The 72089-nt window shown below is 41.0% G+C and overlaps 1 protein-coding gene across 1 annotated transcript; it reads left to right on the forward strand.

Moving 5' to 3' along the window:
- The first annotated feature begins 20515 nt into the window (after positions 1-20515).
- Positions 20516-55060, forward strand: LOC135530849 (solute carrier family 26 member 6-like). The gene is made up of 19 exons (XM_064959022.1): positions 20516-21028; positions 29826-29965; positions 30751-30861; positions 30981-31321; positions 31546-31698; positions 32137-32219; positions 36672-36819; positions 37220-37333; positions 37443-37520; positions 37601-37696; positions 38073-38179; positions 38731-38800; positions 39526-39618; positions 45667-45774; positions 46991-47122; positions 50336-50542; positions 50943-50997; positions 52697-52845; positions 52974-55060. Exons 1-19 carry the CDS (start codon positions 20889-20891, stop codon positions 52998-53000), a joined length of 2352 nt encoding a protein of 783 aa, XP_064815094.1. The 5' UTR covers positions 20516-20888; the 3' UTR covers positions 53001-55060.
- The last annotated feature ends 17029 nt before the right edge of the window (positions 55061-72089 follow it).

A 72089-nucleotide genomic window follows, 5' to 3' on the forward strand; every position in this document is an offset into this window, starting at 1 on the left:
AGAGCATCCTGGCGGGCTGTATCACCGCCTGGTACGGCAACTGCTCCGCCCACAACCGTGAGGCTCTCCAGAGGGTAGTGAGGTCTGCACAACACATCACCGGGCACAAACTACCTGCCCTCCAGGACACCTACACCACCCGATGTTACACAAAGGCCATAAAGATCATCAAGGACAACAACCACCCGAGCCCCTGACTGTTCACCCCGCTATCATCCAGAAGGCGAGGTCAGTACAGGTGCATCAAAGCTGGGACCGAGAGACTGAAAAACAGCTTCTATCTCAAGGCCATCAGCCTGTTAAACAGCCACCACTAACATTGAGTGGCTGCTGCCAACACATTGACTCAACTCCAGCCACTTTAATAATGGGAATTGATGGGAAATGATGTAAAATATATCACTAGCCACTTTAAACAATGCTACCTAATATAATGTTTACATACCCTACATTATTCATCTGATATGTATACATATATACTGTACTCTATATTATCTACTGCATCTTTATGTAATACATGTATCACTAGCCACTTTAACTATGCCACTTTGTTTACATACTCATCTCATATGTATATACTGTACTCGATACCATCTACTGTATCTTGCCTATGCTGCTCTGTACCATCACTCATTCATATATCTTTATGTACATATTCTTTATCCCCTTACATTCGTGTGTATAAGACAGTAGTCTTGGAATTGTTAGTTTGATTACTTGTTGCTTATTACTGCATTGTCGGAACTAGAAGCACAAGCATTTCGCTACACTCGCATTAACATCTGCTAACCATGTGTATGTGACAAATAAAATTGGATTTGATTTGATTATGTACCTGTTTCCTCCAGCATCTTCACAAGATCCTCTGTTGTTCTGGGATTGATTTGCACTTTTCGCACCAAAGAAAGTTAATCTCTAGGAGACAGAAGGCGTCTCCTTCCTAAGTGGTATGACGGCTGCGTGGTCCTATGGTGTTTATACAGATGAACATGGTACCTTCAGGCATTTGGAAATTGCTCCCAAGGATGAACCAGACTTGTGGAGATCTACAATTTTGTTTCTGAGGTCTTGGCTGATTTATTTTGATTTACTCATGATGTCAAGCAAAGAGGCACCTAGATTGAAGGTAGGCCTTGAAATACATCCACAGGTACACCACCAATTGACTCAAACAATGTTTATTAGCCTATCAGAAGCTTCTTAAGCCATGACAATTTTCTGGAATTTTCCAAGCCGTTTAAAGCTACAGTCAATGTAGTGTATGTAAACGTCTGACCCACTGGAATTGTGATACAGTGAATTATCTCTCTGTAAACAATTGTTGGAAAAATTACTTGTGTCATGCACAAAGTAGATGTCCTAACCGACTTAACAAACTATCGTTTTGGCAACAAGACATTTGTGGAGTGGGTTAAAAACGAGATTTAATGACTCCAACCTAAGTGTATGTAAACTTCCGACTTCAACGGTACATACTGACCCACAAAGGGTGTTTTGGAGGATCTCGAATGCAAGATTGGAGGCAGAGGAACAGTTCAATTGGATTTCGGGCAGCAAATTCCTTTGGATCTGGTAATGCCACATTTTCATCTAGATCCGAATATGGTTCATGTGGACAGAATGATGTAAGTAAAATCTGTAGTGGTAAAGGCCACTGGAAGAATGAATGTCCTGTTCTTGGTAAAAAGGTTCTCCGCGACTCCGGTTCACTGTGACTTGTGCTATGAGCCGTGCTGACACTAACTTCAAAACAGAATTTACACAACACATAACCGAGCAGTTAGATTATCCATACAATTATTTACCTTTGCCTTTGTCCTGTTGTGATCTTGTGATGGAGCAGTCTGCTGATCCTACCTTAATGTTTATTTGATCAAGTACTTCCGGTTGAAGAAAGGAGTTCTGCCTAGGGTTACAATGTTCAAGATCAGTTTTAGAGGAAATGGACGCCTCACAGCAAAAGCTGTGCGCTGTGCGTATTGTTCAGATCGTGGTTCCTTCCAAGATTTAAATCTAATCTCATGGCGTTTCTGATCACTTAGGGGTTAGTAAAACCTATCATCTAAATTTGCGTCATTTTTATTGGCCTCGTTTAAAGACATTTCCGATTACATCAAAACATGCCATGTTTGTCAGCTGACTGGGAAGCCTAATCTGATGTTAAGGCCTGTTCCGCTACAACCGTTCCGCTACGAAATCCTGCAGCCTATCCACTTCGCAAATTTACCACTAAATCTGTTGTGAAGGCTTTGTGGGGGAGAAAGAAGCCCTTGCTTTAATCTGGGCATTGAAGCATTTTGAGGTATGTGTGTGGTCCCTATTGTGGTTTACACTGACCACAACCCACTTACTTTCCTGCACACCATGCTTTACCTAAAAAGCAGGATTATGCGCTGGTGTTTGTTCCTGCAGGCGTTCCATTTGGATGTACGACATGTTAAAAGTGTGGATATAAGTGCGCTTTAACTTGCACCGATTTAGTCGATCTTCGGACGCCTTCGTTGTTTGTTTTAATCTTCGGTTGGTTGTCCGTACAGGGTTTATTTTGTCCTTCCTGTTGCTCTGGCATCTGCTCTCCTGTCACTTGGTCTCCATTTCTTTCTCTTAAATTATTTATTTCAGGTACCGTGGTTGCTGAGGTTGGACGGGGTCAGGGGATTTGGTTGGTTTGGTGTCATGGGCATCCGGTGGGCCTCTAACCTTTGTGGTTTGTATAGTATTTTGTGTCTGGACCTTTTATTGGTTATGGTATTTGATCAGTTGTATTTGTGGGTTTTGTTTTCAGGTCTTTGTTAGTTCCTGCTTTTCATAGAAGTGAGTGTTATACCCCATCGGTTTCCCTGCCTCCTTCTCTGTATTTATATTTGCAGATTGGGGACAGGTGGATCTGATTGGGTCGTTAAGGTGAGAAGTTGCACCTGGGTTTGGGGTCAACTCGGTGATAAAAGGTCCTGGTGCCAAGTCCTGCCTCTCTCTCTCACTCCACAAGCACCATTTTGTTTTGTGATCTGGTTGATTTGTTTTTGATTAGGTGCACCTTTAACACTTACACACATTTTACATTGATCCATGCATCTCCATTACATCCCTCACATGCCTACTTTCACACTTCACAAGCTAGTTTTCTTGTTCAAATCTAGACTAAGCACTATGCCTCCCTCAACAGTCATATGTCGAACAACATCCCTTATTGTACAAGTAATATCCATAATATCCCTCCCAGGAACGCTGTAGGTCTGACTCAGATATGATACTCCCCATCACTTTATTAACACGGTTAGCAAAAACCCTTGCCAAAATCTTATCAGTATTCTGTAAACTTAAAGGCCTAACATTTTCCAGCCTCTCCCTGCTCCATTTGTTTTTACAATATTTAACAATCCTGTGGACAATGATTGTGGAACTACCTGTACCCGTTCCAACAATGCAGGTGCTAAAATATCCACAAATTGATGATACAACTCACTTTTCAGCCCATATGATCCTGGACATTTATTCCTATTACTGGCCAAGATATCCTCCCATATCTCCTTAACCGTCATATCCTTGTAAAATATTTTTTATTCAGCATCAGATAATTTAGCATCAATAAAACCTAAAACCTCCTCCCTACAGCCTTGATCGCCACCCCCCCCCCATTTCCCCCATACATGCACTCTTTTCAAAGTTATGTACCACCAACTTCAGGAGTTTGTTCCTGTACAGGAACCAAATCAGCGGAAATTCCAGAGCGCCAACTAATTGTACTCGTTAAAACTCAAACTTTCATTAAAATTCACATGCAGGGTACTCAATTCAAGCCACACTCGTTGTGAATATAGCCAACATGTCAGATTTGTAAAATGATTTTCGGCGAAAGCATGAGAAGCTATTATCCGATAGCATGCAGCCCCCAGAAACACACAAAGGGGACGTAAACAAAGAAATTAGCGTAGCTGGCGCTACCCAAAACGCAGAAATAAGATATAAAACATTCATTACCTTTGACGAGATTTTTGTTGGCGCTCCTATATGTGCCATAAATATCACAATTGGGTCTTTTTTTTTATTAAATCGGTCGATATATACCCAAAATGTCCATTCATGAATACCGTGAAATCCATGTAAAAAGGCACCTTTCCCAACGCAACGTAATTTTTTAAAATTCATAAAGTTGCCTATAAACTTTGACAAAACACTTCAACCTACTTCTGTAATCCAATTTAGGTATTAGTAAACGTTAATAAACGATCAAATTGATCACGGAGCGATCTGTATTCAATAACTAGACGTTTACAAAACGAAGTGCAGTTCCTCACGGACATTTTTTTCAGTTGCGCACCTGAAGACCGGATGTGCTAGTGACAAATCTAACCAAGGAAAAAGGGCCCTGGTAATCACAACACTGGCGACATCGTGTGGAATCTGTAGGAATTACAAGCGCAGTTCCATCATTTATGACAAGCCTTAGACAATACAAACACTGGCGGATGGATTTTTCTTTGTAGATTTTGTGATGAAGTTTTCTTGCAATTTTGACAACGGAACTCGTTCTGTTATAGTCACAGACACCATTGAACCAGTTCTAGAAACTTCAGAGTGTTTTCTATGCACACATACTAATCATATGCATATACTATATTCCTGGCATGAGTAGCAGGACGTTGAAATGTTGCGCGATTTTTAACAGAATTTTGAAAAAAGTAGCACGATCTCTAACAGGTTTTAATTAAACAGCCACCATTAACATTGAGTGGCTGCTGCCAACATACTGACTCAACTCCAGCCACTTTAATAATGTAAATTGATGGAAATTGATGTAAAAATGTATTACTAGCCATTTTAAACTATGCCATTTAATATGTCTACATTACTCATCTCATATGTATATGTACAGTGGGGAGAACAAGTATTTGATACACTGCCTATTTTGCAGGTTTTCCTACTTACAAAGCATGTAGAGGTCTGTAATTTTTGTGAGAGATTGAATCTAAAACAAAAATCCAGAAAATCACATTGTATGATTTTTATGTCCAGGCCCGTCTGAAGTTTGCCAATGACCATCTGGATGATCCAGAGAGGGAATGGGAGAAGGTCATGTGGTCTGATGAGACAAAAATAAGAGCTTTTTGGTCTAAACTTAACTCGCCGTGTTTGGAGGAAGAAGGACGAGTACAACCCCAAGAACACCATCCCAACCGTGAAGCATGGAGGTGGAAACATCATTCTTTGGGGATGCTTTTCTGCAAAGGGGACAGGACGACTGCACCGTATTGAGGGGAGGATGGATGGGGCCATGTATTGCGAGATCTTGGCCAACAACCTCCTTCCCTCAGTAAAATAATTGAAGATGGCTCGTGGCTGGGTCTTCCAGCATGACAATGACCGGAAACACACAGCCATGGCAACTAAGGAGTGAGTAAGAAGCATCTCAAGGTCCAGGAGTGGCCTAGCCAGTCTCCAGACCTGAATCCAATAGAAAATCTTTGGAGGAAGCTGAAAGTCCGTACTGCTCAGCGACCGCCCCGAAACCTGAAGGGTCTTGAGAAGGTCTGTATGGAGGAGTGGGCCAAAATCCCGGCTGCAGTGTTTTGCAAACCTGGTCAAGAACTACAGGAAACGTATGATCTCTGTAATTGCAAACTAAGGTTTCTGTACCAAATACTTATGTCATGCAATAAAATGCAAATTAATTACTTAAAAATCATACAATGTGATTTTTTGGATTTTTGTTTTCGATTCCGTCTCTCACAGTTGAAATGTACCTATGATAACAATTACAGACCTCTGCATGCTTTGTAAGTAGGAAACACTGCTGATTTTGCAGGTTATCAAATACTTTTTCTCCCCACTGTATATACTGTTCTCTATATCATCTACTGCATCTTGCCTGTGCCGTTCTGTACCATCACTCATTCATATATCTTTATGTACATATTCTTTATCCCTTTACACTTGTGTGTATAAGGTAGTAGTTGTGGTATTGTTCTGTTAGATTACGCGTTAGTTATTACTGCATTGTCGGAACGAGAAGCACAAGATTTTCGCTACACTTGCATTAACATCTGCTAACCATGTGTATGTGACAAATAACATTTGATTTGAAATGATGTGAAGTAATTTCTGAAGACTATTGTCCGGGGTGACAGTGCAGGATCCGATGTGGTGAGATACACATTCAACCATAGTGTTGTTTGATATGAACGTAAAAGCAACATTGTGCATTCAGTTGGTTTTATTGTTTTATTCTGTTAAAAGGAAAGACCTAAAAAGAGGAAATGCCAAACTAAACCAATTAAAACCATGTTCTGTTCCTCTCATTGATGTTATGTGTAGGTGCTGGATCCACTCCCGTTTTACATATGAGAACTCCTGATTAGGGTTAAGGTTAGAACCCTAATTAGTGGTAGGTTTAGGGGTAGGGGTTAGGGTGGGGACACAAACTTAATACCGAATAGGGCACAGGGGCTTTATGTCCTCCAGTATATTTTAATGAAATCAAAAAGGGGGTGTGGGGATTTTTAGGGGGAAAGGGGGGGGACAGGAGACATTACAATTGAGTCCCCAACAGGGGTAAAGTTAAAAAGAAAATGGGGGGGAAATAGAAAAGGGAGGGAGAGGATTTATGTTTAGGTATATCCCAAAATGGTTAAGGTTAGACCTAGGGGTCTTGAATGTATTAGGATTCCTATTCCTCCTATACGCTGAAATTACCCTGAACCTTCTCAGGGCCTCACAATCGTTCTGGGCTCGTTGGAAATTAGATTTAATTTCAAAATTGAGTCCCCTCAAAGCCTGAGAATACGTCACCATGAATGGTACCACCGGGCGGTTGTCCCTCTCTATCTGATATGCTCTGTGAATCTGGAAGGCCTGATTTACCTCAGACCTAACCTCCCTCAGGAAACGCCTGGAATAACCCATGGGCCTCAAGGCTGAAAAGAGTATTCTTGTGGTCTCCTCTATGTCCTCAGGGGAACTGCAAATTATATGGAAGCTTATCAATTGGGATTTAAACAACCCCCTGTATGTATGTTTTGGGTGGATGCTGGATTTGTGCAAAAGAGCATGTATATCTGTTTCTTTAAGAAAAACTCTTGTTGCCAATGATTTCATTCCCCCCCCACCCTCGGGTATAAAAATACTTGTATCTAAAAACTCTAGTTTCTCCTCCTGTATATTATATGTGATGGTAATTGCTGAATGGTGTGTATTTAACACACAAAAATTCTTCAAACTCTGAACGGGAGTTCCCCCAAAGATGTCATTGAGGTATCTGCAATAAAGCAGTGGTGTGGTCTTTCATCAATGCTGTTTCCTCCCAAAACACATATACAGGTTGGCAAACGCTGGGGCAAATTTTTCCCCATAGCTGTTCCATGGGTCGGGAGATGAAACTTGCCATTAAATTCAAAGTCATTCCTAGTCAGGCTCAGTTCCAACAAATCCAAAATAATCCTCTCTGGGCGTTTTACGTCGGGGAATCTATTAAAAGCATGTTTCACTGCCTGTAGGCCCGGAGCCATCTCAATGTTAGTATGCAGTGGGTTTATCTATACAGAATAAAAATGCCTCCATCAGCATTTGCAAGCCTTTTAGTTTAATTTCAAAGTTGTTTGCGTGTTTCTGTGAAAGAGGATTAATAAAAGAGTCAACGTATTCCGCAACTCGGTAGGACTCTGAGCCACAGTCACTAACGATCAGACGACTGCATGGAACCTGGAAGGGAACTGCCCAACCCTCTGGAGCTTGTGGATCTTGGGATCAAGTAAAATGGTCTAGGCCTGGGTAAATCTGGTCCCAACAAAGAAAACATATGTTTTACCGTAATTAACTTTTTTTCATACAACTAATACTATATCGCGGATCCTACTCTGTGTCTCCAATTGAATAGAGTGGGGTAGCAGGGCATAATATTTCTCATCACTTAGCTGTCCATTTGCCTTTTCCAGATATTGGACTTTATCCATAATAACAATTTGTGACCCCTTATCAGCTGGTTTTATACCAATATTCATAATAGCATTCAATTGTTGTTGATTCAATTTAGCAGCTGGTTTAGGCTTAAACTTCACAAAGGACACCAAGTCCCTCCGTATGAGAGTCTGTATGCGATGTGAGACGGATTCTAATTCAGGATCCCAAGTTTAGCTGTTCGTAAAGGTCATATCAGGCAACTCTGTCTCGTACTCAAAATGGTCCAATAACAAGTATACAAGTCCCTAAGAAGCTCCAAGCGGTCTATCCGATTTGGTAGGAATAAAAGTAAGTCCTCGCTCCAAAACTTCCCTCCAGCTCTGTGAGTCTATACAGGGAGCGGCTGGTTCGATTGGGGAGCTGTATCCTGACACTGATCTCCCCTCACAAGTTTAAAGGTATCCAGCCACTGTCTCTGGATCACGGGGACATATATGGAACCGGAGTCTATTGAGTTCCGGTAAAGAATTGCATTTCAATCTGTTTATAAGGTACTGTTGATCATTTTCCAGCCTAATCAAAATGTTTATGAGTGGGACAAAAAGTATTGCATTGGGGGACTTATTCTTACACACCCTCAGCAACTGTTGAGGCTGTTTCCAGGTGGTACTCAACTGTGATTTTCAAAATAAAAGTCGCAATAGAAAACACCTTTACTTAGGCCGGGATTCAATCCGATAAATTGTTCAACGGTTAACGTATTACCTTTTCACGTTTATTATTGTTATCTGGTGAGTAGAAACTTTTTTGATTAATAACTTCAACCGATCATGTAATAGCATACTAAAATCGATGTTTTTATGTATTATGTCCTTTACTTTGATGTACATGGAATAGTCCAAAAAGTATAGAAGCCATCAATCTGGCACGCCAGGCAGGCCAAAGCAAATGCTAAAAGTATTTCAAATACTATTGAACCAAGATCTGGAATGCACCAGGGCAATTGGTGTCATATTAAAATATTGAGTAACCTTGCTGGAAACCTGAAACCTTTAATTAGCTACTCAAGCTAACATCTTGGCTTAAGCTCAGCAGAGTCTATCAAAGTATTTTAGTGCGCAGAATTAACCTCGTCAGTAACACCCAGCAACTATCTAATTCAAACCAACCAGATATTTCTACTACAAAATAACTTGTAATACTGTGATGAAAACAGGCCTTTTGTTTAGAAGATTACATGTGATTGATGTTGTATTAATGTGGTATGAGGGTTATCATGAATGATGCAGTATTAAAACATTCATGAAGGGGTTATTCATTATTTAATAAAGGTCTAATGAATGCATTATGGTGTACCCCCTTTTGTGTTGCCAAAATAAACATAGTGTACTGCTATATACCCACCCATACAGGGTGTGCATGTGTATAATGGAAACATGTATTTTTGTTGTCACCGTGCCCAACCCCATGACACACCAAACACAATAATACAGTTTTCACATACAATCACTTCCTGGAACTGTGTTTGAGCGTACCAGTAGCAAAACAACAATGATCAAATAACATTTGAAAGCATTTTTTTTCTCACTTTAGTGTGTGTACTGAGTGTATTTAAACTTGGGATATCCCTTTTCAGCAGGAAGGGTAAATAAACATTGTTGTAGTATGTCTTTAAATACATTTGCATAATGACTGGAAATGTTCTAAAATTTGTACCTGGATTGCATATCTTAGACCCACTTTTGCAAAACTTTAAATACAATTGTAATCGATGAATACAAAATGAATTGTAGAGTGTTTTGTTCACAGAACATAAACACTTTGTTTTCATCAGAAGAGGTTGTGTTCACTGTTTATGGAAATCAGTAAATACTACTACACAAGATTGTGAATGGCTTCATCAGTAGTCAATCAGGTATAATATCGGGAAAGATCTAGGCAACGGGGATTTTCTAATTCTATGATTTTTTTTACAACACTGTGAACATGCAGAGATACATATAATGAAGTTGGATTAATTCTACGTATCTTTGGGTTACTCCTACATGTATATATCTATGTCTGATCTTAATTTGAGCCAGTTTCACACAGCAGGAAAATATTCCTGCAGCAACAAGAAATGTGAATTAAAATTAATGAAAAGTGTGTGGTCATAAAAACATACTGTAGGTGCTGGGCTAATAAAGAATTGTAGTGTAGAACAAGAAGGTCTGCACACTGTTAAAGCTCCCAATTGACCATGCTTTGATCTGAAACGAAGATACGGAAGCCAGTCGCACCAATGTGTCAGAGGAAACACGGTGCACCTGGCTACCACGCACTGCGCCCAGCCCGCCACAGGAGTCGCTGGTGTGCAATGAGACAAGGATATCCTTGCTGGCCAAGCCCTCCCTAACCCGGACGATGCTAGGCCAATTGTGTGTCGCACCACGGACCTCCCGGTCGTGGCCAGTTGCGACAGAGCCTGGGCATGAACCCAGGGTCTCTGGTGGCACAGCTGGCGCTGCAGTACAGCACCCTTAACCACTACGCCACCCTGAAGGCCCTGAAGTCTGACATTTTGAAGTGGGAATGAAATTTTAGATGTATTTTTAAACCATGAATACACAACGAATTTGCATTTCAAATTTAGGCGAGAAGATAATGATCAAGATAGGGCATATGTAATTCATCATCTTCAACATTGTGGCCTTCCATTACAGAGCTTTGCTTTGGTGTGGTTGAGGCCGATACATTCTTATCTGTTATGTTCCTCCACTGTATTCACCATTCCTTATTTGTATTGGGGATTGTGTTTATGTTTGCTGAAGGAAAGTCTACAAAACTATGAGCAGACCAGCCTTTATATTGTGATGAATGAATCCTGCACACAATGTGATTATTTTCCATTTTCGATCAGGAATTATATAAGATTTTTGGTGTATGAAAGCAATCCCTGATCTAATGCATATGGTTAAACTTAGTAGGGTAACAGTGTTTTGTGGCCTGCAGGAGACCTAGGTTAGAAACTAGTCTGTTCCGGTGGTGCCGTGACCTGAATAGGTATGTGTGAGGAAGTGAAATGGGTGGTGTAGTGTAACGAAGGTGGTTCTGTAAAACATGCTTGTGTGTTGAGAAATCTTTTTTGATACCTAAAGAGGTTAAAGTGGCAGGCCAGTAACTGGAAGGTTGCCTGTTTGAATCCAAGGACTGACAGGAATAATCTGCCAGGTGTGAGATATGAAGTTGCTGGTGTTATCGACTTCGTTCAGATCACATCGCATTTTATTTCTCACATGCGCCAAATACAGGTGTTGAATTTACAGCTAATTGCTTGCTTACGAGCACTTCCTAACAATGCAAAGTAAAACATAAATACAAATAAAATAGTAACACAAGAAGAACAAAATGCACAGAATGTGTCACGACTCCTACCGAAGGTGACTCCCCTTCCTGTTCGGGTGGTGCTCGGCAGTCGTCGTCACCGGCCTACTAGCTGCCACTGATCCTTCTCCCCTCCCCCCTTGTCTGTTTATTAGTTACACCTGTGTTTAGTTAGGTTAATTGGTTGGGCTTTATTATCCAGCCGGCCCGCCTGCTGGGTGTGCGGGATTGTTTTATGTGTACTCTAGTGCACGCCTGTAAGCCACGGTTGTTCGTGTACATGAGTTATTCGGGACTGTTTAGTTCCCCTGTGTTTTGGGGAATTTGTTTGAGTGGCGTCGTTTTCACCTGTGTGGTGAATAAAGAAGTATCGCTACTCTGAACTCTCTGTTTCCTGCGTTTGACTTCTTCCCCCACTACACCCCGGCATTACAGAATGAAGCTAGAGTATATACAGAGAGTACTAGAACCAGTACCTGTGGCACTTTGTACCTGCTGGTTTGAATCCTGGGTCTGATTGGAAAAATCTGGTGGATGTGAACCGGCAAATGGAGGGTTGCTGGTATCTAATTCTAGATTACATCTCCTGCTGTTGTGCACTTGAGTAAGGCACAACTGCAAAACAATTCCAAGGTGTAATCTTCTTTTTCTCGGAGGAGCAAATGCAATCTTCAGGTCCCACACGAAATTACAAAATCAAATCAAATGTATTTGTCACATACACATGGTTAGCAGATGTTAATGCGAGTGTAGCGAAATGCTTGTGCTTCTAGTTCCGACAATGCAGTAATAACCAACAAGTAATCTAACTAACAATTCCAAAACTACTACCTTATACACACACGTGTAAAGGGATAAAGAATATGTACATAAAGATATGAATGAGTGATGGTACAGAGCGGCATAGGCAAGATGCAGTAGATGGTATCGAGTACAGTATATACATATGAGATGAGTAATGTAGGGTATGTAAACAAAGTGGCATAGTTTAAAGTGGCTAGTGATACATGTATTACATAAAGATGCAGTAGATGATATAGAGTACAGTATATACCTATACGTATGAGATGAATAATGTAGAGTATGTAAACATTATATTAAGTAGCATTGTTTAAAGTGGCTAGTGATATATTTTACATCAATTACCATCAATTCCCATTATTAAAGTGGCTGGAGTTTAGTCAGTGTTTTGGCAGCAGCCACTCAATGTTAGTGGTGGCTGTTTAACAGTCTGATGGCCTTGAGATAGAAGCTGTTTTTCAGTCTCTCGGTCCCAGCTTTGATGCTCCTGTACTGACCTCGCCTTCTGGATGATAGCGGGGGTGGACAGGCAGTGGCTCGGGTGGTTGTTGTCCTTGATGATCTTTATGGCCTTCCTGTGACATCGGGTGGTGTAGGTGTCCTGGAGGGCAGGTAGTTTGTGCCCGGTGATGCGTTGTGCAGACCTCACTACCCTCTGGAGAGCCTTACGGTTGTTGGCGGAGCAGTTGCCGTTCCAGGCGGTGATACAGCCCGACAGGATGCTCTCGATTGTGCATCTGTAGAAGTTTGTGAGTGCTTTTGGTGACAATCCGAATTTCTTCAGCCTCCTGAGGTTGAAGAGGCGCTGCTACGCCTTCTTCACGATGCTGTCTGTGTGGGTGGACTAATTCAGTTTGTCTGTGATGTGTATGCCGAGGAACTTAAAACTTACTACCCTCTCCACTACTGTCCCATCGATGTGGATAGGGGAGTGTTCCCTCTGCTGTTTCCTGAAGTCCACAATCATCTCCTCAGAATTGTTGACGTTGAGTGTGAGGTTATTTTCCTGACACCACACTCTGAGGGCCCTCACCTCCTCCCTGTAGGCCGTCTCGTCGTTGTTGGTAATCAAGCATACCACTGTTGTGTCGTCCGCAAACATGATGATTGAGTTGGAGGCGTGCGTGGCCACGCAGTCGTGGGTGAACAGGGAGTACAGGAGAGGGCTCAGAACGCACCCTTGTGGGGTCCCAGTGTTTAGGATCAGCGTGGTGGAGATGTTGTTGCCTAACCTCACCACCTGGGGGCGGCCCGTCAGGAAGTCCAGTACCCAGTTGCACAGGGCGGGGTCGAGACCCAGGGTCTCGAGCTTGATGACGAGCTTGGAGGGTACTATGGTGTTAAATGCCGAGCTGTAGTCGATGACCAGCATTCTCACATAGGTATTCCTCTTGTCCAGATGGGTTAGGGGAGTGTGCAGTGTTGTTGAGATTGCATCGTCTGTGGACCTATTTGGGCGTTAAGCAAATTGGAGTGGGTCTAGGGTGTCAGGTAGTGTGGAGGTGATATGGTCCTTGACTAGTCTCTCAAAGCACTTCATGATGACGGAAGTGAGTGCTACGGGGCGGTAGTCGTTTAGCTCAGTTACCTTAGCTTTCTTGGGAACAGGAACAATGCTGGCCCTCTTGAAGCATGTGGGAACAGCAGACTGGGATAAGGATTGATTGAATATGTCCGTAAACACACCAGCCAGCTGGTCTGCGCATGCTTTGAGGGCGCGGCTGGGGATGCCGTCTGGGCCTGCAGCCTGGGCCTGCAGCCTTGCGAGGGTTAACACGTTTAAATGTTTTACACAACATACAAGCGCGGTTCACCAAATTACCAAACCACCCTCTGTTACACTTTTAGACCCACCTGGGCAGAGGCTGGATTGTAACCCGGGTCTCTCTAACCCGGTCTACAACAAGGTCTCAAACAAGGTTACTCATCATGATGCACATACTGTTGTGTCAAGGGTACTGTGACAGCAAAAACACAAGTTCTAGGATTCAATTTCAATCTGCATTGTTGCGCGGTTGACATTTAATGGATAGATTTATTTTCAATTGCTATGGTGCAATTTTCAAAAGGTATGTGGTACATTTTCACAATGCTTAGTACAAAACTCAAAATTCTAAGCACATGTTCTAAGCACAGCACACCAAATCATACAATCGTTTTTTTCACCAAACTTCACCAAAAATCTGTTTCATCTAGAAATACATGTTCATATAAAGTACATGCTTTTCACAATGCAATGCTCACATTACTTTTGATATGATTGACTATTAATCCAAGTTCTCTTAATTGATAATCACTTAACCGTTTGGTATATCTACAGATTTGAAACTGGTTTGTCTACTTCAGATTTGGAGAATGACATAATGAACATGTTTGTTTGTAAATATAAAGGTGTTCACACTGCTTTACTGAAATTCTATTGGCCAAAACAGTATTTTATGCCGTAATATATTCCATTTGCATAGCAGAGGCATTAATCCAAAGTGCACACATTTTAGTGAGTTACCCCAGTGGGAATTGGACCCATAACACTGGTGTTGGTAATGCCATGGTCTTACTAACTGAGCCACACAGGACCACTCAAATACATAACTAAAAAACAAACACTAATATACAATACATGATTACAAGAGAATGCCATCATCCTGCGATGTCAATGAGAACCTATGGCAATGAATACACATTAGATATGGCAAAATGTATAGAATTGCCAGAAAATAAGCTTTAAACCTGCAACATTCTGTCCACCAACAGCAGGTGTGTGGACAGTTTGTGTCATGAACAGTGCTTGTGCCCATTGTGTCATGAACAGTGCTTGTGCCCATAGAAATAGACGTGGCGTGTGAAGATGTTCCCCAATGCTGGAAGGGGTGCCCCGAGTGAAACAGTCTGCTGTAGCATGTTACACCCAAAGGAACATTTTGAAACATGTGTTACTATTAGATTAACTGGTTGTTAACTAAAGGTAGATGATATAATTATGTTGTGTTTTCATGATTATTTCACAGTAAACTTATATTTTAGATGAATGGTTGTGTGGTGACAGATGTCTCCAGACAAAATGAATGCACAGTAAAAGGTTCTGAATATAAGACTTGCTGTGTTACAAGTGTTAACTGCATTCATATGCTTGTGAAAATAGTACCAAAGTTATTGAAAAAAAACTGTACTTTGAATGTGATCTTCCCGATAGGTGTAACGTTGCCTTTAAATGGTGCATAGCTGAAAAGTGTTGATCGGATTGAATCCCGGCCTAAGTAAAGATGTGTTCTATTGTAACTTTCATTTGGGAAATTACATTCCACTTATGTCATGAATGGTTTTGTAATGCCAATCTATAATCAAATGTTACCCGGGTGTGTGTCTGTGTGTGTATGGGCACCTGACATTGTCTGAAAGTGGAGGTGCATATTTTTTTATATAGAGTTAACCAGTTTAGAATATATATATATATATTTTTTTAATGATAAACCATTTCCTTGTCACGCCCTGGTCTAAGTATTTTGTGTTTTTCTTCATTTATATGGTCAGGCCAGGGTGTGGCATGGGTTTTTGTATGTGGTGTGTTTAGTATTGGGATTGTAGCTTAGTGGGGTGTTCTAGATAAGTCTATGGCTGTCTGAAGTGGTTCTCAATCAGAGGCAGGTGTTTTTTGTTGTCTCTGATTGGGAACCATATTTAGGCAGCCATATTCTTTGAGTGTTTGGTGGGTGATTGTCCTTATGTCCTTCGTGTCCGTTTGTCTGTCATGTATTAGTTTGCACCAGTATTTAGGCTGTTTCGGTTTTCGTTACGTTCATTGTTTTTGTAGTGTTTGTATTTTGATTCGTGTTTCTGCAGTTCATTAAACATGGATAGCAATCTACACGCCGCATTTTTGTCCGACTCTCCTTCACACATAGAAAACCGTAACATTCCTGCAATTCTACACTGTTTCTTCACAGGAGGAATCCATATGTATGAAAAGAACACATATAATATTCTTCGGTTCTGCAACAATAAATTATATTGAACTGCAGTACTCATAAATAAAATAAAAAGTCCAGAAGAAATGTGTGCATTGCTTGCATTGCTTGTAGAAGCCTATGGCTGTGCAATGACATAGCCAGCCTTGTTCTGTTAATTTAGTCATTTAGACGGATGCTCCTTATTTCTCAAACACTTATCACAGTCAAGACACACCTATTTTATAGTCAAGAAAATTAACAGAATAAAATAGAATAGAATATTTTTCCAAATGAAAAAAGCAGGCAGTACAAAGTAATGCACATCTCAAAAAGTGATCATTTGAAACGGGCCTCAGTTTGGTGACGTTCAAAGACAATTTTTCCACGGTTATAAAATGGGTCTTCTTTCCCATATACAGATGTTTGAGTTACTTTATTCTGCCTGTTCTTTGAAATTTTCTAAATTGGCAATTCCGTATTGAACACTGCATGGAAATGAATTACGGCCACAGCATCTGTTTGGCAAGGAATGTAGCTTGTGTATCCCATCAGTTAGATTAGACGTTTTTATAGGCATATATTTCTGTATGTCTAGTGGGTGTGTAACGGTAAATGAGTGAATAGGTGTGGAGTCAGGCGCAGAGAGCAAAGGATACGGGAAAAACATGCTTTAATGTCCAGAAAATCACAAGAACAAAAACCAGGCGAACAACACATGTGGAAAAATAAAGGACAGCGAAAAAACCCGAAAATGCAAAACACTAACCACTCTAACACATACAGATGAACAAGCCCACACAAACAGAAGTGGGCTGAACTAACTTAAATAACCCCACCCTAACAACAAAACAAGAAACAGGTGAAACCATTTAGACAAAACCAAACGAACACAGAACAATGGATTGGTGGCAGCTAGTAGACCGGCGATGACGAGCGCCGAGCGCCACCCGAACCAGAAGGGGAGTCACCTTCGGTAATATTCGTGACAGGGTGCTTGTGCGCACATTCAGGACGTGTGTAGAGGGAGGGGTCAGAACGCAATTGAGTGAGTGAGACACAGAGGGGAAAGGGAGTGTACAGAGAGGAACTTGGCTTGGTTTCTTTTTTGTTGTGCCCTGCAAAGGCACATGTAGGCCTATGGAACACTAGAGTCCATGCAAATTAACTTCAAAATGTGTGATCTCTGTTTTAAGATTGTTGTCGTCTGTCGACTCATGCCCATCCCTATCTTTTTTCAAGCGCTGTCATAGTATCACCATGAACATGTTTAAAATCTGAAAATAGATGGCAAAATGCAGAATGGTATTAAATGCCGGTAAACAGCTCGAGGATACATTTTTTTCACAGATTTAACCTGTTGAAACTCTGGGGGCGCTATATCATTTTTGGATTTCTGAAAATCGCAAATAAAATGAAAATAATGCGCCTGCTCTTAAGCCTAGCCTTTTCTTAACAACACTGTCATCTCAGATTTTCAAAATATGCTTTTGAACCATAGCAAATCACTAATTTGTGTAAGAGTATGCTAAGCTAGCTTAGCATTTTGAGTAGCATTTAGCACGCAGCATTTTCACAAAAACCAGATAACCAAATAAATAAAATCATTTACCTTTGAAGAGCTTCGGATGTTTTCAATGAGGAGACTCTCAGTTACATACCAAATGTTCAGTTTTTCCTGAAAGAATCTTTGTGTAGGAGAAATCGCTCCGTTTTGTACATCACATTTGCCTACCGAAACTAACCGAAAATTCAGTCCGAATTAACTCCATAATATCGACCGAAACATGGCAAACGTTGTTTGGAATCAATCCTCAAGGTGTTTTTTCACATATCTCTTCATTGATATGCAGTTCGTGGAAGCCTGCTTTCCCCTCAGAATCGCATGGAAAAATACCACCAGCTGAAAAAGACGCACCAATTTCGACGGAGGACACCGGGCGGACACCTGGAAAATGTAGTCTCTTATGGTCAATCTTCCAATGATATGCCTACAAATACGTCACAATGCTGCAGACACCTTGGGGAAACGACAGAAAGGGCAGGCTCATTCCTCTCGCATTCACAGCCATATAATGAGACAATGGAATACTGAGCCTCAAAAATCCTGCTGGTTTCCTGGCTGCTTATTCATCTTGGTTTTGCCTGTAGCTCCCGTTCTAGGGCACCCACAGAGAATATCTTTGCAGTTCTGGAAAATTCAGAGTGTTTTCTTTCCAAAGCTATCAATTATATGCATAGTCGAGCATCTTTTTGTGACAAAATATCTTGTTTAAAACGGGAACGTTTTTCATCCAAAAATGAAATTGCGCCCCTAGAGTTTCAAGAGGTTAATGAAGTACATAAACAAATAGTAGATATTGGTTACTAACAATGATAGGGAAGATTCCCTAGGGGGCTAAACCGATATGACGGCTTGGTGGACAAATGGAAGTGGGTGTGGACTGAGAAAGAACAGGAAAGACTAAATGGATTCATTCCACAGTCTATAATTAGATACATTGAGATGCTAATCTTTCACACATGAACGGCCGCTCATTAGAGAATAATTGCAAGTACATATTGAAAGTGTCATTGTTGTTTTCTCTGTTGGAATCCAGTCCGTCTGCTGGAGAGTTCATCCGAGTCTCTCTCTCTTTCTGTTTCCCTGAAAATCAGTTTTTTATGTTTTGAATGGATTTTACAGAGTACCATTCAGAAATGTTCTCATAGAATAGATGTTTCGGCAGTTGTCGTTATTTGCATCCCAGGTTTACCAAATATCTATCTGCAGACTCGTAATTAGTATCTAAGATTTGTTCTTATTCTGTAGGGATCGATAGTCTCAGAGTTGAACCATTTTCAGCCGTGTGCTCCACATAGTATGGTTTTCTAGTCTTGGTACTCAAACCTGTGCCACCTCAGCATACACCGAGGTATGCATGGTCTTAACTATTCGCAATCACAGCTCACTCTGTGGGTTTGCTTAGCCTGAAGGGGTTATTCGTAACCCCTTTTATTCGTAAAAGTAGAAGAGGCAGGTCCCATGACGCCAGATCATGTCTGTGCTCACGGGGGCATTGTTAAACTTTAAAGGGAATACAGTTCTCAAAAAATTAAAGGGTAACATCACATCATTTCTGTAACGGGATTCTTCCTGGGAAGGAGAGGCGGACCAAAATGCAACGTGGTTGAAGTTCACGTTTTTTAATAAGAAAACGAAACATAGTACAAAACAATAAACGTGGAAAAACCGAAACAGCCCTATCTGGTTCAACAAACACAAAGACAGGAAACAACCACCCACAAAACCCAACACAAAACAGGCTACCTAAATATGGTTCCCAATCAGAGACAATGACTAACACCTGCCTCTGATTGAGAACCATATCAGGCCAAACATAGAAATAGGCAAACTAGACATACAGCATAGAATGCCCACTCAGATCACACCCTGACCAAACAAAACATAGAAACATACAAAGCAAACTATGGTCAGGGTGTGACAATTTCACAAATAGTTTAATCTTCACTCATTCATTTTATACAAGAATTAGACGCAAACCCCATTTTTGAGAAATGTACACATTCAGAGATATAGTCATGTGTGTTTCCTGTCCTTCGTGAGGTCACCAAATGAAACGCACTCAACAAAGCTGTCCTTTAAGTGTCCACAGACCCTTCCCACATTCTCACAAGTGGACTTGTAGTTTCAATTTCCCATTTTGGGGATTTAGGAGTTCGGCCACGTGAAATCCTTTGTTCACTTTATGGTCTCTCTCTGCATGAAAAGGGGGAGAGAGTCTCCGCCAGGAAGTTACGATCTGAGCTAACAGAACCTGGGTGTAGGAGAGAGTGAGAGAGGGGGAAGCCACGATCTACACCCAGAAAGGGCCATGTCATGACAGCTTGTTGGTGGTGTTATGTTTATCAAACTGAGGGAAATAGTACATAAAAACATTGATTTTGGTATTTTATTACATTATTCATCAAAACAGTTGTTACGTAATAACAGTTGTTATGTTTTTTTTTCATTAGCCGGCAAGTTATTACATTAACCAGTTTGATTATTAACAAAATTGAAGAACATTTAGAAAAGTTATTACATTAACTGTTATTAATTAGATCACCCTGACATAAAACTTGTAGTGTATTTGAGGTTGAAAAATTCTTCTGAAGTTTGTAATTTCCTTTGAATTTTCAGACTTAATTTTCCCTTCCCGAAAAATGTATCAACACATTTATTACAATCCACATAATAATTCACATTTCCTGTTGCTGCAGGATTATTTTCCTGTCTCAAAGTAAGATCCCATACTGTAACTAACTGCAATGTTGTTTATCCATCCTCTGTTCTCAGTAGTCACAGTGGTAAATCCCAGCAACAAATAAACGGGTATTTGGGTTTATTTGGCTTTTCTATAACCAGCTAATTTTCTTGGGAACAGTAATATTTAGACAACATGATGCCATGTGTGTTGTTTGTACATAAACAGCCACTCCTTTCCCTTTTTACAATATTTCACACCTGAAGATATTTTAACCACAAATCTCGATGTCCTTATCCGAGACCGAATCAGTCAGCCAAGTCTCTGTGAAAACCAGAATATCAGGGATTGTGTCCTGCACCCAGATATGAGGAAGGTCCAACTGAGACACCAACAAAGACACAGGCAGGAGTACACTCAGACTAGCTTGAAACATAGAGTAGCTTTTTGTACCTCTTATCGGGGTGTTTGACAGTTTGTTGATAATTGTGAGACCTTTGTGAGAGGTTTTTGTGTGAGGTATTTCCTCCGCACACTGTTTCAGACTAGAAGGACAGACAAAGAGACATAGACAGAAAGAAAAGAGAGAGACACACAAAGCAATAAACACACAGACATTCAGTGTTGGAAGACAGCCATGGGAGTTGAGGAGCAGAGGGCTGGGGAGTTTTACGTGGAGAGGGATGTTATGAATGAGCTTTGCTTGGACAAGTTGGCCAGAAGACGGACTCACTCCACCAGACCTCTCCTGAAGGAGCGGGTGAAAGATTCCCTCAGGTAAGATAGTAACATTCCATTGGGCACAAACTGATTGAACCAACTTTGTTTCAATGTAATTTGTCAACGTATTGTGATGTGGAATTTAGTAAAATACATTGGATTTGTGTCTCTACTTAAAACTCAATACATTCACTACTGCAATCGGGGTCATTTCAAAGGGTAGATTTAACAGAGTAAAGGAAAAGTAAATATACTTTATCAATCATATATCATCAATCATGCTTATTAGGCCTATGTCTTCAATAGCTATCATTTGAATTCAACCCAGAATTCAACAAAAAAAATGCTTCAAGCTTTTGTTGATTTCACATTTATTCTACAAGTTATTAATTCATATGTTGAATTCAAATCAAAGTTTATTTGTCATGTGCTCCGAATACAACAGGTGTAGGTAGACCTTTCAGTGAAATGCTTACTTACAGGCGCTAACCAATAGTGCAAAAAATGTGTTAGGTGAACAATAGGTAGGTAAAGAAATAAAACAACAGTAAAAAGACAGGCTATATACAGCAGCGAGGCTATAAATGTAGCGAGGCTATGTACAGACACCGGTTAGTCAGGCTGATTGAGGTAGTATGTACATGTAGATATGGTTAAAGTGACTATGCATACATTATGAACAGAGAGCAGCAGAAGCATAAAAGAGGAGTTGGCGGGTGGTGGGACCAAATGCAGATAACCCGGTTAGCCAATGTGCTGGGGCACTGGTTGGTCGGCCCAATTGAGGTAGTATGTACCCCGTAAAACTGCTGCCATTTCTTCTGGTGCCATCTAACAAGTAATCTAACATTTTCCCAACAACTACCTAATACACACAAATCTAAAGGGAAGGAATAAGAATATTTACATATTTATATGGATGAGCAATGGCTGAACGGCATAGGCAAGGTGCTATAGATGGTACAAGGTACAGTATATACATATAAGAGGAGTAATGTAAGATATGTTAACGTTATTAAAGTGGCATTGTTTAAAGTGACTAGTGATCCATTTATTAAAGTGGCCAGTGATTTGAGTCTCTATGTTGGCTGCAGCCTTTCTGAGTTAGTGATTGCTGTTTAACAGTCTGATGCCCTTGAGATAGAAGATGTTTTTCAGTCTCTTGGTCTCAGCTTTAATGCCCCTGTACTGACCTCTCCTTCTGGATGGTAGCAGGGTGAACAGGCAGTGGCTCGGTGGTTGTTGTCTTTGATGATCTTTTTGGCCTTCATGTGACATTGGGTGCTTTAGGTGTCTTGGAGTGCAGGTAGTCTGCCCACAGTGATGTGTTGTGCAGACCGCACCTCCCTCTGGAGAGCCTTGTGGTTGATGGGGGTGCAGTTGCCGTATAAGGTAGTGATACAGCCTGACAGAATGCTCTCGATTGTGCATCTGTAAAGGTTTGTCAGGGTTTTAGATAACAAGCCACATTTCTTCAGCCTCCTGAGGTTGAAGAGGCACTGTTGTTGTCATGTGCCTTTTACTGAGGAGTGGCTTCCGTCTGGCCACTCCATAAAGGCCCGATTGTGCTGCAGAGATAGTTGTCCTTCTGGTAGGTTCTCCCATCTCCACAGAGGAACTCTGGAGCTCTGTCTGAGTGACCATTGGGTACTTGGTCAATTCCCTGACCAAGGCCAGGCCAGCTCTATGAAGAGTCTTGGTGGTTCCAAACATCTTCCATTTAAGAATGATGGAGGCCACTGTTCTTGGGCACCTTCAATGCTGCAGAATTGTTTTTGATACCCTTCCCCAGATCTGTGCCTCGACACAATCCTATCTCAGAGTTCTAAGGACAATTGCTTCGACCTCATGGCTTGGTATTTGCTCTGACATGCATTGTCAACTGTGGGACCTTATATAGACAGATGTGTGCCTTTCCAAGTCATGTCCATTCAATTGAATTCAACACTCCAATAAAGTTGTACAAACATCTCAAGGATGATCAATGGAAACAGCATTTGAGAGAAATAAGCTTTTATTGCGTATCTAACATTTCTGGGATCTTTTATATCAAATCATGAAACATGGGAACAACACATTACATGTTTAGTTAATTTTTTTAATGATATACCAGTCAAAAGTTTGGACAAATCTACTCATTCAAGGGTTTTTCTTTATTTTTACTATTTTCTACATTGTAGAATAATAGTTAACCTATGAAATAACACATTTGGAATCATGTAGTAACTTAAAAAGGGTGAAACAAATTAGAAAATATTTAATATTTGAGATTCTTCAATGAAACCACCCTTCGATTGATGACAGCTTTGCACACTCTTGGCATTCTCTCAACCACATACATGAAATGCTTACTTACAGTACAAGCCCTTAACGAGCAATACAGTTTTAAGAAAAATACAAGGATCGGACCCTTTTTTTAAATGTTTGCCTAAAGTGTCAGATCCAAATCTAACCTGTAGCCTGTAGCTCAGAAGTGAAGCAAGGATATGCAAATTATTGATTCAATTTGAAAGGAAACACTTTGAAGTTTGTGGAAATGTGAAATTAATGTATCTCAAACACGTTAGAGCTAGTAAAATATAATAAAAATAAAAAACATGCGTTTTTTTCATCTTTGAAATGCAAGAAAAAGGACACAATGTATTATTCCAGATTAGGCGCAATTTCACTGTAAAGCTACTTTAAATTGGACAGCACAGTTAGATTAACAAGAATTTAAGCTTTCTGCCCATATCAGATATGTCTATCTCCTGTGAAATGTTGTTGTTACTTACACTATCTATCTTAATAGGTTTGTGGAGATCATATTTGCTTTAATAATCTGCACAGAACTTTGTTGTGCTTTAAAATGGTTAAAAGTGCAGTGACACATTGGGAATTTATCAATCTTTTGGCTGTCTTTTTGAGTGGGGTAATTGAGCAAAAATATAAATGCAAGATGAGCTAAAATAAAAAATTGTAGAAATGTTCCATAAGCACAAAAAGCATATTTCTCCAAAAATGTTTCACAAAATTGTTTATATTGCAGTTAGTGAGCATTTGTCCTTGGCCAAGATAATCCATCCACCTGACATGTGTGGCATATCAAGAAGCTGATTAAACAGCACGATCATCACACAGTTGCATCTTATACTGGGGGCGATAAAAGGCCACTTTAAAATGTCCAGTTTTGTCCCACAACACAAAGTTGTGATGGAGCATGCAATTGGCATGTTGACTGCTGGAATTTGCCAGAGATTTTTACGTTAATTTCTCTACTATAAGCCACCTCCAATGTCGTTTTGGAGAATTTGGCTGTATATTCATCATTCGACCACGTGTAACTATGCCAGCCCTGCACCTCCTAATCCGGCTTCTTTACCTGAAGAATCGTCTGTAACCAACCACCCAGACAGCTGATGAAACTGTGGGTTTGAATAACCAAAGAATTTCTGTACAAACTGTCATAAACTGTCTCAGGGAAGCTCATCTGCGTGCTCATTGTCCTCACCAAGGTCTTGACCTGACCTCAGTTTGGTGTCGTAACTGATGGCCACTGGCACACTGGAGAGGTGCGCTCTTCATGGATGGATCCCGGTTTGAACTGTACCGGGCAGATGGCAGACAGGATGAATGGCGTTGTGTGGGCGAGCGGTTTGCTGATTGCGAACAGAGTGCCCCATGGTGGCGGTGGGGTTATGGTATGGGCAGGTATACACTATGGACAACGATCACACATTTTATTCATGTCAATTTTAACACACAGAGATACTATGATGAGATCCTGAGGTCCATTGTCATGCCCTTCATCCGCTGCCATTACCTCATGTTTCAGCATGATAATGGACGGCCCCATGTCGCAAGGATCTGAACACAATTCATGGAAGCTGAACGTCCCAGTTATTCTATGGCCTGCATACTCACCAGGCATGTCATCCATTGAGCATGTTTAGGATGTTCTGGATTGATGTGTACGACCGTGTTCCACTTCCCGCCAATATCCAGCAACTTCGCACAGCAATTGAAGAGGAGTGGGACAACATTCCACAGGCAACAATCAACAGCCTGACAACTCTATGCAAAGGAGTTGTCATCGCTGCATGAGCTGGGTCACGTGGGCATCATTAGAAAGCTTATTCTATTGAGGACATGGCTAGCTAAGTTATAAAATACAATCTTACAGTGGTAGGCTTTCAAAAGGCAATTCAGAGAAACAGATTGTAATTTTTGTGCACATAGAATGGAGTCATGAGAGCATTCAAGTACGTGTTCCGCAGCAAATTGTATTCACAATACGACAAACACATGCTCATTCGGTTCAGGACAACCCAGTGTATAACATCCTTGCAACTGTGGATTAAGCATAACAATCATAAACGTTGATGCTGTAAATTACATGAGATTTCAAATATGGAAATGTGACGAAATTTAGACTCATGGGTGTGTGGTTTGATTGTATGACATCAACGCGGTCTAGAATCCCCAATGTCTCATCTTTTTGAACACATCGACTCTTCTCAATTTACAGCATTTCCCTCAGACAACAACAAATGTGTAAAAGTAGCCCAATTAGTGGGAGGGATCGGAGCATCTTCTTGTCGCACGGTGCTCAAGTTTATAGCAGCTGTCAGTCAAAAGTCATACAGAGCTGTGAAGTGGAAAACTTGAATTCCTACGTCATGCATAGGATGTTACTCTACAGCAGGGGTGTCAAAGTCAAATGGACGGAGGGCCAAATAAAAAATTTAGCTACAAGCCGAGGGCCGGACTGTTCGAATGTTCATTGAAAAATTTTTAAATGACGCATATAGTCTAGTGAACCTAATTGAACCTACTGAAAACCTAACAAATATATTCCAATATGATCAGATAAATAAAGCAATATTTTCTTATGGCTCTGTCAGTAATCTTTAATTTTCAACAGACACAAAAGACAAATTTCCTTTATATAAAAATCCCCATAACATGAACATTAAATGAAAGAAACCGGTATTCAAGGCACCATCAGTAGCCTATATTTTCTATTTTAGCAAAAGTGGGCTAAATTTACTTCAAAGAAAAAAACAATAATAGCAATTTTCTATCATCCACTCAACTGAAATATTTTTAAAATATAATTGGATTGAAATACAATAAAATAAAGTGCAAAAATCTATTAATCAAAAACAACACTTTGTTTAAGGAGAAGTAACATGCAGTGAAAACAAATATTAAACTTTAACTTTTAAACTTGAACTGAGTAAAAACTCTAAATATGTGATTGCACAGTAATGTTCACTTGTTTGAGGTTGAGGGTGATACTTGGTGGTGTCCCATCTTTTCCACAAGTTCATCAATGTTCGGGGTAAGGCTCTGAGCTGAGGAAATCCTCAGAATTGAGTGGAGGTGTTCAGCAGTAAGTCGACTTCTGTGTGATGTTTTGTTCAGGTTCATCAAAGAAAAAAGTTGTTCACACAGGTATGTGCTGCCAAACATAGACAACGTTTGAGCAGCCTGGATGCGCAGCTGGGGCATTGTGTCGGGGGAGGAAACGGGCGAACTCCGCAGCACCCACTGCCGCATATTTTGCCCTCAGTGCATCATTGCATTGGAGGTCAATCAACTCCATTTGGAGGTTTGGTGGTGAGCTTTCCACGTCAACAGCAAATGGGTTACCGAGCAGTTCCAACCTGCTTTTTTGTGCTTCAAAGTCAGCAAATCGGCGTCGAAAGTCAGCGGCAAGCATACCTATTTTATCAGCCAACTGTGCGCTCGGGAACGCACTGGTAGAGAGCTTCTCTTTCATGGTCTGGCAGCTGGGAAAGTGGCTCAAATTTTCTTTCCGCATCTGCGTCTCCCACAGAGTCAGTTTGGTTTTAAATGCCTTCACTGTACTGTACATATCAGAGATGACATAATTTTACTGTGATGCTGACGACTGCTGTGCCAATAAATATTGAAATGAAGCAGCCTACTGCTCGGTGCGTCACCGTTGCATTGTGGGAAATGTAGTATTGGTGCGTGTAAAAGATCTGCGGGCTGCCGGCTTGCTGCGGTCTGCGGGCCGGTTCTAATAATAAATCAAGATCATCCCAGGGGCCGTAAAAAACCTTCTCGCGGGCCGGATGTGGCCCGCGGGCCTTGACTCTGACATATGTGCTCTACAGCTACTGCGTTCCAATTTAGGCACTAATCAATGACAAAATGTGCCATTTTCAACCCGTATACAGGATGACAGTGAATGTGAATGGAAAGGGCTACGTTATGTAAATATTTATTGGTTTTAGTTAAAAAAGTATACACAATATAAAAAGCTGTACGCAAGCAATCTAACACACAGTTCAGACACAGAACTTATGGTGAGTCAAACTGAATTAAAATTAAGAGCGGGTTTGCACATTTGAGTTTTGTTGGCGTACTGATTGGTTTCATACAACCGCTCTCAGCACTGCAGACTTCCTCGTTGGTTTTGGGTATGTCAATACAGGCATAACAGCAACTTCTTCTGTGTTGAAGAAACCATCATGTTTATTGCACTAAAAAGGCAAAGAAAGATGATTCACACACCATGCCGAAGTAAAAGCTGTAATATGTAACATTTTGAGCTACTTGACCAAATCACATAGAAACCTGAGTTATAGATCTGTCATTCATGTTGAACACAAGTCTAATCTGCGGTCAATCTATTCTATGTGCGCTATTTCTATGCTTCCCGTTCTTAAGTTTTGTTTTGATGTCTTTTACTTTCGGTTTTGTACAGTAGCTTCAAACAGCTGAAAATACAATATTTTGGGTTATTGAAAAGGAATATCAGAGCAGTTTAGATGGTTCAATGATTCTCAACACTAAACATGGATCATTTTGCCACATAAACTCAACTTTGGCAAACTATTAGAATTTTAGTAACCAAGAAATGGCAGAGCGAATTCTGCAAATTGCACCTTTCATGTTTGAAAGAATTTGATCGGTTTAATGTGTCTCGGTTAACGTAATGTGTCTTCAGATTTCATAACTTTTACTAAGGAATCACGAAGAATCTCCTCATACCTAAAATAAATGATAAGTATGTTAGCAATGGCGATATTACTGTGCAATGTAGACATTCTATTTTCTCCTGAATTTGCTAAACAATTCATATGTTGATGAATGAATGTTTCAACCTCTGTGTTTTCACCACTTTCACCCAGTTGCTGGTTTGAGCCTTTTAGCATTTCTGCCACCACAGAAACAGACCCTGAGTCTATTCTAATGTGTTAACCTGCGAATCCGAGGACATGATTGTTGCAGCATCGCATTGTGGAAACCAAGTCTGTTCTCAGGCCAGGTCTGCCAGGTTTGACTAGCAGAAGTTACTTTTTGTTTGGAGAACCTACTCTGCAGGTTAGATTAATTAACGTGGTTGGTTAGGAAAATAATGTGGCAGGTTAGGAGAATTATATTAAGGTTAGTAAAAGTTAACCCCGGTTAGGGTTAGCTAAAATGCTAAAATTGTCCCAGACGCAACGTGAACATATCTAGCTAAACCAGGCCTGCCGCGAGAACAGCCTCGGTTTCCACTAATGCGATGCTTCCGTTGTGGGTGTGGTAGCAAAGCAAACTTTATTTATAATAATAAGACTAAGACAGAAATCTAAAAATCGAAAGTTGTGCTTTTCCTTCAGCAAGCACACCTAATAAACACAGTTACATTAGTTTGTAAAATAGCAGTAACTTTAGGCTATTAAATGTATTAAAAAAGTAATAGTCTATAGTAATAGTAATAGTATTTTATATGATCATGTCACTACAATGAGTGGGAATACTTGGGAACAGATTTCAAAAATGAAAATCACTGGAGCTGATTTCCTGGTGTTTTTATAGTCTTTTGTATCTAATGACATAAGACAAATTAAACCACTCGTGGGCCAAATTCAGCCAGTTGGCCACCAGTTGGGGAGCCCTGCCTTACAACCTCCCCCCAACATTGTGGACTTCAAACCGCGAGCAGCGCAAGTGATTTATACAAAATCTGAGCGTATACATCTTATTAATAGTTTGATATGCTCAAACTCAGAATCAATTGTGCTTACTCACAATAATATGGTCAATGTGATAGAACTGTCACGCCTTGGTCTTAGTATTTTGTGTTTTTGTTAATTAGTTGGTCAGGCCAGGGTGTGACATGGGTTTATGTTGTTGTATTTCGTATTGGGGTTTTGTAGTTATTGGGATTGCGGCTGAGTAGGGGTGTTGCATAGGCTTGGCTGCCTGAGGCGGCTCTCAATCAGAGTCAGGTGATTCTCGTTGTCTCTGATTGGGAACCGTATTTAGGTAGCCTGGGTTTCACTTTGTATTTCGTGGGTGATTGTTCCTGTCTCTGTGTAGTGTTCACCAGATAGGCTGTAATTAGTTTTCATGTTCCGTTTGTTGTTTTGTATTTATTTAAGTTATTTCATGTATCGCTATCTTCTACATTAAAGACATGAGTAACCACCACGCTGCATTTCGGTCCGACTCTCTTTCAACAAACGAAGAACGCCGTTACAAGAACATTGATTTTAATTGTAGAATTTCACCTTTTTTCAAAATCATATGTGGGCTTACTCCCTTTCCCGCCTCGATTGTAACTACAGCCCTATGACACAGTGTTACCAGGCTCTATGTGCCACCAAAGGAGATGAAACCTGGTCCTGAATGGCCACCGTGTGTGCTGGCTTATGTTCCAGCCTAGCTGTAAGAATCCTGGTTAGTTTAATTAGAAGTGTAAGAAATGGAATGGAACAAAACCCTGCTCAAGGAGCTGAGTTGCCTGCATGCCCTATTCAACACACAGCAGAAACACATCCGTTGTCACAAATGGATACCAAAAATGTATTATTCTTTTCTCCACCTCTCCAACTCTTCCCCCTGGTCGCAGGTGTTCAGTGCCCAAGCTGAAGCGTTCTGTGCTGAGCTTTATACCTATCCTGTCATGGCTGCCTCATTACTCAGTGAGACAAGACGCACTGGGAGACCTCATATCTGGCATAAGCATTGGCATCATGCACCTGCCTATGGGTCTGTACCACCTCTACTGTTTGAACAGACATACAGGGCCCAATCCTAACTTGAAATCAACAACACATGGTGGGAAGAGTACTAAATAGTCATACCTGACCAAAATGTATAGAAAATGACTCAAGTGAAAGTTAACCAGTAAAATACTACTTGAGTAAAAGTCTAAAACTATTTATTTGAACATGTACTTACTATAAGTACAATGGGGGAAAAAGTACCAATTGCTATACTTGAGTATAAGTAAAGTTAAATGCTATGAATCAAACTCCTTATATTAAGCCAACCAGACAGCAGCATAAAACAAACTCCAACAATCTGACATAATTTACAAATTAATTTGTGTTGAGTGAGTTTGCCAGATCTGAGGCAGTAGGGATGACCAGGGATGTTCTCTTGATAAGTGAATATATTGGACAGTTTTAATGTCCTGCTAAGCATTCAAAATGTAACCAGTACTTGTTTAAAAAATACATTATGTTCTTTAGGAATGTAGTTGAGTAAAAGTAAAAGTTGTGCAAATAGAAATATTAAAGCACAGATAGGCCTAACCATACAAATTACTTAAATAGTGAACTTTACACCACTGAGTACTTAGTCACGTTAAGCCACTGCATGTAACCACCTGTAAATCTTTCATTGATACCAATGCTTGAGGTACGTGAACGCCTGATTTACACAAGTTGATCTCAAGTTAGTGTTGCATCTCTTTGAGCTGAGAATACTATATGATAACTATCTATTTTGTGAAGTCTATGAAGACTGACATTTCTGTAATGTTTCCCCAGGTTTGGCCTATGCTCTGCTGGCCTCTGTGCCCCCAGTGTATGGCCTCTACACTTCCTTCTACCCTGTACTCATGTACTGCATCTTTGGCACCTCCAGACACATCTCCGTAGGCAAGACAGAGTGTGGAAGGGGGGAAGGAGAAAGAGAGAGAATTTGAATGTTTTAATAGAATTTGGTCAAAGGAATATGCTAATGATTCCCTACCATGATCTTGTGTGTGTTTTCTCAGGCGCATTTGCTGTGACCAGCATCATGATAGGCACCACGACAGAGAGGCTGGCCCCAAACAGTAACTTCATGATTCTAAATGGAACCAATGGGACTGAAGTTATAGATGTATTAGCCCGCGATGCCGCCAGAGTACAGATAGCAGCCAGCACCACCTTACTGAGTGGGATCTTTCTGTTTCTGCTGGGCATGATTCGGTTTGGTTTTGCGGTGACGTTCCTGTCGGATCCCATGGTACGTGCTTACATGACAGGAGCAGGTATACATGTGGTACTTTCCCAACTCCCAAGCCTCTTTGGGATCCGCGTTGGACGCTTCTCCGGACCGCTGTCTCAGGTCTATGTGAGTGCACACAACACATCCACACACAGAAACAGATGATTCACACATACAAAAGTTGTAAATGTTTTCCAACTGCTGCATGTATGCAGAAACTCACTCATTCACTCTCTCTCTCTCTCTCTCTCTCTCTCTCTCTCTCTCTCTCTCTGTCTCACTTTCACTCTGTCTCTCTCTCTCTCTCTCTCTGTCTCTCTTTCTCTCTCTCTCTCTCTCTCTCTCTCTAGCTCCTAATAGATATCTGTAGACATCTGCCAGAGACTAACATTGCGGCCGTGGTGGTAACTCTAGTGGCCTTGGCGGTCCTCATAGGGGTCAAAGAACTCAACATTTACTATGAGAAGAAAATGCCTGTGCCCGTTCCAATAGAGCTCATAACGGCAAGTCCTCTACACCAGGGTTAACCAAACTCGGTTATTTTTAAATTAGCTGTGTAGTGCTAGTGCCACTCTGTCTCTCACCTCTCTCTTTTGCTCCTCATTCCTGTCTCTCTCTTTTGGTCTCTTGAACGACACGTCTAGTGAAAAACAAATGGTGGACAACCTGTCACCATGGCTGATTCCGGTTTAATGTTCCGGTTTAATGTTCCAGTATAATATTCCGGTTTAATGTTCGGGGTTTAATGTTCCGGTTTAATGTTCTGGAGGAGTGTATGTATCGCACTGTGTGCATGTGCCCAGTTAGTCACATTGATCCAATAAAATATGGTAAAATGATTAGTTGTGTTAAATAATCGGCCTGTATTTGTGCATGGATTCCGAACACAGCAAAGCTTCCGAACACAGCAAAACTTATGTGTGTCTATGTGTATGTTACAGATCATAGTAGCAACACTTATCTCTTACTACTGCAAACTGTACAGCCTATACAAAGTGGCCGTCATCGGACAGATCCCCAAAGGGTGAGTGTTTGTGAGTGTGTGTGTGTGTTTTTGCGTTATTGTTTGTGGGTGGGTAGGGGAGGTCTAAGGTCAGTTGAGTCCACAGGAGAAGAGGAGAGGAAGAGGGAAGAAAGGGGTAGGTGATATGGTGTAGTTCATTGGGAAAGAGTCATCCTATTCGCCTTGTTCTGGAATGTCACAGTGATCATGGCGAGTTAGTTGCAATTGTGTTTCTGTTTCCGATGCTGGTGCATGCAAAAGTGGTACTTTTAGTTGAGAGCTTGATAGTTTTACACTGACAGAACCGTACAAAATCCTACAATTGGTCAACATGACAAGCATTATATGTTCAGTACGAGGCTGTCTCAACAATTGGATGAAGAGAAGGCAGTTTTTACAACAGCAATGTTTTGAACACCAACCTCAACGTCGATCTGAATGTACCTAAGGAGCCCCAAATGACCTGTATCCACCGGCTCTGGACCAAAGCGATGGACTTGACAGACCAACTCCTGATAACACTGATGAAGCTGAAGCTCAACTTGCTGCAACAGCAGCTAGCAGAAAGGTTTGGTGTTTCCCAGAGTATTGTCAGTCGAGTGATTAGTTATTGGATTGACATGATGGAAAAGGAAAAGAGTACATTCCATGGCTGCCAAGGGTAACCATTCATGCTGCAATGCACAATGTTTTAACAATCACTACCCAGGAACATCCTGCATTATTGACTGTTCAGAAACTGCTTTACAGAAGTGAAAGAATCTGGATTCAAGGGAGAGTCATTCAGCCATTACTACGCCTAGAACAATATCAAGTACCTGGTGGCAATTGAAGTTCATCTCCTCAGCATATGGAGGTAGATGTAGCAACAAATATATAACATCAGATTCTGGGTTCCTGGAGTAACTCTGTCTGGGGGATGAGGTCATGGCTGACCAGGGCTTCACAATCTGTGATCTGCTACATGAGAGTAAGGTCAAATGAACAATTCCAGCCTTCACAAAAAGAGGCACACAACTGTCAGAAGAGGACACCACATGTACAAGATGGATAGGTAACGTAAGGGTTCATGTGGAACACGTAATTCAAAGGCTAAAACGTTTTAGATTAATCTCACAGACAGTGTCAATCAACCTCTCATCTAATGTCGACAAAATACTTTGCTGCCCTGTGTAACCTGCATTGTGATATCATTCATGAAGATTCTGAATGAACGGACCAGTCAAATGGCATTCACAGGGTCGATATCTGAATATGAATGAAAGTTATGTAAAATACACTTCAATTAATTCTATTACAACTCAACTTAATTATTTGTTTTACATACATACATATTGATTTTACAAAAAAATAAAGCCATAAAAACTATTTCCACAATACTGTGACTGTTGATGCATTAAGCCTGGCCTTTTAATTGAAAAACTATGTGTTAATAGTAACTGCAAACAGTAGAGACATCTGACTACATACTTATACAGAGCTGCATATATTTGTCACTGACAATCTGCCTGCCTGATGCTCCTCAACAATAAATAGCAGCATGTGTGTAAAGTAGAATGCCTTCAACCTCAGGAAAGCCTCTGTGTATCATAGGGGACAGGGATGACAACTTGCTGTGAGTCCAGATGAACACCTTACTTTCTCTCAGTCCTATGCAAAACATACCAATTTGCACCTGCATATAGTAGCCAGGTGGCCCGTGTGGTTGCAGTTGGGGTGTGCCCTCCACCACCTTCACATCACAGGCTGTCCCATTGAAGACATCATCCAGAGAATCACAGCCATTCCCCTTGACTTCAACAGTTCCTTGGAGTTCAGCACTCTGTCACTTCTCATCAGTCCAGGCTATGCCAGTTAGCCCATTGGACACTACATTCTGCACCTGTGATAGAATGTTTGGTACAACAAAAGACATTCAGAGAAAATCCCATTATTAACAATCGTGTGACTGAGGACTATGTGATCAACTTAATCCAACCACATGTAAGTTCAATCATAAACTTACCTTGCGATTGTTCCCAATGAGATGACCACTTATACTTACCATACATTAGGCATTACCCCCAACCACAAGGATATGTTACAAACCTTATTCACCCAGAAAACAATAACACTAAAGAAATACATGTGATGCTGACATGTCTAAATTAATGTTATACCCTACTCACCTGGATAAACCTCACCTCCATAAACCTAGCTTGCTTCAGCAACATGAGATTTGACAGGATACTTACAGATTCCCCACATTAATACAGCAGTTCTGTTGATCCACATATACATGTTAACATTACCCATAAATCATGATATTTTCAATTCAGACATCTCTACTGATCTGTTGTTGGATACAAGTACCCAAGCAGAGTTGCAAGAGCTACTTGATTGGCTGGGCTGAACATCGGCCTTCTGCAAATACCAATCCTTTTCCCTCCTCCTGGTGAAGAACAACTCAGCCTGTGGAGGTAGTGATAAGCCTCTGTACTCTTGTAATGTTTCATGGTGGAACCATCCACTCCCAGGGAGAGCATAATGAAAAATGTCCCCATACGTCATCCACCCAATTATCACTCGATGACGGATGGGATACGGTGATACCCTCCGACCTCCGAAGAGCCATTTGTGTGTGTTCCCAAATGTGAGCCATGTTTTTTGTTTTTTTTACTTGTTTGTCTTGGAACTACCCATGCCGGATCTGTGAGAATTGTCATCAACTACACTAATTAGCATAGAGCAACGGTCAAAAATAGTATATAGTATAGTATAGTGAAACACAGCTTAGCCTTTTGTTAATCACCCTGTCATCTCAGATTTTGAAATGATGCTTTACAGCAAAAGCAAGACAAGCGTTTGTGTAAGTTTATCGATTAGCTAGCAGCAGGAAGCTTGGTCACGAAAATCAGAAAAGCAATCAAATTAACCGTTTACCCGTGATGAGCTTCGAATGTTTTCACTGACGAGACTCCCAGTTAGACAGCAAATGTTCCTTTTGTTCCATAAAGATTATTTTTATACCCAAAATTCCTCCGTTTGCTTGTCACTTTGTGTTCAGAAATCCACCGAAAATACGACAACGCCGAAAAAAAAAATTCTAATTATATCCATAATATCGACAGAAACATGGCAAAGTTTTTTATAATCAATCCTCAAGATGTTTTTCAAATATCTATTAGATAATATATCAACCGGGACAGTTGGCTTTTCAGTAGGAGCGAGAGGAAAAATGACTATTTCTGAGAGCCCTCCGCTGGCCACTGACGCAATGTAAGTCGTTTACGCTCAATCTTCAAAATAAAGGCCTGAAACTACGTCTAAAAGCTGTAGACACCTTAGGGAAGCCACAGAAAAAGGAATCTGGTTGATATCCCTTTCAATGGAAAAAGGGATGCATAGAAAGACAGGGGTTTCAAAATAAGAGTCACTTCCTGATTGGATTTTTCTCAGGATTTTGCCTGCAATATCATTTCTGTTATACTCACAGACAATATTTTTACAGTTTTGGAAACTTTAGAATGTTTTCTATCCTAAGCTGTCAATGATATGCATGTTCTAGCATCTGGTCCTGAGAAATAGGAGGTTTACTTTGGGAACATTATTTTTCCAAAAATAAAAATAGTGCCCCCTAGTTTCAAGAGTTTAAGATGTGTTAACGATGCATGTTTTTTAATTATTAGCTGGCTACCACTCTGAGGTAATTCGCTAGCGTTGACAGAAGTTGTGATTGGAAACACAAACACAATCGCGTTTGAATGGAACTGGGTCGAGTGGGCCGGGCTACATAAGGCGAATAGATAAAAATGTCAAAGTCAAATAAGGAAACACAGATACAGTGAGCAGAGAGAAGTGTGTTGACAGTGAAACAATTATCAACAGCCAGTAAATGTCAACCTGTTTCATCAAGATTTGCTAAGGCAGTTTTGGACATGTGTTAAAGCTGATTCGGCATGGTCTTCAGATTGCAGGACTGCCAAAGACAAAAGTTACAGTAAGAAGTGGCTACTGCTACTGCTCAACATAAGCTGTTGTAGGCAGCTTATCTGAATGGAGGAGATAGTATTCATAGGCTTGATCATTGTCACTGGTGTAAATTGATCATTTCATTATTTCAAGTATCAAATCATTTTCTTCATGACATGGCTTTGCCTTTGGTAGCCTACAGGTTCTTTATCATGTTCGTTACTTTGAGCAATCCTAACTTAGCCTGTGCATTGATACACAATTAAACACAAATGTCATTATTTGTTTGTGTACATGTTTCAACACTTGTTACCAGCAGCAAGAGTCAAGAGGATGTGTTGGGGAAGGAGGAGGGGTCTGGATGAGGCAGTAATCAATGAGATACATATTGACAGTGTCTTTGAACCACATAATTCTCCTCTATCCCATCCTCCCCCTGTCCACTTTAATCTCTCCCTCTCTTCCTCTCCCTTTCTCTCCACTACTGTTGTCTCCCCATCTCCCTTTCCTCTTTATCCTTAGACTACAGGCTCCCAGGTCACCTGATATTAGTATGTGGGGTTCGGTAGCTGGTGATGCATTCGTAGTAGGCATAGTGGGATATGCCCTTAACATCTCCTTGGGAAAAATCTTTGGCCAAAAACACGGCTACAATGTGGACAGCAACCAGGTGGGACATGGACGTGCACAACACACACACACACACACACACACACACACACACACACACACACACACACACACACACACACACACACACACACACACACACACACACACACACACACACACACACACACACAGGCAGACCAACAGAGGAATGTGCTTGGGGTTGCTTTGCTCTGAAGGAGTGAGACAGGAAGGGAACACACAGTGTGTGTACCAGCTTACAGCTCTTTGATCCTGAATGTTTAATGGCTGACACTATCGAATAAGCACAAGAAGTTATTTACTGGGGGTGGCCACAAGTAAATAAACCCCAATTTAATTGAGCCTCTCCATTCTTCTAATCTCCCCCACTCTTTCTCCTTTTCTCTCTCACTCTCTTGGTCTTCTTTCTCTCTTTCTAGGAGATGGTTGCTATTGGTCTCTGTAACATAGTGGGAGGATTCTTTCAATGCCACGCTATGGCTGCTTCTCCGTCGCGTACCCTCCTCCAGGATAGCACTGGGGGCAAGACACAGGTAACACACAAAGACCTACACTCTTGCATGCACATACACGTATCTCCACTTGCTAATATTTACGCACACGTGCACACTAACTAATGTGTGTGTTTGTACATTTTGTCAGGTTGTGGGGCTGATTTCTTCAGTACTTGTGCTGATCTTCATTCTGCAACTGGGGTCACTATTTGAGGAGCTACCCAAGGTATTTATGTCTCCATCACCTCCACACCATCCAAACACAGACAACACCATTGATCTGCTGAGTGTTTGTGTGTCCCCTAGGCTGTCCTGGCCTGTATTGTGCTTGTGAACCTGAAAGGCCTTTTTATGCAGTTTAAAGACATTCCTGCACTCTGGAAGAGCAATAAGGTCGACCTGGTGAGAGCTTTTTTAATTTTTTTATTTGACCTATATTTAACTAGACAAGTCAGTTAACATCAAAATCGTATTTACAATGACGGTTTACCCTGGTGACGTGTGTCGCCCTATGGACTCCCAATCCCAGCCAGATGTGATTCAGCCTGGATTCCTATCAGGGACTCTAGTGACGCCTTTTGCACTGAAATGCCGTGCCTTAGACCACCGCGCCACTCGGGAGTCCGAGGGGCGAGTTACACATTCATACACATTATAGTTATATCCTAAAACATGCATCCGAACTTGAGATTAACGTATATGACTCAAATGGGGTTTGGGAAACCCTGATTCCTGGGTGTTCCCCATACTGACTACCTGTGTCTCTGCTGTCCCCTAGCTGGTGTGGTTGGTAACTCTGGTGTGTACTATCTTACTGAACCTGGACATCGGCCTAGGTGCATCCATCGGCTTCTCTATGCTCACTGTCATCTTCAGAACACAACTGTGAGTCTGAGTGTATTTTATTTGTATTTATTATGGATCTCCAAGGCAGCAGCTACTCATTCTGGGGTCCAGCAAAATTAAGGCAGATTATACAATTTTAAAAAGTGTGTTTGCATGAGCACACATGTTTGTGTTTGCTTGTTTTCTTGTGAGAGAGAGTAACATAGATACATCCTTCTAAAAAAGTGGTATTCAAACTTTTTCAGAGGGGGCCCCATTTTTTTCACAATAATTTCTCACAACCCCACCCCAAATAAGATGATACAACCTTAAAATCGGTACATTTACATTTTTGCATCAACAAATAACCTTCATTACGTTTCAATTTCTTACCGAAATGAAAAGAAACCAGTAAATATCTTTCTCAAAAATGTTTGTATATTGTCCCATACAAAAATCTGTACACGTATTATTATAATTTTTGGGGCAATCCCACTGGTCGCGACTTTGAATACCATTGTTCTAAAGTGAATGTATTGTGTTTCTCTTCTTCTTAAAGTAGATTACATCTGTTCTCTCTCTCTCTCTCGCGTGCGTGCTCTCTCTCCCAGGCCGAGGTACTCTATCCTGGGGCATGTTCCTGGGACTGAGCTCTACTTGGATACAGACACATATGAGGAGGTGAGACGGAGGAGTTTACAGTTTTTTTGGTATCGCTTTAGTGCAATTTTCATGTGGTACATTTTCACAACTTTTAGTCCAAAACTCAAAACAGATCATCAAAAAGGTAGTTGTTTCAAAATTCTAAGTACATTTTTTAATCAGTGTTTCATCTAGAAATACATGTTTCTCATTGCAACACATGTTCATATAAAGTATTTGCCTTTTACAATGCAATGCAGAGTTCACACTGCTTTACTAAAATTGCATTGGCCAATACAGTACTGTAATATATGCCATTTATTTAGCAGACACTTTCATCCAAAGTCAGAACATTTTTGGTATGTGCCAGGCTCTTACAAACTGAGCCATGTACAGGACTACTACATGAATGTAAAATACAATACATCATTACAATACAGGTGGAAGATTTATGATTGCCAACCACCTCATGGATGAGTCATGCAACGATTTCAGTGGTTCTGTGGTGAACAAACAAAATTAATGCACAATGAAAGGTTTTGAATGCATGACTGTCCATGTTACAAGTGTTGCCAGTTTGGAGCTTTGTACTAAGAGTTTTGGAAACTCATCACATACTTTTGAAAATAAGACCAAAGCAATAAAACAAAACTGTAATATGTAATTAGGGGGGTGTGAGTGGGTTATTCAACAGTGGGTTTTAAAACAGTTTTTAGATGACCATCTATTGAAGTCCCCTGTTTGTGTGTTGGTTTGTCCCACAGGCTAAAGAGATACCAGGTATTACCATCTTCCGTTCCTCCACCACAATGTACTATACCAACGCTCAGCTATACCTGGACGCACTGCAGGAGAAGGTAGTGTGATTATTTTATGACCGGTATACGCCCACACCATTCCAACACAGAAAATCTGCTTTTTAAAAAACAATTGTAAAGGAAAATGATTTCAATCATATTGTAATTAATTATAGGTCATATCTTATTGTAATCTGTAAACACTGGGCAGTTGCTTTAAATACACACATGATTAGTACAATTGGCCAATTGGAAACTTGCTTGACTTCAAGGGCAATATTGGTCACACCTTTTTTACAGTTGTTATTACTCGTAGCCTGTGCTATCTAATAAATTGCAGTATCAATCCACAATAGAACTCTACCACTGAAGAACCATATCTCAGTTTTGGAACATTTTTCTTTACGCAAATGACTGGATCTGGGCCTGTGCCCTGGAGAGAAGTATATCTTTCACATCAGACTCGTTAAAGGAAAAATCATTATTCCAGTTCGGGTTGAGTAATCCCTGTTCTGATGTCCAGAAGTTATTTTCAGTCATAAGAGACGGTAACAGCACATCGATATGAATCATCAAGAGTCTTGCTTTTACATACAGACTATAAGCAAGTAGCCTAGTGCTTTAGAGCGTTAGATGAGTAATCAAATGATTGCTGGTTTGAATCCCGATCAAACTTGGTAAAAAAATCTGACAATGTGCTCATGAGCAAGGTATGGAACCCTAATTGATCCTGTAAGTCACTCTGGATATGAATGGCTGCTAAATGAGTTGAATGCAATTTAAGACAAAGGAGATGATTGTGGACTACAGGAAAAAGAGGACCTAGCACACCCCCATTTTCATCGACGGGGCTGCAGTGGAGCAGGTTGAAAACATCAAGTTATCCACATCAACAACAAAACTAACATGGTTCAAGCACACCATGACAGCTGTGAAGCGGGCACGACAAAACCTATTTCCCCTCAGGAGACTGAAAAGATTTGGCATGGATCCTCAAAAAGATTTACAGCTGCACTATCAAGAGCATTTTGACTGGTTGCATCAATGCCTGGTATGGCAACTGCTCAGCCTCCGACCTCAAAGCAACTGAGTCAGGTTTTTAGGCCTCCTTGCCAGCACACACTTTTTCAGTTCTGCTTACAAATTTTCTATGGGATTGAGTTTATATTTTTTTTTATTTCACCTTTATTTAATTAACCAGGTAGGCTAATTGAGAACAAGTTCTCATTTACAACTGCGACCTGGCCAAGATAAAGCAAAGCAATGCGACACAAACAACAACATTGGAGATGTTTAATATGAGTCTGGAAGGAGAGTTTACAGTCTAACCAGACACCTTGTCCACATGTTCTAAGTCAGAACTGTCCAGAGTAGTGATCCTAGTCGGCCGGGCGGGTGCGGGCAGCGAACGGTTGAAAAGCATGCATTTAGTTTTACTAGCATTTAAGAGCAGTTGGAGATCACGGAAGGAGTGTTGTATTGCATTGAAGCTTGTTTGGAGGTTTGTCAACACAGTGTCCAGAGAAGGGCCAGATGTATACAGAATTGTGTCGTCTGTGTAGAGGTGGATCAGAGAATCACCCGCAGCAAGAGCAACATCGTTGATGTCAACAGAGAAAAGTTTGGTTCTAGAGTGTCACCCACTTTGAAGATGGGGGATGACCGCAGCAGCTTTCCTATCTTTAGGGATCTCTGACAATATGAAAGAGACGTTGAACAGACTGGTAATAGGGGTTGCAACAATGGTGGCAGATAATTTTAGAAAGAGAAGGTCCAGATTGACTAGCCCAGCTAATTTGTACTGGTCCAGGTTTTACAGATCTTTCAGAACATCTGCTATCTGGATTTGGGTGAAGGAGAAGCTGTGTAGGCTTGGGCAAGAAGCCCGGGAGGGTGCAGAGCTGTTGGCCGATGTTGGGGTAGCGAGGAGGAAAGCAATGCCAGCCGTAGAGAAATGCATATTCTAATTCTTGATTATCGTGGATTTATCGTTGTTGACAGTGTTACTTAGCCTCAGTGCAGTGAGCAGCTGGGAGGACATGCTCTTGTTCTCCATGTACTTTACAGTGTCCCAGAACCTTTTGGAGTTAGAGCTACAGGATGCCAATTTCTGTTTGAAAAAGCTAGCCTATGCTTTCCTGACTGACTGCGTGTATTGGTTCCCGACTTCCCTGAACAGTTGCATATCGCAGGGACTATTCAATGCTATTGCAGTCCGCCACAGTATGTTTTTGTGCTGGTCGAGGGCAGTCAGGTCTGGAGTGAACCAAGGGCTATATCTGTTCTTAGTTCTACATTTTTTGAAAGGTGCATGCTTATTTAAGATAGTGAGGAAATTACTTTTTAAGAATGACCAGGCATCCTCGACTGACGGGATGAGGTCAATATCCTTCCTGGATCCCCGGGCCAGGTTGAATTGAAAGGCCTGCTCGGAGAAGTGTTTTAGGGAGAGTTTGACAATGATGAGGGGTGGTCGTTTGACCGCGGACCCATAGCAGATGCAGGCAATGAGGCAGGGATTGCTGAGATCGTGGTTGAAGAAGGCAGAGGTGTATTTGGAGGGCAAGTTGGTCAGGATAATATCTATGAGGGTGCCCATCTGTATGGTATTGGGGTTGTACCTGGTGGGTTCCTTGATAATTTGTGTGACATTGAGGGCATCTATCTTAGATTGCAGGACTGCCGGGGTGTTAAGCATATCCTAGTTTAGGTCACCTAACAGAACAAACCTTTCTCCGCCAAACAGTTCTATTTTTGTTTCATCAGACCAGAGGACATTTCTCCAATAAATATTTTTGTCCCCTTGTGCAGTTGCAAACCGGTGTCTGGCTTTTTTATGGCGGTTTTGAAGCAGTAGCTTCTTCCTTGCTGAGCAACCTTTCAGGTTATGTCGATATAGGACTCATTTTACTGTGGATATTGATATTTTTGTACCTGTTTCCTCCAGCATCTTCACAAGGTCCTTTGCTGTTGTTCTGGGATTGATTTGCACTTTTCGCACAACAGTATGATAATCTCTAGGAGACAGAGAGAGAAAGAATGCGTCTCCTTCCTGAGCGGTATGACGGCTGCGTGGTCCCATGGTGTTTATACTTGTGTACTATTGTTGGTACAGATGAATGTGGTACCTTCAGGCTTTTGGAAATTTCTCCCAAGGATGAACCAGACTTGTGGAAGTCAACAATTTTCTGAAGTTTTGGCTGATTTCTTTTGATTTCCCCATGACGTCAATCAAAGAGGAACTGATATTGAAGGTAGGACTTGAAATGCATCCACAGGTACACCTCCAATTGACTCAAATGATGTCAATTAGCCTATCAGAAGCTTCTAAAGACATGACATAATTTTCTGGAATTTTCCAAGCTGTTTAAACAACACAATGTAACTCCAAGTCAATCACACTTCTGTGAAATCAAACTGTCCACTTAGGAAGCAACACTGACTGACAATAAATTTCACATGCTGTTGTGCAAATGGAATAGACAGCAGGTTGACATTATAGGCACTTAGCAAGACACCCCCAATAAAGGAGTGGTTTTGCAGGTGGTGACCACATACCACTTCTCAGTTCCTATGCTTCCTGGCTGATGTGTTGGTCACTTTTGAATGCTGGCGGGGCTTTCACTCTAGTGGTAGCATGAGACGGAGTCTACAACCCACACAAGTGGCTCAGGTAGTGCAGCTCATCTACCATGGCACATCAATACGAGCTGTGGCAAGAAGGTTTGCTGTGTCTGTCAGCGTAGTGTCCAGAGCATGGAGGCGCTACCAGGAGACAGGCCAGTACATGAGGAGACGTGGAGGAGGCCGTAGGAGGGCAACAACCCAGCAGCAGGACCGCTACTCCGCCTTTGTGCAAGGAGGACCACTGCCAGAGCCCTGCAAAATTACCTCCAGCAGGCCACAAATGTGCATGTGTCTGCTCAAACGGTCAGAAACAGACTCCATGAGAGTGGTATGAAGGCCCGGCGTCCACAGGTGGGGGTTGTGCTTACAGCCCAACACCGTGCAGGACGTTTGGCATTTGCCAGAGAACACCAAGATTGGCAAATTTGCCACTGGCGCCCTGTGCTCTTCTCATATGAAAGCAGGTTCACACTGAGCACGTCACAGACGTGACAGAGTCTGGAGACGCCATGGAGAACGTTCTGCTGCCTGCAACATCCTCCAGCATGACCGGTTTGGCGGTGGGTCAGTCAATGTGTGGGGTGGCATTTCTTTGGGGGGCGCACAGCCCTCCATGTGCTCGCCAGAGGTAGCCTGACTGGCATTAGGTACCGAGATGAGATCCTCATACTCCTTGTGAGACCATATGCTGGTGAGGTTAGCCCTGGGTTCCTCCTAATGCAAGACAATGTTAGACCTCATGTGGCTGGAGTGTGTCAGCAGTTCCTGCAAGAGGAAGGCATTGATGCTATGGACTGGCCCGCCCGTTCCCAGAGCTGAATCAAATTTAGCTCATCTGGGACATCATGTCTCGCTCCCATCCACCAACGCCACATTGCACCACAGACTGTCCAGGAGTTGGCAGATGCTTTAGTCCAGGTCTGGGAGGAGATCCCTCAGGAGACCATCCGCCACCTCTTCAGGAGCATGCCCAGGCGTTGTAGGGAGGTCATACAGGCACGTGGAGGCCACACACACTACTGAGCCTTTTTTGGACTTGTTTTTAGGACATTACATCAAAGTTGGATCAGCCTGTAGTGTGGTTTTCCACTTTAATTTTGAGTGTGACTCCAAATCCAGACCTCCATGGGTTGATACATTTGATTTCCATTGATCATTTTTGTGTGATTTTGTTGTCAGCACATTCAACTATGAAAATAAAAATCTATTTAAAAGTAATATTTAATTCATTCAGATCTAGGATGTGTTATTTTAGTGTTCCCTTTATTTCAGCAGTGTACAATTGTCTCAATGTTTCGAAAGCTTAGAATCTTGCTAATCCAACTACGTTGTCAGATTTAAAAAGGATTTACTGTGAAAGAATACGATGCGATTATCTGAGGATAGAGCCCCATAAAAACAACTATTTCAACCATCACAGGCGTAACAAAATCACAAACTGCAATAAAATAAATAGTTTACCTTTGACGATCTTCCTCTGCTTGCAATCCCAATGAATGGTCTTTTGTTTGATAAAATCTATTTTTTTGCCTAACATGAAACATTTTGTGAACCACTTGTGTCGTGAATTCCGTCTCATTCCATTTTCGACGACACATTCGATGCAAATTCACAAACTAAACGTGACTTTTCCAGTCATGTTTGGTTTCATTGCAATCAACTGGTTTGTTTGTTACACAACCAAACATGATGGGTCATTTCGCGGGACGTACTGACTGAAAGAAACCGATTTGAAGACACCAATGATGTGACCGCTGTTTCGTTGATTGACTGTATTTTAACCCAATGACCACTGATCGTCTTGATATCTAGCTGGGTAGGTAGCCAATGAGCTGAGGTAAACGGCAATATGTAATGTTTATGTGTTGGAAGACCAACCCATGTCGTAAACTCCGGCATAAAGAGGGACATTCGCCATTGAAGTTTCATACCGGAAGGAGCAACGCATGTTATGCACAGCTTTGTTTTGGTAAAGCGCATCTTCAGCTGTTTATATATCAATCAGTATGGCGACTAAGTCAGGGAAAGCTAAATCTAAGTCTGGATATATACACAATTTTAGAAGAAATTGATCGGGAAAGTGAGACAGAGATTGTTGGAGGACGATTCATTTAGCGATTCCCAAATGGAGGAATATTTTTTTAATGGAGAGGACATTGTTTTGGACTGGTAAGTTCTTCTCATGATAATGCCGTTATTTGACATTAAGAGCGTCTGCTAAATGACTTAAATGTAAATGTAAAATATTATTTGTGAAATGAAATAGTGTATTTGAGGCTGTTGAGGGGAGGGCAGGCCCACAACAATGGCCAAAGTGAAATGTAGACAGTAGATACAGCTGGTCTGTTGTAATATAATAAAGACAGTAGCTCTAGCTGGTCTGTCATAATATAACAGAGACAGTAGATCGAGCTGAAATGTCATAATATAAAAGAGACTGCTTTCTCTCTCCTTGTCTCAAGCACTCCATTTCTTACACAGAGTGGAATTGACATTGGAATGCTGCTGATGAAAAAGAAGAAAAGAGACACTGAAGAAAAGAAGAAAGACAAGAAAGAAAAAAACAAAGCCAAAAAGGAGGCAAAAAAGGTATAATACGTCCAACACACATACACCACCGTTCAAAGTTTGGGATCACTTGCTTCTACACATGCATTGCTTGCTGTTTGGGGGTTTTAGGCTGGGTTTCTGTACTGCACTTTGATATAACAGCTGATGTAAGAAGGGATATATAAATACATTTGATTTGACTTAGAAATGTCCTTGTTTTTGAAAGAAAAGCACAAGTACATTAGAGTATCTAGTTTGAGAAACAGACGCCTCACAAGTCGTCAACCAGCAGATTCATTAAATAGTACCCACAAAACACCAGTGAAGAGTTGACTCCGGGACTGCTGGCCTTCTAGGCAGAGTTGCAAAGAAAAATCCATATCTCAGACAAGCCAATAAAAATAAAAGATTAAGATGGGCAAAAGAACACAGGCACTGGAGAGAGGAACTCTGCCTAGAAGGCCAGCATCCCGGAGTCTCCTCTTCACTGTTGACGTTGAGATGGGTGTTTTGCGGGTACGATTTAATGAAGCTGCCAATTGACGACTTGTGAGGAGTGTTTCTCAAACTAGACACTCTAATGTACTCGTCCTCTTGCCCAGTTGTGCACCGGGGCTTCTCACTCCTCTTTCTATTCTGCTTAGAGACAGTTTGCGCTGTTCTTTGAAGGGAGTAGTACACAGCGTTGTACAAGATCTTTAGTTTCTAGACTGTTTCTCACATGGCATAGCCTTCATTTCTCAGAACAAGAATAGGCCGACGAGTTTCAGAAGAAAGGTCTTTGTTTCTAGCCATATTGAGCCTGTAATCGAACCCATAAATTCTGATGCTCCAGATACTCAACTAGTCTAAAGGCCAGTTTTATTGCTTCTTTAATCAGGATAACAGTTTTCAGCTGTGCTGACATAATTGCAAAAGTTTTTTTAATTAATGATCAATTAGCCTTATAAAATGATAAACTTGGATTAGATAACACAACGGGCCATTGTGTTAGCCTCTGTACTCCTATGTAGATATTCCATTAAAAATCAGCCATTTACAGCTACAACAGTCATTTACAACATATTTCTGATGTCTACACTGTATTTCTGATCAATTTGATGGTCTTTTTATGGTAAAACAATTTTGGCTTTTTTTAAATCAAAAACAAGGACATTTCTAAGTGACCCCAAACTTTTGTTACTGTAATGTCGGACAAACAAACAAACATGAAAAAATTGCACTGTTAGTGATCTTATTTCTCTTCCCTTCCCAGAATGGTGTGAATGGATGCCTACCCAACAATACAGTCCATCCAGATGACAAGTGGGATGAAGAGAAAGGTTCCCCAGAGCTGAAATTGAACCAAACACCCATTGCCCTAGTTGACCGACCCATCAACGGACAGGTTTGTAGTGTGATATACGAAAGTATAGTGAGGCATTTTAGCAAAACAATTGTGTAGATGTATGAACCCTGAAAGCATTCAGATGTGTAGCCACCCCAGGTTTGGCCCCTGGGGCTGTGTCAGCCATTTTTCAAAATGGCAGCATATGGCAACAGATTGTTTTGAGATAAACACATCAAATCTGGCAGAGAGTTAGATTTATGTAGCCTGAAAATATTTACATCTGGAGCCACCACACAATGGCACCTGGGGTCCATGGTGGCCATCTTACAAAATGACCACTATCGGTAATAAAAATGTTACAATTCTGAGGACCTTTTTTGAGATACACCACATTTGGCACAGAGGTAGATTGATGTACCCTGGAAAGACTTAGAGGTTGAGACATCATATATAAAAAAAACAGAGCTAGATTTATGAACCCTGAAAAAACATGTCATGGCATCTTACAAAATGGCCGCTGTTGGTAATACGATGTTACAGTACTGAAGGGCTTACTTACAAAAGGTGGCATATAGGTAGATTCCTAGGGGCATGTAGGTGGGGCAACACAGCTATATTGTGTGCAAGTAAAGAGAGCTCTACATTATTATTATGAGATTAATTATATGGAGGCTGTGCTGTGTCTGTGTGTATATGTATGTATATTTTTGTTTTTTGTTTCATTTTTGACATTTGTTTCTGAACCTTTCCCTTGGGATTTTTTTATTTTTAAATGGTTGGAAGGAAATCGTGTTGGAGAGAGTTAAAGTATTGACAGGCTGGCTGTGCAGTCTCGCTGTTCTACTGGTCACTCTTGTGGCGATGAATGGGCTTGTCGGCCCGGGTGGCTTGGGCTGGTGGCAAGTGTCTTGGACTCTCCTATTCCTGACAAGTGTCATATGTTTGGACCCATTCTGGTATGTGTGTGCATGGGGGTGTGTGCGGTTGGCGGACATGTGTCGAGGCGGGTGGGCATAGGTCTGCTTGTCCGCACGCATAAACATGGACTGAGTTTGCTCGAGGGTAATGTGGCTCCCTGTCACTTTTTCTTTATAATATGGCCCACTGTGACATACTGTGTTACTGTTACAGTTTTGGGATTTTCAGGTGATCCAGGGCAATTGTATAGGCCAAGAAGTATCGGCAATGATTTTTGTAGATGAAAAGTTTGTAAAGTAGTGGTACAGTCTGCAACCTTAGTAAAATGTCTGTCACGATCCAGGGGACAAATCTATGATGGGACTATATCTAAATCTTTTCAGGGTACATGCATCTTCCTCTGTGCCAAATTTGGTGTGTTTATCTAACATTGTATTACTGACAGTGGCCTTTTTGTAAGATGGCCGCCACATCCCCCGTGGTCCAATCAAATATATATTTATAGAGCCCTTCTCACATCAGCCGATGTCACAAAGTGCTATACAGAAACCCAGCATAAAACCCCAAACAGCAAGCAATGCAGGTGTAGAAGCACAGTGCTGAGGAAAAACTCCCTAGAAAGGCCGGAACCTAGGAAGAAACCTAGATGTTCAAATGTTCATAGATAACCAGCATGGTCAAATAATAATATTCACAGTGGTTGTAGAGAGTGCAACAGGTCAGCACCTCAGAAGTAAATGTCAGTTGGATTTTCATAGCCAATCATTCAGAGTATCACTACCACTATTGCTGTCTCTAGAGTTGAAAACAGCAGGTCTGGGACAAGGTAGCTTGTCCGGTGAACAGGTCAGGGTTCCATAGCCGCAGGCAGAACAGTTGAAACTGGAGCAGCAGCACAACCCGGTGGACTGGGGACAGCAAGGAGTTATCAGGCCAAGTAGTCCTGAGGCATGGTCCTAGGGCTCAGGTCCTCAGAGAAAGAAAGAAAGAAAAAGAGAGAGAATTAGAGTGCAAACTTAAATTCACACAGGACATTGGATAACACAGGGGAAATACCCCAGATATAGACTGACCCTAAACTATTGCAGCATAAATACTGGATGCTGAGACAGGAGGGGTCGGGAGACACTGTGGCCCCGTCCGACGATACAAACAGACAGGATATAACCCCACGCACTTTGCCAAAGCACAGCCTCTTCATCACTAGAGGGATATCTTCAACCACCAACTTACTATCCTGAGACAAGACCGAGTATAGCCCACGAAGATCTCCCCCACAGAACGAACCCAAGGGAGGGTAAGATCACAGTGACTCAACCCACTCAAGTGACGCACCCCTCCTAGGGATTGCATGGAAGAGCACCAGTAAGCCAGTGACACAGCCCCTGTAATAAGGTTTAAGGCAGAGAATCCCAATAGAGACAGGGGAACTGGCCAGTCAGAGACAGCAAGTACGGTCCGTTGCTCCAGTGCCTTTCCGTTCACCTTCACACTCCTGGGCCAGACTACACTCAATCATAGGACCTACTGAAGAGATGAGTCCAGTAAAGACTTAAAGATCGAAACAGTGTCTGTGTCTCTCACATGAATAGGCAGACCAATGCATAAAAATGGAGCTCTATCGGAGAAAGCCCTGCCTCCAGCTGTTTGCTTTGAAATTCTAGGGACAGTAAGGAGGCCTGCGTCTTGTGACCATAGTGTACGTGTACGTATATCCGATTTGGAAAGATAGGTAGGAGCAAGCCCCTGTAATGCTTTGTAGGTTAGCAGTAAAACCTTGAAATCAGCCCTAGTCTTAACAGGAAGCCAGTGTAGAGACACTAGCATTTGGGTAATATGATCAAAATGTTTGGTTCTTGTCAAGATTCTAGCAGCCGTGATTAGCAGTAACTGAAGTTTATTTTGTGCTTTATCTGGGTAGCAGGAAAGTAGAGCATTGCAGTTGTCTAACCTAGTAGTGACAAAAGCATGGATACATTTTTCTGCCTCATTTTTGGACAGAAAGTTTCAGATTTTTGCAATGTTACGTTGTCCAAATCTGTGGGGGCTCCATATCTAAATATTTTCATGCTAGATAAATCTGTGTGTTTTTCTCAAAATAGACCTTCTGAATTGTTAAATAGTGTTATCGTATACGACTATTTCAAAGAAATTGCTGCCACATCCCCCCGGGGGCCAAATCTAGTGCGGCTCCATATAGAAATCTTTTCAGTTTACATAAATCTACCACTGTGCTAAATTTAGTGCTTCAGTAAAACCTCCAGGTGCACCTAGGCTAGCCCATAAGGCTTTTGAAATGTGTATTTTATCAGAGCAGAGTAAATATTGAAACTCTGTCTCTGTCAATCTAAGGTGAACTGGGCCTTTGAGCAGCAAGGTACTGGGTTTGACCGGGGCCCCGAGACTGGCATTCATGGCGATGATCACATAACCCAGATGTCCGGTACAGGAGGAGTAGGAGAGATGGGGAGGAGCTCCTTCAACGACACACACACCATCATCCTGGACCTATCCACAACCAACTTTGCTGACACAGCCACTGTGAAGACGCTGAAAAACGTATGTGTGTGTGTGTGTGGTTTTGAACGATAGTGATGAAGGAGTGGGGTTTGAGCGCAGAAGAGATGGAGAGGAGACAAGGAAAGTGTGTGAGAGAGAGAAATAGGTTATGTTACCAGATGTTTTCAGAAATGTGTTATTAGTTTCCTTGTATCCAGTCGCTCTCCTGTGTCCCTTGTGCTTAAAACAAACAAAGGTCTTGTGTTCTGTGAGTTGGCAGGCATAAATTATGTTTTTATGTACTGTATGTCGGGAAGAGGCCCTGATAGAAAGAGGTGGAAATTAAGAGGGATGGAAGAGAAAAACAAGATAAATCCAAACTGGTGTAACAAAAAGTCCCTGCGAGAAACATGGACTTGTTATTTGATCTTCTCTGTCGCTCACTTTCTCTTTTTTGCAGATATTCCGGAACTACAGAGAGATTGACATTGACATTTATTTAACTGGATGCCAAGGTGAGTATGTGTCAGTGGAGGCTCCTCAGAGGAGGAAGGGGAGGACCATCCTCTTCAGTGAAATTCTGCTAAATGAAAATAGTCAAACATAATTTTTAACAAACTATACTAAATATATCCACGTCACCAAATAATGTATTAAATCATACTGTTTTACAATGGTCTACAGTATATTCAACAGCACTCTGTAGCATTGCACCGTAGTTTCCGTCCTCCTCTGGGTACATTGACTTCAATACAAAACCTAGGAGGCATGTGGTTCTCACCCCTTTCCATGGACTTACACAGTAATTATGACAAATTCCGGAGGACATCCTCCAACCTATCAGAGTTCTTGCAGTATGAACTGACATGTTGTCCAGAGAATGAATGTAGTACTGAAAGCATAAGCTACAGCTAGCTAGCAGTGCATAAAATGTTGTAGTTGACTCAAAGAGCGAGGAAAAGACAATTGTTGTACAGTTAACAAATTAATTAATTAACAAGTGAAGGAGAATTGAGAAATAAAGGGATATTCAGATTTTTTTTATTTTTACTTTCACTTCGCTAGAGAATTCAGCTAGCTAGTTTAGCCTACTCAAATACCCGGCTCAAACTCAAACAGAGAGGGATGCTATGTTAGCTAGCTGGCTATGTCTATCCAGCACTGAAACTCTTCCAAGTCAAGGTAAGCTTTTGGATTTTATAATTTATTGCCACCAGGTCCCACCGGTGTAACTGCTCAACCGCTTGCTTCTGACTGTACACTGTACTGCATGATTGTAGTGGGTTTACTAGCGCGTTAGATCTAGTAGCTATGTTTATGACGTTAATATGGTGATAACAATGTAGGCTGTGTGTAGAGGTTAGCGGTTATTATATTAAGGTTTGGCTTGGAAAGGTTTTTTCGCCTGGTCACAGACAGCTGATGTGTTGTTACTGAAGACCACACGTTAAAGGAAAAGGTGAGAGGAGGAAAGCGTGTAGATGCAAGAAGGAATTATACAATGATCAAAGAGATCATGCTGTTTGTAGGTGGCTCATATGAAAGTAATATGTTTGATTTTGATCAGGGGTAGTATTCATTCCCTCGATTCTGTTGAAAAATGTTTCTTAAATGGAAGCAAACAGAGAAACATTTATTTTATTTTACCAGGTAAGTTGACTGAGAACACATTCTCATTTACAGCAACGACCTGGGGAATAGTTACAGAGGGGATGAATGAGCCAATTGTAAACATACCTGAATTTGTCCAATAAAAACTATTTGCAACTGTTGGCCTAATGATTACACTCCAGATCAGCTAGATGCTGGCAAGAGTGTGTAAGGCGGTATTGAATGTGTCAATATCTGTCACCTTGATTACTAAAATTTCTCAACCTGTGTACCTATGTTGTAAACGTTAATTCATATGCTAGGTTGTAACAACCTCATGGTGGGTATAGGAAACATTTGAGTATCATGCAGTAGCCTAAACCTATCGATGTTACGTCGAGCTGGGTTAATGGAATACAAATAACAGTCGTTCAATATGCTGTAAAATAAATATTGTAAGGCCATGCTCACAAAAAAATAATCGTCATCCCTCATCTTAAACGGCAGCAACCGCTACTGGTATGTGTGGTAATTCAGGCTCATCGCTCTGGCCGTAGCTTGTGTTGTCTGTGTGTGTTTGTGTTTCACGTGTGTATTGTCTAACCTGGTTTGTCTCTCCTCCAGTCTGTGTGGTGGAGCAGTTATCGAGTGCAGACTTCTTCTCTGAGTCCATCCCTAAAAGCTGTCTGTTCAGTACGATCCACGACGCGGTGCTACACAGCCTCCGACTGCATGGGGCCTCAGACGTACCCATCATCTACGAGTATGCTCTGGTGAGTGGAGCAGATTTTATGACTTGTTATTATTTCTTAGGCGATACCTAGAAATGTATTCATTGATTGATTCATATAGTCACAGAATCTTCTATATAATGTTCTGACACTATCTCCTCTTCTACTAGGACTTGGCCTGCACTACCAAGATGTAACCAACAGGGGTCACATTGTACCTCTTCCACTCCACCTACCTCCTTCCATCCCTCCGCTGCCTAGCTTCCCATTGGTTCCCCTCACCTCTTCCCCCTCTGTGAAAGAGAATGCACCACCACCGTGTGTGCTTTTTTAATTTTTAGGTTGGACCAAGGCAGTTCCCCCGTCACGTTATGTTTAATAACTGAAGCCAAAATACCTCCCCAAAATATTTGTCAGACACTTGAGATGTGTAGTCTAGTCTGCAGTTCTGTTCACCCCATCATCCTATTTAATCCATTCCTCCTGGGGCCAGTGTAACCCAAACAGCAGTATATCCTGTACCAGTCAAAAGTTTGGATACACCTACTCATTCAAAGGTTTCTCTTACTTTTTCCTATTTTCTACATTGTAGAATAATAGTGAAGACATCAAAACTATGAAATAACATATATGGAATCATGTAGTAACCAAAAAGGTGTTCAAATCAAAATATATTTTACATTTGAATTTCTTCAAAGCAGCCACCCTTTGCCTTGATGGCACACTCTTGGCATTCTCTCAACCAGCTTCATGAGGTAGTCACCTGGAATGCATTACAATTAACAGTTGTGCCTTGTTAAAAGTTACTTTGTGTAAGTTTTCATTCTTTATACATTTGAGCCAATCAGTTGTGTTATAAAAAATAAAATAAAACCCCTTGAATGTTTTTTTGTAGGTGTCCAAACTTTAGACTGGTACTGTATATATAAATATAACACCCTTGCCTTTCATGAACAACCACACACACTTGCCTGTTCCCCTTCTAGCACTGACTTTGCTGATAGCTACATACAATTTACATTTACATTTACATTTAAGTCATTTGGCAGACGCTCTTATCCAGAGCGACTTACAAATTGGTGAATTCACCTTATGACATCCAGTGGAACAGCCACTTTACAATAGTGCATCTAAATCATTTAAGGGGGGGGGTGAGAAGGATTACTTTATCCTATCCTAGGTATTCCTTAAAGAGGTGGGGTTTCAGGTGTCTCCGGAAGGTGGTGATTGACTCCGCTGTCCTGGCGTCGTGAGGGAGTTTGTTCCACCATTGGGGGGCCAGAGCTGCGAACAGTTTTGACTGGGCTGAGCGGGAACTGTACTTCCTCAGTGGTAGGGAGGCGAGCAGGCCAGAGGTGGATGAACGCAGTGCCCTTGTTTGGGTGTAGGGCCTGATCAGAGCCTGGAGGTACTGCGGTGCCGTTCCCCTCACAGCTCCGTAGGCAAGCACCATGGTCTTGTAGCGGATGCGAGCTTCAACTGGAAGCCAGTGGAGAGAGCGGAGGAGCGGGGTGACGTGAGAGAACTTGGGAAGGTTGAACACCAGACGGGCTGCGGCGTTCTGGATGAGTTGTAGGGGTTTAATGGCACAGGCAGGGAGCCCAGCCAACAGCGAGTTGCAGTAATCCAGACGGGAGATTACATCACTGCTGATGTAATCATAATGATGTTGAAAAGTATGTAAATCACCCTAAGACAGAAACATGGTAGTTCAATATCCACTGAATGAATAGCAGCTTTTCACTCTGTTATCCAAAAGTGTTTGTGTCATATCACTGACAACTTTAGCATTTTAGCTAATTAGCAACTTTGCAACAACATAGCATCCTTCCCCTAACCCCTAGCCTCGCTAATGTTAGCCACAACAAATTGGAATTCATAACATATCATACTAAATGACAGGAGACAGACTTACATTTTCTACCACTGAGTCCAGGTTTGCATCACGTAGCCTTGAATCTATACATCATCATGTATTTCAGGGTCAAATCAATTTCAAAGGGTGTATAGTTCTCACCTAGTTTGAACACTGTCATAGAGCTAATCTCTTTGTATTTTTCTAAAGAGGATGTGAATAATTCATGTTAATGTGCATTTTGAACATTTTACTAAATTGTTAATTTCCTGATCTAATTCATCTACTTTGAATATGATTTGTAATTTTTTAGCATTGATCGAACACACAGTCCAATATCTTAAAGTAAATAATTATTGTTTCTCAGCACATGGCTAAATAAATACCAGTAATGTGAGCAGATCTGGTGTGTGATCTATTGTGTGTATCTGGCTCATATTGTGTGATTGAATACACTTCTGAAGCATAGCTGCACTCTTTATTCTCTCCAAAATAATATCCTACACATTTTATCATTAGTTACACATTGCAAACTAGGCGAAACATCTGTTGTGTCCTTGAGCAAGGCGCTTTACCAAAATTGCTCCTGCAGTTGCTCTGGATATGAGTGTCTGCTAAATGATTAAAATAAATTGTAAATGTTTTAGCCTGGTCCCAGATCTGATCTCTATGTGCTTTAAACGTCTCCCTGACTAATCATGACATGTAGTTGGTTCAAGACCATACCGATCTGAGACCAGGCTATGAATGTGTGACTCTCTGATAGTTACCGTCAGTGATTGAGCTTTAAGAGTATCTGCAAATACATACATTTGTTTAAGTGACAATGCCCTCGAAGCTGGAGTTGAGGATATATTTGCACGGGTGTCGAGGGCCAGCCAACCGTGCCAAAATATCAACACCTTTGAGGGCATTATCACTTTTATACAACAGGTTACCAACATATTCAAATAATGATTGAGATATTTTATTTATTCATTCTATTTCATCCTTCCACAAGATATAGTCCTGACACAAATGTAGAGTTCTACCCAAGTCAACTGGTTGCTTGTTCTATCGGTTCGGTTGCCAGAGATGCAACCTAGTCGTTCATTCTGTTGGTTCTGTGTCTATGCACGCGACCCAGTCGTTTGTTCTAAATGTTCCATTGCCATGCTGGCTGGCAACATTCTTATCCCTTGCCTACTAGCTATACGACTTCGGCTAACTTAGTCACGTAGTCACACCTGCATATGTTTAAACTGTTTTCTAGTGACATTTATTTGGATACATCCATAACAATGAGCTAAGGAAGTGCGATTTCGCCTAGCATAGAAAAATATCCTCACTCATCAGGACACTTGTTCAGAGGAGCTAGCCAACAACACAGCTAACACAATCACTTCATACTGAAGCTGGAAAGACTGCAATCGAGCTGCATTTTTTTTCAACATATATTTCTTTGTGTGTGTATATATATAATATATATATATATATATATATATATATATATATATATATATATATATATATATATATATATATATAAATTATGCCTGATGATTCATGATTTTGACTGGCTGAGAAACGCTGCCTGCCTGTCTCGTCTACACTCATGACATGTTCATCACTATGGGACAGCTGGAGATTGAATTTGAATATTGAACAATGTTGCAAATGTCAGACAGACCATAAGGTTGTCACAAATCTCTGCTGTGGAGATCAAGTTCTTAAAGTGCCTGGCTGGGCTGATGAGACAGTGGATTGCGAGGTCAGACAGAGTAAATAGCCTTATTAACGTCATAGATTTAGCCGATGGTAACAAACACCAGATGGAATGTGATTTTAACCAATCAGCACTCAGGATTAGACCCACCCGTTGTATAAATACATAATATTGTCTATTTAAATAAAGACACTAAAGAATAGTGTTTCCATCTTGTATTTTTTTGCTTCTCTCTTGGCTTGGCATTAAGACATATTGCTATCTCCCTCCCTCTCAAATTGGTAGGCTTCTCTCTCTCACAAGGTGGAAATATTGATAATGATCTCCTCCTCAATATTACAAATGATTCACAATTACACAATACTCAGACACATAAGTTAGTTACACTGGAAGTAGTGGTGCTTTGTTTTTTTTATTTTACAGAGGGAAGATTCTTTAGTTTGAAAGATGTGGAAGGATAGAAAATGGCAGTTGGGTGACAGGTTGAGCTCAGAGTCAAAGGCGAACACAAACACAGAAAACACAGAGAACAGTACATCTCTTCCTAAGTCGCACGCAGACACAAGCTCACACACGTGCTCACACACAAATGCTCACATCTACAGTACACAGATGTGTTTATCAGCTTGGGAATAGTAATATTAGTTCAATACCATCAGCAGGGACTGGTTAATACAAAGACTGGGTCACCAGCACTGAACAGCCCCACAAAATCCATTACAAAAGAAGGAATGACACAAATACGCACACACAGGAGAGAGGAGAAAGGGGAGACACCGTGGTAATAGAGAAGAGATGAGATGGGGGGACAAGATATTGCAAATGTGTTTGACATCACAATCACAAAATGAGATAGGACCAGACAGCACTGAGACACAGATTTGAGGAGGGAAAATTAAGGATTGTGGAGAGGAGAGAAATCAGAAGAGAGAAAATTAAGGATTATGTTGCTATTGGATTGCAATTGTGTGATTTCACGTAATTTATAACTTATTTTTGTACGTAAAGTTTCTGCCACATTCTCTTATGACCGAAAAGAGCTTCTCGATATCGGTACAGCGATTACTCACACTTTAGAGGAAGAATATTTTTCTTTAACTTCCCTAGGATATGGGGCAGCATTTGGAATTTTGGATGAAAAGCATGCCCAAATTCAACTGCCTGCTACTCATCCCCAGAAGATAAGATATGCATATTATCAGTAAAACTGTTTGAATCATGTCTGTGAGTATAACAGAACTTATGTAGCAGGCGAAACCCTGAGGACAAACCGATGGCAAAAACAGATTACCCATTCGATGTCGGATCCTTACAAGACATCCCCGATATCTCCTCTTGAATGACGAGGATGAGGGTCTCATATTAGCCAACGTAAAATTGTTGGATAATAAAATATATTCATTACGAGCATGTATATCCTACCAACGGGATATTAACTTTTTAGGGATAGGGGGCAGCATTTTCACTTTTTTATTTTCAATTGTTTTTAGTAGCTACTATCTTTTCTCATCGCTACAACTCCTGTACGGGCTTGGGAGAGACGAAGGTTGAAAGTCATGCGTCCTCCGATACACAACCCAACCAAGCCGCACAGGTTTTTAACACAGCACGCATCCAACCTGGAAGCCACCCGCACCAATGTGTCGGAGGAAACACTGTGCACCTGGCAACCTTGGTTTGTGTGTACTGCGCCCGGCCCGCCACAGGAGTCGCTGGTGCGCAATGAGTCAAGGACATCCCTACCCGGCCAAGCCCTCCCTAACCCGGACGACGCTAGGCCAATTGTGCATCGCCCCACGGACCTCCTGGTCGGTTACGACAGAGCCTGGGCGCGAACCAAGAGTCTCTGATGGCACAGCAGTAAAAAAGCGCCCTTAACCACTGCGCCACACGGGAGGCCTGCATTTTTACTTTGGATGAATTGCGTGCCCATAGTGAACTGCATCCTCCCCTGTCCCAGATGCTAATATATGCAAATTATTATTACTATTGGATAGAAAATATTCTGACGTTTCAAAAACTGTTTGAACTTTGTCTGTGAGTATAACAGAACTCATATGGCAGGCAAACTTCCAAACAGGAAGGGGAAATTCTGGGGCTGGTTGATTTTCAACTCCTCTTCTATTCACATCCCAGTAAGATATGGATCTGTTCGCACTTCCTACGCCTTCCACTAGATGTCAACAGTCAGTAGAATGTGGAATGAAGCCTCTAGTGTGATGTGGGGCCGGATGGCAGCTATTTGAGTCACTGGTCTGGCAGAATGCCAGTTCCTGGGCAGGCGCAATTCTCATGATATCGCCATGCGTTCCATTACTCTGTAGACAAAAATGAATGCTCCGGGTGGAACGTTATTGGATATATATGATAATAACATCCTGAAGATTGATTCTCTACTTAGTTTGACCAGTTTTTTCGACTTGGAATATAATTTTTTGAAGTTTTCATCTGAGTTCGCCTGGACCAGCGCCAGGTTTTGGACATGTAAACTAAACGTGCTAGCAAAAGTAGCTAATTGGACACTAGTAATGGACAGTATGGAACAAAACAACAATTTATTGCGGAACTAGGATTCCTTGCACTGCATTCTGATGAAAGATCATCAAAGGTAAGGGAATATTTATGATGTAATTCCGTATTTCTGTTGACTCCAACATGGCGGAGAAATATATTTACGTCTGAGCGCCGTCTCAGATTATTGCATGGTATACTTTTTTCGTAACGTTTAAAAAAAGATCTGACACAGCGGTTGCATTAAGAACCAGTGTATCTTTAATTATTTGTAAAACATATATCTTTCGTCAAAGTTTATGATGAGTATTTCTGTTATCTGACGTAGCTCTCTGGAATTACTCCGGATATTTTGAGGCATTTCTGAACATGGCGCCAATGTAAACAGAGATTTGTGGATATAAATATGCATATTATCGAACAAAACATAAATGTATTGTGTTACATGATGTCATATGAGTGTCATCTGATGAAGATTATCAAAGGTTAGTGATTAATTTTATCTCTAATTCTGCTTTTGTGACTATCCCTAGCATTCTTCTCGCCAATGTCCAGTCTCCTGACAACAAGGTTGATGAAATCCGAGCAAGGGTAGCATTCCAGAGGGACATCAGAGACTGTAACGTTCTTTGCTTCACGGAAACATGGCTCACTGGAGAGACGCTATCGGAGTCGGTGCACCCAGCGGGTATGCCTTATGGCTAACGAGACGTGGTGTGATTGGAGCTGGGGATTTTAACAAGGCTAATCTGAAAACAAGAAAACAAGAAATTGTATCAGCATATCAATTGCGCAACCAGGGCTGGCAAAACCTTGGATCATTGTTATTCTAACTTCCGCGACGCATATAAGGCCCTGCCCCGCCCTCCTTTCGGAAAAGCTGACCACGACTCCATTTTGTTGATCCCTGCCTACAGACAGAAACTAAAACAAGAAGCTCCCACGCTGAGGTCTGTCCAACGCTGGTCCGACCAAGCTGATTCCACACTCCAAGACTGCTTCCATCACGTGGACTGGGATATGTTTCGTATTGCGTCAGACAACAACATTGACGAATACGTTGATTCGGTGTGCGAGTTCATTAGAACGTGCGTTGAAGATGTCATTCCCATAGCAACGATTAAAACATTCCCAAACCAGAAACCATGGATTGATGGCAGCATTCGCGTGAAACTGAAAGCGCAAACCACTGCTTTTAATCAGGGCAAGGTGACTGGAAACATGACCAAATACAAACAGTGCAGCTATTCCCTCCGCAAGGCAATCAAACAAGCTAAGCGTCAGTATAGAGACAAAGCAGAATCTCAATTCAACGGCTCAGACACAAGAGGTATGTGGCAGGGTCTACAGTCAATCACGGACTACAAAAAGAAAACCAGCCCAGTCACGGACCAGGATGTCTTGCTCCCAGGCAGACAAAATAACTTTTTTGCCCGCTTTGAGGACAATACAGTGCCACTGACACGGCCTGCAACAAAAACATGCGGACTCTCCTTCACTGCAGCCGAGGTGAGTGAAACATTTAAACGTGTTAACCCTCGCAAGGCTGCAGGCCCAGACGGCATCCCCAGCCGTGCCCTCAGAGCATGCGCAGACCAGCTGGCTGGTGTGTTCACGGACATATTCAATCAATCCCTATCTCAGTCTGCTGTTCCCACATGCTTCAAGAGGGCCACCATTGTTCCTGTTCCCAAGAAAGCTAAGGTAACTGAGCTAAACGACTACCGCCCCGTAGCACTCACTTCCGTCATCATGAAGTGCTTTGAGAGACTAGTCAAGGACCATATCACCTCCACCCTACCTGACACCCTAGACCCACTCCAATTTGCTTACCGGCCAAATGGGTCCACAGGCGATGCAATCTCAACCACACTGCACACTGCCCTAACCCATCTGGACAAGAGGAATACCTATGTGAGAATGCTGTTCATCGACTACAGCTCGGCATTTAACACCATAGTACCCTCCAAGCTCGTCATCAAGCTCGAGACCCTGGGTCTCGACCCCACCCTGTGCAACTGGGTACTGGACTTCCTGACGGGCCGCCCCCAGGTGGTGAGGGTAGGCAACAACATCTCCACCCCGCTGATCCTCAACACTGGGGCCCCACAAGGATACGTTCTGAGCCCTCTCCTGTACTCCCTGTTCACCCACGACTGCGTGGCCACGCACGCCTCCAACTCAATAATCAAGTTTGCGGACGACACAACAGAGGTAGGCTTGATTACCAACAATGACGAGACGGCCTACAGGGAGGAGGTGAGGGCCCTCGGAGTGTGGTGTCAGGAAAATAACCTCACACTCAACGTCAACAAAACTAAGGAGATGATTGTGGACTTCAGGAAACAGCAGAGGGAACACCCCCCTATCCACATCGATGGAACAGCAGTGGAGAGGGTAGTAAGTTTTAAGTTCCTCGGCATACACATCACAGACAAACTGAATTGGTCCACCCACACAGACAGCATCATGAAGAAGGCGCAGCAGCACCTCTTCAACCTCAGGAGGCTGAAGAAATTCGGCTTGTCACCAAAACCACTCGCAAACTTCTACAGATGCACAATCGAGAGTATACTGGTGGGCTGTATCACCGCCTGGTACGGCAACTGCTCCGCCCACAACCGTAAGGCTCTCCAGAAGGTAGTGAGGTCTGCACAACGCATCACCGGGGGCAAACTACCTGCCCTCCAGGACACCTACACCACCCGATGTTACAGGAAGGCCATAAAGATCATCAAGGACAACAACCACCCGAGCCACTACATGTTCACCCCGCTATCATCCAGAAGGCGAGGTCAGTACACGTGCATCAAAGCTGGGACCGAGAGACTGAAAAATAGCTTCTATCTCAAGGCCATCAGACTGTTAAACAGCAACCACTAACATTGAGTGGCTGCTGCCAACACACTGACTCAACTCCAGCCACTTTAATAATGTGAATTGATGGGAAATTATGTAAAATATATCACTAGCCACTTTAAACAATGCTACCTAATATAATGTTTACATACCCTACATTATTCATCTGATATGTATACGTATATACTGTACTCTATATCATCTACTGCATCTTTATGTAATACATGTATCACTAGCCACTTTAACTATGCCACTTTGTTTACATACTCATCTCATATGTATATACTGTACTCGATACCATCTACTGTATCTTGCCTATGCTGCTCTGTACCATCACTCATTCATATATCTTTATGTACATATTCTTTATCCCTTACACTTGTGTATAAGACAGTAGTTTTGGAATTGTTAGCTAGATTACTTGTTGGTTATTACTGCATTGTCGGAACTCGAAGCACAAGCATTTCGCTCCACTCGCATTAACATCTGCTAACCATGTGTATGTGACAAATAACATTTAAGTCATTTAAGTAATAACATTTGATTTGATTTGATCTTTGGCTGGGAAAAATGGCTGATTTGGTGGTGATCTAACATAAATATATGTGGTGTTTTCGCTGTAAAACATTTAAAATCAGACACAATGGGTAGATTAACTAGATGTTTATCTTTCATTTGCTGTATTGGATTTGTTAATGTGTGAAAGTTAAATATTTCTAAAAAATATTTTTGAATTTCCCTCGCTGCCTTTTCAGCAGAATTTTGTCGTGGGGTAGCGGAATCCCTGTGCTAGAAAGGTTAATTGTACTATACTGACTCTTACAAATATTTCGTTAGAGTATTTAAACTTTTTATTTTTGCATATAACTGGTAGATTTGGATAGAAAACACTCTAAAGTTTCCAAAACTGTTAAAATAGTGTCTAAGTATAACAGAACTGATTTGGCAGGCAAAAACCTGAGAAAAATCCATTCAATGCCATTACAGTATCCATTGACTTAGTACTCAAATTGCAGTTCCTATGCCTTCCACTAGATGTCAACATCGTTTGACATGTTTCTATGAACTTTACGGATACAATTTGGATTTTTTTGTCTGCCTGTTTTGACTGCGTTTAAGCCTGTGGATTACTGAAGAAAACTGAGGTTTTTGGATATAAAGAGACTTTATCGAACAAAAGGAACATTTATTGAGTAAATTAATGTCTTCTGAGTGCCACCATATGAAGATCATCAAAGGTAAGGGATTAATTTTATCTCCATTTCTGACTTGTGTAACTCTTCTACTTGGCTGGTTACTGTTTGTAATAATTTGTCTGCTGGGATATGTTCTTAAATAATCGTAAGGTATGCTTTCGCCGAAAACATTTTTGAAATCTGACACCGTGGTTGGATTCACAAGAAGTTTCTCTTTAAAAACCTATGTAAAAACCTATGTAAAATATGTTTTGTTTTTGTATTTCTGTATTTTGGCGCTCTGCAATCTCACTGGATGTTGGCCAGGCTAGCGTCCCACATACCTTAGAGGTGAACCTGTTGTAACACCCCATCCCGGGTCCGGGAGCGTAATCATCAACTGACCCTAATTAGCATAACGCAACGCACATAAATATTACTAGAAAATATTCCTATTCATGAAAATCACAAGTGAAAGATATTGAAACACAGCTTAGCCTTTTGTTAATCACCTTGTCATCTCAGATTTTCAAAATATGCTTTACAGCCAAAGCAAGACATGTCACGCCCTGGCCTTAGTATTTAGTGTTTTCTTTATTATTTTGGTCAGGCCAGGGTGTGACATGGGTATTTATGTGGTGTGTTTTGTCTAGATTGCTTTTGTAGGTTATGGGATTGTGGTTATTTGTAACGGCTTTCTTCTACCTCCTTCTCTGACGAAAAGGTGGAATAAGGATCGGACCAAAATGCAACGTGGTTCGTTCGATACATCTTTAATTATGACGAAACACGAACAATACAAAACAACAAACGTCGAAAACCGAAACAGCCCTGACTGGTGCAACAAACACAGAGACAGGAACAATCACCCACAAACACACAGTGAAACCCAGGCTACCTAAATAGGGTTCCCAATCAGAGACAACGATAATCACCTGACTCTGATTGAGAACCGCCTCAGGCAGCCATGGACTAATCTATACACCCCACACAACCCCAAGACGAAACACACTACAAATAAACCCATGTCACACCCTGGCCTGACTCAATAAATGAAGATAACATAATAAATTTCGCCCAGGGTGTGACATTAGTGATGTAGTCTAGGAGAGTCTATGGTTGCCTGGAGTGGTTCTCAATCAGAGGCAGGTGTTTAGCGTTGATTGGAAACCATATTCTATGATTGGAAACCATATTTAGGCAGCCATATTCTTTGAGTGTTTCGTGGGTGATTGTTCCTGTCTCTGTTTGCACCAGATAGGGCTGTTTCGGTTTTTCACATTTCTTGTTTTGTATATTGTTCGTATTTTTCATCGTTCATTAAAGATGTTTAATAATAACCACGCTGCGTTTTGGTCCGCCTCTCTTTCGACGGAAGAAAACCGTAACAAGACAAGCATTTGTGTAAGTTTATTGATAGCCTAGCATAGCATTATGTCCAGCTAGCAGCAGGTAACTTGGTCATGAAAATCAGAAAAGCAATCAAATTAAATTTGTTTACCTTTGAGCTTTGGATGTTTTCACTCACGAGACTCCCAGTTAGATCGCAAATGTTCCTTTTTTCCAAAAATATTATTTTTGTAGGCGAAATAGCTCCATTTGTTCTTCACGTTTGGCTGAGAATAAGCTCCATAATTTCGACAGAAACATGACAAACATTGTTTATTATCAATCCTCAAGGTGTTTTTCAAATATCTATTCGATAATACATCCACCGGTACAATTGTTTTTTTAGTAGGAGCGAAAGGAAAAAAGGGCTAGCTCTTTATTTTACGCGAGAATCACTCTGAGAGCCATCAGGTGACCACTTATACAACGTAGCCGCTTACGGGTAATCTTCAACATAAAGGCGTAAAACTACGTCACAATGCTTTAGACACCTTGGGGAATACGTAGAAAAAGTAATCTGGTTGATAGCCCATTCACTGCTCAATAGGGACGCATCGAACGCAGAGCTTTCAAAACATGAGTCACTTCCGGATTGGATTTTTCTCAGGCTTTCGCCTGCAATATCAGTTCTGTTATACTCACAGACATTATTTTTACAGTTTTGGAAACTTTAGAGTGTTTCCTATCCTAAGCTGTCAATATATCCTGTTTACTTTGGGAACGTTATTTTTCCAAAAATGAAAATACTGCCCCCTAGGCACGAGGTTAATATCAGCCACAATGCTCAATCCCTCTGTTCGTCATGTGACCTTGTATTTAAACATTCTTCTTCAAATTACTAAGACATTGCCGTATGAGTGCTTTCTGAAAGCCACTAATATTACCATTAACTTTGTTACTTTCACTCGTCTCCATATCTGTTTCCTTCAGCTAGGACTCTCTTCTTCCCAACAGGAAGACCTTCTAGGTCACTACTGCTAATACACATGGATTACTCTCAAACAATGTTTTGCTTTCACCCCTATTGTAAGGTTTAAAACAAAACAAAATAAACATGATAACTTTCTCCATATTGGAAGGCATCGTTTTAATTTTAGTCTACCCTAACAATGTTACTCATATGTATTACTAATTTCTGTTGGATATTCACTTTGTGCTTCACACATAGTAAATGTCTATTTTAAGATGAACATGAACGTTTAAAAAATGCATCGGTCTATTCAGAAAGGGGAAGAGACACTTTGGAGGGAGATTCCTTTTTTAAGGTAGCTCTCGAGACAAGTCTCTTTCTATGATCAACTTTCACTATAACTAGGCAGTCACTGTCTATCAGTCCCCTAGATGGTGTGCTCTGTCCATAAAACGTCTCTATCTAGAACTCTAGTAAACCGTTATACATTCAAACATTGTTACTTTATCAAATCTAGTAACCCATTATACTAGTATTTATGTTAACTTTTTACACCAACTTACAGGTGGGTGTGCAAGTTGTTTATTATGTTCCATTGTTACTTTATCAAATGTCTAGTAACCCACTCTTCTACACTAGTGTTCCAATTTAACAGCATATTCGGGAATAGTACTTTCGCCTTATCTCCACATACATAATAACGTAATTTATCAAACTGCACTGATGTACTTATCCTCATTACTAATGGAACATGTTATCCTATTCTGAGACATGTTACCCTCGAGTGAGGTCTCAGAGACGTTATCCTCTACCTGTAAATTTGACGGGAGGCAGTGGAAAGGACCGTAGATAATGTGAAAGATCGAAAAACTCAGCTCACACAGAACTGGTTGGGGTATTCATTCACCTCTTTCACACCGGAGCTAGTCCACTCTCATCCACTCAGTACTTAATTGCTCAATTTCAAACCACTCCTTATCCAAATTTCAATCACTTTTCCACACTCAGACTTTACATCCATGTTCACTCAGTACTATTCCCAAACACACTCTGTAATCTCCTTTATTACCCATTATCATGGAGCCGGAGAAGATGGCTGATATTTTACGTGCTCCTAACCAACTCTTGTTTTTTTGGGTTAACTTATTTAGTACATAATGTTGCTGCTACCGTCTCTTATTACCCGAAAATAAATTCTGGACATCAGAACAGCAATTACTCACCACAACCTGGCAGAAGTTTTTTTACCTTAAACAAGTCCGATGAGCCCGACATGAAGGACATACTGCTTTCCCGGGAACGGGCCCAGATCCCTGTCATTTGCGTGAAGACAAGATGGAGAAAAAGAGGGCGGAGGTCTGGCTGCCTTTTTGAGAATTCATAGGTGCTCTTATGTTCTCCTAGCTAACGTGCAATCATTGGAAAATAAAATCGATGACCTACGAGGAAGATTGACCTATCAAAGGGACACTAAACTGTATCTTATGCTTCACGGAGTTGTAGCTGAACGACGACATTATCAACATACAGAAGGCTGGTTATACGCTGTATCGGCAGGATAGACCAGCGGCCACTGGTAAGACAAGGGGTGGTGAACTGTGTATATTTGTAAACAACAGCTGGTGCACGTTATCTAAGGAAGACTTGAGGTTTTGCGTTCTACAGCTTATCATGAGATACTCTAGCTACCTAAAGTTTTCATCTGTATTTTTCATAGCTGTCTACATTTCACCACAGACCGATGCTGGCACAAATACCACACTCAATGCGCTTGATTTCGCCAAAAGCAAACAGGAAAACGCTCATCCAGAGGCAGCGCTCCATAATGCAGGGAAACTTAATTCCATTTTACCAAAGTTCAATGAACATGTTAAATGTGCAACCAGAAGGAAAATAACTCCAGACCACCTTTACTCCACACACAGAGACGTGTACAACGTTCTTCACGGCGAAAGCATAACATGCGATTATCTAAGGACAGTTCCCCGCTTACAAAAGCATACAAACATTTTACAACCAAGTAGAGAAATTACAAAAGTCAGAAATGGTGATAAAATTAATCACTTAACTTTGATATTCATATGGTTGCAGTCACAAGAGTCCCAGCCACACAAATGTTTGTTTTGTTCGATAGTCCCTCATGTCCCAAAAACTGTTTTGTTCAGTAATCCACTGGCTCAAAGGTGGTCACGACATGCAGATAAATACATCGTTATAGTACCGGTACAGTTTGTCTCAACATGTCAAACAATGTTTATAATTAATCCTCAGGATGTCTATTGTCTAAATAATCGATAATATTTCATCCAGACAATAGCGTTTTCAATAGAAAGGAAAAATGACGAAGGGCGTGCATTAAGTCACGTGCGCAAACCAGCTCTGCTTCTTTCTACAGTCCACTGAAAGAATGGTCTCATTCTTCCTCATTTTTCAAATAAAAAGCTTGAAACAATGTCTAAAGACTGTTGACATCTAGTGGAAGACATAGAAACTGCAATCTGGGTCCTATCCCATTACATACTGTATAGGCTTTCAAATGAAAAGTACCCACATCCTGGATGGATTTTCCTCAGGTTTTCACCTGCTATATCAGTTCTGTTATACTCACAAACATTATTTTAGAGTTGTCTATCCAATACTACCATTTGCTACCATATGCATATCCTAGCTTCTGGGCCTGAGTAACAGGCAGTTTACATTGGGCACCTCATTCATCCAAAATTCAAAAATACTGCCCCTACCCAATTAAGGAACTCGTTGGGGATAGGGGGCAGGATTTTCATTTTGGATTAATTGCGTTTCCACAGTGAACTGCATCCTACTCTGTCCTAGATTGCTAATATATGCACATTATTATTACTATTGGATAGAAAAAACTCTGAAGTTTCTAAAACTGTTTGAATTATGTATATGAGTATAACAGAACTCATAGGGCAGGCAATCTTCCAAACAGGAAGTGGAAATTCTGTGGTTGGGGTATTTTCAATTCATCACCTATTCACATCCCAGTAAGATATGGATCTGTTCGCACTTCCTACGCCTTCCACTAGATGTCAACAGTCAGTAGAACGTGGAATGAAGCCTTCAGTGTGATGTGGGCACGTATGGCAGCTATTTGAGTCAGTGGTCTGGCAGAATGCCAGTTCCTGTTCATGCGCATTACTCATGATATCGCCATGCATTCCATTACTCGGTAGACAAAAACGAATGCTACGTTTGGAAGATTTTTGGGATATATATGATAATATCATCCTGAAGATTTATTCTCTACTTGGTTTGACCAGTTTATTTGACCTAGAAAATAACTTTTTAAAGTTTTCGCCCGAGTTCGCCTGGACCAACGCCAGCTTTTGGACGTGAACTAAACGTGCAAGCAAAAGTAGCTATTTGGACACTAATAATGGACAATATCGAACAAAACAACGATTTATTGCGGAACAAGGATTCCTGGCACTGCATTCTGATGAAAGATCATCAAAGGTAAGGGAATATTTATGATGTAATTTCGTATTTCTGTTGACTCCAAAATGGCAGAGAAATATTGTTATTTCTGAGCACCGTCTCAGATTATCGCATGGTATGCTTTTACCTCTTTGAACTCTAGGGGCAGTATTTCATTTTTGGATAAAAAAAACGTTCCCGTTTTAAACAAGATATTTTGTCACGAAAAGATGCTCGACTATGCATATAATTGACAGCTTTGGAAAGAAAACACTCTGACGTTTCCAAAACTGCAAAGATATTATCTGTGAGTGCCACCGAACTGATGCTACAGGCGAAACCAAGATGAAACTTCAAACAAGAAATGAGCTAAATTTTTGAAGCGCTGTTTTCCAATGTCTCCTTATATGGCTGTGAATGCGCAAGGAGATAGCCCACAATTTCTGCCGTTTCCCCAAGGTGTCTGCAGCATTGTGACGTATTTGTAGGCATATCATTGGAAGATTGACCATAAGACACCACATTTACCAGGTGTCCGCCCGGTGTCCTGCGTCGAAATTGGTGCGTAAACCTCAGCTGCAAGTATTTTTCCATTTAATTCAGAGAAGAAAGCAGACTTCCACGAACGATATATCAATGAAGAGATATGTGAAAAACACCTTGAGGATTGATTCTAAACAACGTTTGCCATGTTTCAGTCGATATTATGGAGATAATTTGGAAAAAAGTTTGGCGTTTTGGTGACTGAATTTTCGTTTTTTTTTGGTAGCCAAAAGTGATGTACAAAACGGAACATTTTTCTCCTACACAAAGAATCTTTCAGGGAAAACTGAACATTTGCTATCTAACTGAGAGTCTCCTCATTGAAAACATCCGAAGTTCTTCAAAGGTAAATGATTTTATTTGAATGCTTTTCTGGTTTTTGTGAAAATGTTGCCCGCTAAATGCTACGCTAGCTATCAATACTCTTACACAAATGCTTGTTTAGCTATGGTTGAAAAGCATATTTTGAAAATCTGAGATGACAGTGTTGTTAAGAAAAGGCTAAGCTTGAGAGATAGCATATTTATTTCATTTCATTTGCGATTTTCATAAATAGTTAACATTACGTTATGCTAATGAGCTTGAGGCTATAACTGGATACAGGTTTTTTTCATAGCCAAACGTGAACAAAACGGAGCGATTTGTCCTACACAAATAATATTTTTTGAAAAACTGAACATTTGCTATCTAACTGAGGGTCTCCTCATTGAAAACATCTGAAGTTCTTCAAAGGTAAATGATTTTATTTGAATGCTTTTCTGGTTTTTGTGAAAATGTTGCTGGCTGAATTCTAGGCTTATAGCTATGCTAGCTATCAATACTCTTACACAAATGCTTGTTTAGCTATGGTTGAAAAGCATATTTTGAAAATCTGAGATGACAGTGTTGTTAACAAAAGTCTAAGCTTGAGAGCAAATATGTTTATTTCATTTCATTTGCGATTTTCATGAATAGTTAACGTTGCGTTATGCTAATGAGCTTGAGGCTATAAATAGGATCCCGGATCCGGGATTGCTCGACGCAGGAAGTTTAAAAAAAATCTGACACAGCGTTTGCATTAAGAACTATTGTATCTTTTAATTATATGTAAAACATGTATCTTTCGTCAAAGTTTATGATGACTACTTTTGTTTTTTGACGTAGCTCTCTGTAATTACTCCAGATTTTTTGGAGGCATTTCTGAATATGGCGCCAATGCACAGTGAGATTTGTGGATTTAAATATGCATGTTATCGAACAAAACATAAATGTATTGTGTAACATGATGTCATCTGATGAAGATTATCAAAGGTTAGTGATTCATTTTATCTCTAATTCTGCTTTGTGACTCTCTTTTGCTGGGAAAAATGGCTGTGTTTTTTGGATTTGGTGGTGATCTAACATAAATATATGTTGTGATTTCGCTGTAAAACATTTTGAAAAATCGGACATGATGGGTAGATTAACAAGATGTTTATCTTTCATTTGCTGTATTGGACTTGTTAATGTGTGAAAGTTAAATATATAAAATTATATAATTATATAATATATATAATATAATTAAATATATATATATTTTTTTGAATTTCCCACGCTGCCTTTTCAGTGGAATGTTGAGGAGGGGGGGGTCCGTTAGCAAAACGTGTGTCCTAGACAGGTTAAAGGGCACACAAATTACATTTTCTGAATATCTATTATCAGAGTTTTAATTGCACACATGTAAATTACCTTGATGGAAAATGTACTGAAAAACTGAAGGTAAACCTGATACCCAAAAGGTTTGGAATGTTTGAAATGTCTTTAAATAATGAGTCTAAGGTACATGGAAGGACATGGAAAGGAAACTAAATGGGGTTAAATGACCTGTGTTCTGACTTTCTGGTGAGGCCTGATCAACTCACTAGAAAGACGAGACATTGGGTGAGATTTAATGTGTGATATGTGTGATTCAAACCACAAGAAGAACACAGGGAGAGCGCTGCCCCTGAATGAGGGACACCTGTCTCTAGTCTATTCCTTGAATTACCTTTACATGATACCATTAAGTTAAAAGTCAAGGCTTGTAATTCTATTTTTGTTATTTTGATTGTTATGAGACAGGTGTCCAAAGGGGGAAAGTGATAGTTTTCACATGCCTTCCTGTAAAAGCAGGTATCCTTGTGGTTACAGCATTGGACGAGTAACCAAAAGGTCGCTAGATTGAATCCCTGAGCTGACAAGGTAAAAATCCCCTGAACAAGGCAGTTAACCCACTGTTCCTAGATTGTCATTGTAAATAAGAATTTGTTCTTAAACCTCTCTGGGATATGTGAGACGGCAGAGCGCCAAATTCAAATAAATATCTAACTGTCATGAAATCACACATGTAAGGGAATTCCCCCCTGTATTGGACAAAAATGAATGGCAAACTATTGGCATAGTACAAACCATGTACACATTGGTCAATACCACCCAAATCGGCGTTGATTCATGCAAAATGTACTTCAAATGCCATATGGCTATTGCCAGTTGTAACACTTCAAAATCCAACAGGTGGCAATTTGTAAGTCGCTCTGGATAAGAGCGTCTGCTAAATGACTTAAATGTAAATGTAATGTGCGCTCCACCGTGGTTTTTCATATTGAAAATGGACTCCAAATCAACATCCAAAAGCCAAATTTTGAAAAAATTGATTTTTTTTCAAAAACTTATCACCCCTTAAAAAAGTGCTTTCTGCACCGTTTTTCGAAATTCTTTCGCTTTTTTTTGTCAATTACACGTGTAAGAACTGTATGAATAGACTTTTGTCCAATTTTATTATCATTATTATTATTATTTTTTTACTTGCGCATTATTGCATGTGTTTTCTCCATTTGCAATATGATTTCATAGGAAGTCAGAAGTCAAAAGTCAAAAATTGCTAAATTTCATAAAAAACTT

The sequence above is a fragment of the Oncorhynchus masou genome, unplaced genomic scaffold (assembly GCF_036934945.1).
Source record: "Oncorhynchus masou masou isolate Uvic2021 unplaced genomic scaffold, UVic_Omas_1.1 unplaced_scaffold_1439, whole genome shotgun sequence".
In the NCBI taxonomy this organism is placed as follows: Eukaryota; Metazoa; Chordata; class Actinopteri; order Salmoniformes; family Salmonidae; genus Oncorhynchus; species Oncorhynchus masou.

Bases quoted from the DNA above. Each gene is read 5' to 3' on its own strand.
- LOC135530849 (XM_064959022.1), top strand. From the start codon at position 20,889: ATGGGAGTTGAGGAGCAGAGGGCTGGGGAGTTTTACGTGGAGAGGGAT. The intron at 31,322-31,545 runs GTGAGTGCACAC...CTCTCTCTCTAG, and splicing joins GACCGCTGTCTCAGGTCTAT to CTCCTAATAGATATCTGTAG. The intron at 50,543-50,942 runs GTATGTGTGTGT...TCTTTTTTGCAG, and splicing joins CTGTGAAGACGCTGAAAAAC to ATATTCCGGAACTACAGAGA.